The sequence below is a fragment of the Heterodontus francisci genome, unplaced genomic scaffold (assembly GCF_036365525.1).
Source record: "Heterodontus francisci isolate sHetFra1 unplaced genomic scaffold, sHetFra1.hap1 HAP1_SCAFFOLD_157, whole genome shotgun sequence".
NCBI lineage: Eukaryota > Metazoa > Chordata > Chondrichthyes > Heterodontiformes > Heterodontidae > Heterodontus > Heterodontus francisci.
In genome coordinates this window covers 666,581-738,669 of record NW_027140118.1, presented here as the reverse complement: position 1 = coordinate 738,669, position 72,089 = coordinate 666,581, and the positions used below count along the sequence as shown (strand labels likewise).

At 43.0% G+C, this 72,089-nt stretch overlaps 1 protein-coding gene across 1 annotated transcript; it reads left to right on the top strand.

Moving 5' to 3' along the window:
* Positions 1-24,927: 24,927 nt before the first annotated feature.
* On the top strand, positions 24,928-28,915 carry LOC137358848 (scavenger receptor cysteine-rich type 1 protein M130-like). The gene is made up of 4 exons (XM_068025065.1): positions 24,928-24,985; positions 26,945-27,259; positions 28,372-28,689; positions 28,773-28,915. Exons 1-4 carry the CDS (start codon positions 24,961-24,963, stop codon positions 28,913-28,915), a joined length of 801 nt encoding a protein of 266 aa, XP_067881166.1. The 5' UTR covers positions 24,928-24,960.
* The last annotated feature ends 43,174 nt before the right edge of the window (positions 28,916-72,089 follow it).

Sequence of the window (72,089 nt, the reverse complement as noted above, 5' to 3'; positions counted from 1 at the left end):
TAATATTAGGATCACTGTTTAAAATTATATCATTAGTATTATATTTAATAAACATTCTCCACCGGGAGCAGCCAATACCTGATACTCAGCACATTTACAATGCAGACAGTGCAGTTTCCATTGAGATTTTCCCTAGATCCGCAGTGAATGATCTGAACGGCTGGAAATGTCACAATCTCAATCCAAATCTCCATTCATCAGCCCAGCAGCCGCTGCCGGGCATGTACTGTCAGCCCAGCTGTCCACCTGCAATGATCGCTTGGCCTCAGATCTGATATATCACACAGATTGTGAAGTTGAGACTGGGGAGCAGGGAAGGGAGGGAGGGAGGGAGGGAGGTTCCTCAGCCTCGGGGAGCTGAAGTAATGGGTCCGCAGTTATTGTGGGAATCACAAAGATAACTGCCCTGTAAGATCCCACCGCTGCTTGCGCATTGCCATTTACATTTTGGCAAATATTGAGAAAGTGTAATGCACAGAATATTAAACAAAAGAGATAACATAGTTCAGGAAGCAGTTGCAACGATTAAACTCAACACCATTGAACTATTGGAAGAAAAGCGCCGAGTTTTCCTGAAATCCTGACCAGTTACTGTCAGGAGGATAGTGATCGACTTCAAGAAGACAAAGAAAGGCTGGTGAAATGGACGGACAGGTGGCAGATGAAATTGAATGCAGAGAAGTGGGAACTGATACATTCTGGTTGGAACAAGGAGGAGAGGCAATATCACAGAATCACTGAACTGTTGCAGTGCAGAAGGGGGCTATTCGGCCCATCATGTCTGCATGGGCCCTCTGAAAGAGAAATTCACTCAGTTCCATTCCCCTGCCTTCTCTCCATAACTCTGCATATTCTTCCTTTTCATATACTGTCTAATTCCCTTTTGAATGCTTCAGTTGAATCTGCCTCACCCCGTTCTCAGCCAAACATTCCAGATCTTAAATACTTGCTGCATGAAAAAAGATTTTCCTCATGTCACTTTCGCTTTTTATACCAAATGCATTCAATCTGTACCCTCTCCTTCTCGGTCCTTTCACCAGTGGAAACAATTTCTCTCTATCTACTCTGTCCAGGACCCTCAGTGTTTTGAATATCTCTATCAAATCACCTCTCAGCCTTCTCTTCTCCAAGGAAAACAGTCCTAACTTCTCCAATCTATCTTCATAACTGAAATTCCTCATCCCTGGAACCATTCTCATGAAACGCCTCTGTATTCTCTCCAATGCCCTCACATCTTTCCTCAAGTGCGGCGCCCAGAACTGGATGCAATACTCCAGCTGACGCCGAACTAGTGTCTCATACAAGTTCAACTGAATTCCTTGCTCTTGCACTCTATGCACCTATTAATAAAGCCAAGTGCCGTTTATGCTTTATTTAACGCTCTCTCAACCTAGCCTGCCACCGTCAATGACTTATGCACTATTAAACCAAGGTCCCTCTGCTCCTGTAACCCCTTTAGAATTGAACCCTTCATTTGATATTTTATCTTCATGTCAGTCCGACCAAAATGAATCACTTCACATTTCTCTGCATTGAACTTCATCCGCCAACTGCCTGCCCATTCCACCAAATTGTCAATGTTTTTTTGAAGATCTGTACTATCATCCTCACAGTTCACGATGCTTCCAAGTTTTGTATCATCTGCAAACGTTGAAATTGTGCCCTGTACACCAAGGTTTAGTTCATTTATATATATAGACAGGGACCTGAAGATTGAAGGATACATTGGATACATTGGAACAATACCTTGTGGAGCCAACCAGAGAGTACGATATACTAGACCTGGTATTGTGCAATGAGGTAGGAATAATTAATGACCTCACAGTTAAGGTGCCCCGAGGTAGCAGCGATCATGATATGATTGAATTTTACATTCAGTTTGAGGGAGAGTAGAGTGGGTCCAAGACTAATATTTTAAACTTAAATAAGGGCAATTATGAGGACATGAATGCAGAGCTAGCTAAAGTGAATTGGCAAATCAGGTTGCGGGATAGGTCAATAGAGTTTCAGTGGCAGACATTTAAGGGAATATTTCAGATTACACAATTTCTCATATTTCAACGAGAAAGAAACATTCCAAGAGTGGGTCGCACCATCCGTGGTTAAGTAAAACAGCCAAAGGTCGTATCAAACTTAAAGAAAAAGCTTGTAATTGCGCAAAGCTGGGAGGCAGGTCAAAAGATTGGACAGAATATTTTTTAAAAACAAAGGATGACAAAAATATTGATAAGGCAGGTAGCATTAGAGGACGAGAGAAGGCTAGATAGATATATAAGGACAGATAGTAAGAGTTTATATATATATACATATACATTAAAAAAAAAGAAAAGAGGTAATAAAGTGAGCGTTAAACTTATAAAATGTGAGTCTGGGGAGTTAATAATGGAAAATAAGGAGATGACAGATGAATTGAACAGATATTTGGCATCGGTCTTCACTATTGAGTATAAAAGTAACATCCCAGTTTTAGCTGTAAGTCGGGAAATGGAAGGGACGGAGGAACTCAAGAAAATTGCAAACAGCGGGGAAAAGGTACTGAGCAAACTGTTGGAGCTGCAGGCTGACAAGTCCCCGGGATATGATGGACTTCATCCTAGGGTGTTAAAAGAAGTGGCAAGTGAGGTAGTTGATTCGTTAATTTGAATTTTCCAACATTCCCTAGATTCGGGGAAGGTTAATTTAGATTGGAAAATAGCGAATGCAACTCCTTTCGACAGAAAGGGAGGGAAACAGCAAGCAAGAAACTATAGGCCAATGAGTTTAACACCTGCCTTAGGGAAAATGTTACAAGCTATTATTAAAGATGTTATGGCAGGGAATTTAGAAACATTCAAGGTAATCAGGCACAGTCAACATGGATTTGTGAAAGGCAGATCATGTGTAACCAATTGATTGGAGTTCTTTTAGGGAGTTACATGTGCTGTTGGTAAAGGGGAACTGGTCGATGTATTGTACTTAGATTTCCAGAAGGCATTTGAGAAGGTGCCACATCAAAGGCTATTGCAGAAAATAAAAGTTCATGGTGTAGGGGGTAACGTATTAACATGGATGGAAGATTGGTTCGTTCACAGGAAACAGAGAGTAGGCATAAATGGGTCATTTTTTGGTTGACAAGAAGTAACGAGTGGTGTGCCATAGGGATCTGTGCTGGGGCCTCAACGTTTCACAATTTATAGAAATGACTTAGATGCAGGGACCGACGGTATGCTTGCTAAATTTGCTAATGACACAAAGATAGGTAAGAATGTAACATGAGAAGAGGACATAAGGAGGCTGCAAAGGGATATAGATAGGTTAAGTGAGTGGGCAAAGACCTGGCAAATGGAGTATAATGTCAGAAACTGGGAAATTGCCCACTTTGGGAGTTTGAATAGAAGGGAAGCATATTATCTAAATGGTGAGAGATTGCAGAACTCTGAGATACAGAGAGATATGGGTGTCTCAGTGTATGAAACGCAAAACGTTAGTATGCAGGTACAACAAGTAATTAAAAAAGCTAGGAAAATGTCATCATTTATCGCGAGTGGAATTGAATACAGAAGTAGGGAGGCTATGCTTCAGCGACACAGGGTATTGGTGAGACCACATCTGGAATATTGTGTACCATACTTGTCTCCTTATTTAAGGACTGATGTAAATGCGTTGGAGGCATTACAGAGAAGGTTTACTCGACTAATATCTGGAATGGGTGAACTGCTATGCGAGGAAAGATTTGACAGGCTAGGCTTGCTTCCGCTGGAATTTACAAGAGGAAGAGGCGACATGATTGTAGCATATAATATCCTGAAAGGCCTTGACAGGGTGGTTGTGGAAAAGATGTTTCCCCTTGTGGGAGAAGCTAGAACTGGGGGTCACTGTTTAAAAATAAGGGTCGCCCATTTAAGACAGAGATGAGGAGAATTTTTTTCTCAGTGTTTTGTGAATCTTTCGAATTCTCTTCCTCAAAAGGCAGTGGAAGCAGAGTGTTTCAATTTTTTAAGGCAGAGGTAGGTAGATTCTTGACAACCAAGGGGGTGGACGGTTACCGGGGGTCAGTGGAAATGTGGAGTAATCAGTTCAGCCATGAAAGTATTGAGTGGTGGAGCAGGCTCGACGAGTCGAGTGTCCACCTCCTGCTCCTAATTTGTATGTTCATACGTATGTTCTTATTAACAGGGTATATCTGATACATCCTCTTTATTAATTTAAACCCCTCCAGTATCTGAATTACCTCCTCTGTAACCATTGCCTGGGGTGCATCTTCTTCCTTGGCAAAGACAGGCGCAGAGAATTTAGATAATACCTGAACTATACCCGCTACCTCCATATGTAAATCCTCTTTCTGATCCCTCATGGACCCCAATCCTCCTTTTACCACCCCTTTACTATTTCTCTGTCTATAGAATACTTTGGGATTTCTTTTAATGCTTGCTGCCAGTCTCTTTTCAAGGGTACAATTAGAAAGTGGCTGCAGCCAAGAGTCACCTGGGAGTATTTCTGATCAAATCGTTGAAGGTAGCAGGGCAGGTTGAGAAATTGGTTAATAGTCAATGGGATGTTGGCCTTTTTAAGTAGCGGTATAATGTAAAAAAGTAAGGAAGTTATTATGAACTTTTGTGGAACACTGGCTTCACTTCAACTAGCGTATTGTGCACAATTCTGGGCACGGCACATTAGAAGAATGTGAATGCGACAGAATGGGTGCAGAAAGGATTTACAAGGAAGGTTCAAGGGATGAAAGACTTCAGTTACAATGATAGTTTGGAGAAACTGTGGTCGCTCTCCTGAGAACAGAGAAGGCTGCGATGAACTTTGATAGAGGTGTTCAAAATCATGAGGGGAATAGATAGAGTAGATAGAGGGAAAGTGTTCCTCCTGGCAGAAAGGTCAATAACCAGAGAACACTGTTATAAGGTGGATGGGAAAAGAACCAACCGTGACATGAGGAATAAGTTATTTACACAGCGAGTGGTTAGGATCTGGAATGTTCTACCTGCGAGTCTGATGGAGACAGATTCAATTGTGGCTTTCAATGTGGAATTGGACAAGCACCTGAAGAGAAAATCTTTGCATGGCTATGGGGAAAGGGCAGAAGCATAGGACCAGCTGAGGAGCCCTTGCCGATAACCAGCATGGACACAACGGGCTGAATGTCCTCCTTCTGTGTTGTAAACATTCTCTGATTATATGCTGACTGTTGCATCTTGCTGATCACAAGCTGTCTGTCCAGTTTTTAAACCTAAAACTGTGAATGTGGTTTCAAGGTAATTAATTGCATACTGTGAAGGGTGATCATGACAGACTGTGGAAAACTGGCTACAAAACAGTCAACAAAGTGTGGGTTAAAGGTAGTTATTCGGACTGGCAAAAGGTGTGAAGTAGTGCGTGACAATCCATGCCAATGAGCTACTGCTGTGCAAATGCTTTCTATTTTTCGGTCCATTCTAAAATTTACAGTGCACAACATTAAGAAGCGGCTGAGCACACTGCACATAACAAAGACGAGGGGCCCGATAACACTCCAGCTGCAGTGCTGAAGATCAGTGCTCCAAAACTAGCAACAACTGGAGCCTAGCTGATCCAGTACAGTTACAGCACTAGGATCCAACTGATATGGTGGAAAATTGCCCAGTTGCATACTGCCTAGAAAAGCAGGGAAACACTGACCAGTTCGCACCCAATCAACCGACTCCCATCAACAGCAAATCTTTCCTTGTGCTGGGTATGACTCCCCTTTCAACCTATCTCTCTGAAAATAATCCTCAATGTTTTTGTATTTTCTGTAGCTTTGTTAACCCGTATTGCTGTTGTATTCATTTTTCTATCTGTACCCCTGAATCCCATTGCTCCTCGACACAATTTAGATTATCATTGTCCAAGGAAAATGTGTTCTCATTCTTCCTAGCCTAATGTGTAAGTGTACATTTATCTGCATTAGAATTCATTTACAATTTCGTTAACGTCATGTTTTTTTTATCACAATTTGCCTTTGTATTAACTATCCCAAGTACATGTCATTAATGAATATTCTAATTCTACGTCCCTCCCTGAGTCGAAATCATTTATGCAAAATATGATCAATAGTACTCCTAGCATCAGTTCTTGTCGCACAATACTTTTTGCACAGTTCTAACTGCCCAAAGTACTTTTTTGTTTGCACACAGCTGAACACTACTGTCGATGTGACCTGACCAGGATTTTATTTTAAGCTGCAGCATCATTTCTAGCCCCTTGTATTCCGTTCCTCTAGATATAAAGCCCAGCATTCCATTTGCTGTTTTTTTTCCCTGTCCTTGCCCATGACCCTGAAGTCTATTTTCCGTTTTTTCACCATTTCGAAAATACTGGAACATTTTAAATTCCAAATTGGACACCTCACACTTGCCAATATTGTAATAGTTTTACACAGTCACTTAATCTATTTTTTTTGTTGTTGCAAATGTATGCTTAAAATATGCATGATTACAATATCTTTGATTTTTTTCAATGGCAATATTGAGTATATCAATTATGTGTGGCTTTCTATACAGCCAACTAAATCATTCATAAATAGTAGAGGTTCCTGTGGGACGGCGCCATCACATCCTGCCCGTTAGATGATCTGCCCATTATCCCTGCTGTCTGTCTCCTGCCACTTAGCTCACGTCCTAAGTCGTCAATAATTTGCCCTAAATCCTATGAGCTGCAACTTTAGCCAACAATCAGTTATGAGGGATTTTGTTGTTTGCTTTCCGGACGTCCATCTGAATAACATCCATTGAGCTTCCCCTGCCCTCTACTTTAGTTACCTCCACAAAACAATTGATCAGGTTCATCAGGCATGATCTACCTTCAACAAATGCATGTTGCCTGTCTCTGATTGGTTGTAACTTTTCAAGGTGATCAGACACTCCATCTTTAAATGTACACTCTAGTAATTACCTGACAACAGCTGTTAAGCGAACCAATCTATCATTCCCTCGATTCCCTCGATAACATTCTTTAAATAGCCGTGTAACAATTGCAATTTTCTAATTACTGTCCCAGCAGTTTGCTCTCAATCATTAACAAAGTGATGGAAGGTGTTGTTTACGGCGCTATCAAGCAGTACTTACCAATAAACCATTAAGATCCAGTGAGATATAGTTGGGAAACAGTAGCGCATTCAAAATTACTCGGGAAGCATAGCTGAGGACAGGAATCGGTGTCCCGTTGTCTCTAATATATCACCAGAGTATACAAAGAGACAATAATACATGGGAGATATAATTTCACCAGGGAGTTGGGGAACAGGTCAACACACCGCCTGTCGTATATAATGTTTAGTTTAGTTTTGAGATACAGCACTGAAACAGGCCCTTCGGCCCACCGAGTCTGTGCCGACCATCAACCACCCATTTATACTAATCCGACACTCATCCCATATTCCTACCACATCCTCACCTATCCCTACATTCCCCGACCACCTACTTATACTAGGGGCAATTTGTAATGCTCAATTTACCTACCAACCTGCAAGTCTTTTGGCAGGAAACCGGAGCACCCGGAGAAAACTCACACAGACACAGGGAGAACTTGCAAACGCCACACAGGCAGTACCCAGAATTGAACCCGGGTTGCTGGAGCTGTGAGGCTGCGGTGCATACCACTGCACCACTGTGCCACCCCAAGTTGCGAACAGAAAAACACCTGGAGACCTGTGAGACACATTGTGATCAGGGGGATTGGGTTCAGGTCAACCGAGTGACTGAATTTTTGAAAAGCAGAAACGCTTAACCAGTAAACGGCAGGACCATTGATCGAACATCATTAATGGGTAAAAGAACAGGGCACGTCGGCGATGGCAGGTTACAAGAATATCAGAACTGCAAGAGCTTAGTAAGAAACAGTCAGCCCGGAGTTAGGAGGCTGACAGACCGTTAATCTTGTTTTGTTTCGTTTGAGGAAGCTATATAATTTATTGAACGACAGAATAGCCCAATTACACGTTTCCAGAATATATGAAAGTTACAGGTGGAAGAATTTGCAGTAAATTGAAAGGCATTGAAATCTACAGCAGGATCGGAAAATCTTTAATTTGTGTTGCCATCCCTTCTCAAACTTTAGATCGGAAAGCTGAATTCACTGACAGTGCCATCATTGTGGGTTTAAAAGGGTATCCATCAACACCCTCTTCTCAGGGTATCTGCATACGGGTCATCAATGATCAGAGCACCATCAGCACAAATTTACAGGGCGATTGGGAATGGGAGTGGGACTAATTAGACAGCTCTTACGAAGAGACAGCATAGGCACCATGGGCCGAATGGCGTCCCTCCGTGCTGTTTCGTTGGAAGATTCTGTAAGGGAGAGGACCATCACCATCGCCTTCTCAGAGTACCTTCAGACTGGTAATACATGCAGCCCACCCACCATCAGCACAAGGAGAGAGTGTATCTGGGTGTCAGTGTGTGTATATGTGAAAACAATTCTGGATATATTTTATCCCATTACCAATATTAATGTTGTGCAGAAACTGTATTTTCTATTTTCAGGAATGAAATCACAGATCCCGATGTAATTTCTTCTGCAAGGCACGGGAATAATGACCCTGCAGTTAGTTGTACTTGTGTTTTATCTTTCTGACAGTTTCATTCATTTCTTGCCCTAGTGAACTCTAATTGTTAACTTCTCATTTCAGGCAGACCTGGGAACAGTAAGGCTGACCCGTCAGGTAATCGCCCTTTATTTTCACACTATCTGCTATCTCTCTGCTCTAATCCATCCCATTAAATATGAAACTTGGGCGAAAATCTCAGCATTTTCTTTGATCACGGATTAACGCACTGCCCAGTTGAGAGTCAGAAAGGGAGGGTGTCCCTCATACTGTGACTAAAGATCTTTAATTTTAGCTGAGAGATGACTGCTGCCTTCATGCAGAGGGACAATAACTGAGGGTGTCTGAAGAGCAAAGTGTGAAGGATCAGCACCACTGACACTGCTGCCGGTCCAAAGTTGCAGCTAACCAATCTGCGCTGACATCAAGATCACATCACCATCCAGCCCTGTCTTCATTGGCTGTACTGGGTGTGGGTGCAATTTCCTCTGCTCTTTCCTGGTGTTGGGGTCTCACTGCGTTCGTCCAATGAGTCCTGAGCACGTAAACATGTGATCATTACAGCCGCGCCCATCTCCCCACTTCTGCAGGTTAGAACTATTCTGAGCCTGTCCCCACCCAGTTCTCATTGGAGCCGCTGTGTTGGTGGGAATATCCGGCTGTCTCCTGGTTCCCTGCACGTTTGCACCGTGTATTAGTATTTCCCTTGCCTTTTTTCGTGTGTAATATATACTCCGATTTTTATTAGTGTTCTGAGTGCAGACTGATATTCCTGTCAATTCATACCTGGTGATTGGGGAGGGTCCGGGCGCTGGGAGCCTGTGGGTTTATCACACTCCAACCGCTTGATGATATTTCTGATATTTTACAGAGACGGTGAAGCTGAGACTGGTGAATGGAGGCAGTCGGTGCGCTGGGAGAGTTGAGATTCACTACAGGGGGCAGTGGGGGACTGTGAAAGACTATCTCTGGGACCGGCCGGATGCTGCTGTTGTGTGTCGGGAGCTGGGCTGCGGGACCGCGGTCTCTGCACCGGTCCGGGCTCACTTTGGGGAAGGGTCGGGACCCATTGTGACGTGGAATGTGAAGTGCAGCTGGACTGAGGCCGCTCTGCGGGACTGTGAGTCAGCTCAATGGGATCACTATTCCGTTTCACACTCCAATGATGCCGGCGTCATCTGCTCAGGTAAAAATCTTTCTCAGTCTCTCATCTCCCGCCGCGGCTGATAGCTTCTGTGAAGAAGTGAAAGTCAAACAATCCAGGACGGTCCGTTCCCGAAAAATCAGATGATAATAATTCCAGTTATCTCCGGTTAGAATTATTTTTAATATTAGGATCACTGTTTAAAAGTATATAATTAGTATTATATTTCAGAAACATTCTCCAGCGGGAGCAGCCAATACCTGATAGTCAGCACATTCACAATGCTGACAGAGCAGTTTCCATTGAGATTTTCCCTGGATCCGCAGTGAATTATCTGAACGGCTGGAAATGTCACAACCTCAATCCAACTCTCCATTCATCAACCCAGCAGCCGCTGCCGGGCATGTACTGTCAGCCCAGCTGTCCACCTGCAATGATCGCTTGGCCTCAGATCTGATATAGCACACAGATTGTGAAGCTGAGACTGGGGAGCAGGGAAGGGAGGGAGGGAGGGAGGTTCCTCAGCCTCGGGGAGCTGAAGTAATGGGTCCGCAGTTATTGTGGGTATCACAAAGATAACTGCTCTGTAAGATCCCACAGCTGCTTGCGCATTGCCATTTACATTTTGGCTAATATTGAGCAAGTGAAATGCACAGAATATTAAACAAAAGAGATAACATAGTTCAGGAAACAGTTGAAACGATTAAACTCAACACCATTGAACTATTGGAAGAAAAGCGCCGAGTTTTCCTGAAATCCTGACCAGTTACTGTCAGGAGGATAGTGATCGACTTCAAGAAGACAAAGAAAGGCTGGTAAAATGGACGGACAGGTGGCAGATGAAATTTAATTCAGAGAAGTGGGAACTGATACATTCTGGTTGGAACAAGGAGGAGAGGCAATATCACAGAATCACAGAACTGTTACAGTGCAGAAGGGGGCTATTCGGCCCATCATGTCTGCATGGGCCCTCTGAAAGAGAAATTCACTCAGTTCCATTCCCCTGCCTTCTCTCCATAACTCTGCACCTTCTTCCTTTTCACATACTGTCTAATTCTCTTTTGAATGCTTCAATTGAACCTGCCTCACTACGTTCTCAGCCAAACATTCCAGATCTTAAATACTTGCTGCATGAAAAAATATTTCCCTCATGTCACTTTCGCTTTTTATACCAAATGCATTCAATCTGTACCCTCTCCTTCTCGGTCCTTTCACCAGTGGAAACAATTTCTCTCTTTCTACTCTGTCCAGGACCCTCAGTGTTTTGAATATCTCTATCAAATCACCTCTCAGCCTTCTCTTCTCCAAGGAAAACAGTCCTAACTTCTCCAATCTATCTTCATAACTGAAATTCCTCATCCCTGGAACCATTCTCATGAAACGCCTCTGTATTCTCTCCAATGCCCTCACATCTTTCCTCAAGTGCGGCGCCCAGAACTGGATGCAATACTCCAGCTGAGGCCAAACTACTGTCTCATACAAGTTCAACTTAATTCCTTGCTCTTGCACTCGATGCACCTATTAATAAAGCCCAGGGCCGTGTATGCTTTATTTAACGCTCTCTCAACCTAGCCTGCCACCGTCAATGACTTATGCACTATTAAACCAAGGTCCCTCTGCTCCTGTAACCCCTTTAGAATTGAACCCTTCATTTGATATTTTATCTTCATGTCAGTCCGACCAAAATGAATCACTTCACATTTCTCTGCATTGAACTTCATCCGCCAACTGCCTGCCCATTCCACCAAATTGTCAATGTCCTTTTGAAGATCTGTGCTATCCTCCTCACAGTTCACGATGCTTCCAAGTTTTGCATCATCTGCAAACGTTGAAATTGTGCCCTGTGCACCAAGGTTTAGTTCATTTATATATATAGACAGGGACCTGAAGATTGAAGGATACATGGCATTTAGGAAGGGCAGGAAGCTAGGAATAGGTGGAGGGGTAGCTCTGTTAATTAATGATGGCATTAGCGCAATGGTGAGGGATGATCTAAGTTCAGGAGACCAGGATGTAGAAGCTGTTCGGGTAGAGATGAAAAATCATTAAGGCAAGAATTTGCTTGTCAGAAGTGGTGTACAGACCACCTGACATTAACCACACTGTGGGGCCGGTTATAAATGAATAAATGAATGGCAGCCTGTCAGAACGGTACAGTGATAATTAGGGGCAGATCTTCGCCTAAATTTAGACTGGAAAAGTCAGATGGGCAGAGATAGCCTAGATGAGGACTGCATAGAATATTTTCGGGATAATTCCTTGGACCAATACCTTGTGGAGCCAACCAGAGAGTAGGATATCCGAGATCTGGTATTGTGCAATGAGGTAGGAATAATTAATGACCTTACAGTTAAGGTGCCCCGAGGTAGCAGCGATCATGATATGATTGAATTTTACATTCAGTTTGAGGGAGAGTAGAGTGGGTCCAAGACTAATATTTTAAACTTAAATAAGGGCAATTATGAGACCATGAATGCAGAGCTAGCTAAAGTGAATTGGCAAATCAGGTTGCGGGATAGGTCAATAGAGCTTCAGTGGCAGACATTTAAGGGAATATTTCAGATTACACAATTTCTCATATTTCAACGAGAAAGAAACATTCCAAGAGTGGGTCCCACCATCCGTGGTTAAGTAAAACAGCCAAAGGTCTTAAAGAAAAAGCCTGTAATTGCGCAAAGCTGGGAGGCAGGTCAAAGGATTGGACAGAATATTTTTAAAAAACAAAGGATGACAAAAATATTGATAAGTCAGGTAGCATTAGAAGACGAGAGAAGGCTAGATATATATATAAGGACAGATAGTAAGTGTTTATATACATATACATTTAAAAAAAAAGAAAAGAGGTAATAAAGTGAGCGTTGAACTTATAAAATGTGAGTCTGTGGAGTTAATAATGGAAAATAAGGAGATGACAGATGAATTGAACAGATATTTGGCATGGGTCTTCACTATTGAGTATAAAAGGAACATCCCAGTTTTAGCTGTAAGTCGAGAAATAGAAGGGACGGAGGAACTCAAGAAAATTTCAAACACCAGGGAAAAGGTACTGAGCAAATTGTTGGAGCTGCACGCTGACAAGTTCCCGGGACCCGATGGACTTCATCCTAGGGTGTTAAAAGAAGTGGCAAGTGAGGTAGTTGATTCGTTAATTTGAATTTTCCAACATTCCCTCGATTCGGGGAAGGTTAATTTAGATTGGAAAATAGCGAATGCAACTCCGTTGGTCAGAAAGGGAGGGAAACAGCAAGCAAGAAACTATAGGCCAATTAGTTTAACACCTGCCTTAGGGAAAATGTTACAAGCTATTATTAAAGATGTTATGGCGGGGCATTTAGAAACATTCAAGGTAATCAGGCATAGTCAACATGGATTTGTGAAAGGCAGATCATGTGTAACCAATTGATTGGAGTTCTTTGAGGGAGTTCCATGTGCTGTTGGTAAAGGGGAACTGGTCGATGTATTGTACTTAGATTTCCAGAAGGCATTTGAGAAGGTGCCACATCAAAGGCTATTGCAGAAAATAAAAGTTCATGGTATAGGGGGAAACATATTAACATGGATGGAAGATTGGTTAGTTCACAGGAAACAGACAGTATGCATAAATGGGTCATTTTTTTGGTTGACAAGAAGTAACGAGTGGTGTGCCATAGGGATCTGTGCTGGGGCCTCAACGTTTCACAATTTATAGAAATGACTTAGATGCCGGGACCGACGGTATGCTTGCTAAATTTGCTAATGACACAAAGATAGGTAAGAATGTAACTTGAGAAGAGGACATAAGGAGTCTGCAAAGGGATATAGATAGGTTAAGTGAGTGGGCAAAGACCTGGCAAATGGAGTATAATGTCAGAAACTGGGAAATTGTCCACTTTGGGAGTATGAATAGAAGGGAAGCATATTATCTAAATGGTGAGAGATTGCAGAGCTCTGAGATACAGAGAGATATGGGTGTCTTAGTGTATAAAACGCAAAACGTTAGTATGCAGGTACAACAAGTAATTAAAAAAGCTAGGAAAATGTCATCATTTATCGCGAGTGGAATTGAATACAGAAGTAGGGAGGCTATGCTTCAGCGACACAGGGTATTGGTGAGACCACATCTGGAATATTGTGTACCAAACTGGTCTCCTTATTTAAGGACTGATGTAAATGCGTTGGAGGTAGTACAGCGAAGGTTTACTCGACTAATATCTGGAATGGGTGACCTGCTATACAAGGAAAGATTTGACAGGCTGGGCTTGCTTCCGCTGGAATTTACAAGAGGAAGAGGTGACATGATTGTAACATATAATATCCTGAGAGGTCTTGACAGGGTGGTTGTGGAAAAGATGTTTCCCCTTGTGGGAGAAGCTAGAACTAGGGGTCACTGTTTAAAAGTAAGGGTCTCCCATTTAAGACAGAGATGAGGAGAATTTTTTTCTCAGTGGTTTGTGACTCTTTGGAATTCTCTTCCTCAAAAGGCAGTGGAAGAAGAGTGTTTGAATTTTTTTAAGGCAGCGGTAGGTTGATTCTTGATAACCAAGGGGGTGGAAGGTTATCGGGGGTCAGTGGAAATGTGGAGTAATCAGTTCAGCCATGAACGTATTGAATGGTGGAGCAGGCTCGACGAGTCGAGTGTCCACCTCCTGCTCCTAATTTGTATGTTCATACGTATGTTCTTATTAACAGGGTATATCTGATACATCCTCTTTATTAATTTAAACCCCTCCAGTATCTGAATTACCTCCTCTGTAACCATTGCCCGGGGTGCATCTTTTTCCTTGGCAAAGACAGGCGTAGAGAATTTAGATAATACCTGAACTATACCCGCTACCTCCATATGTAAATCCTCTTTCTGATCCCTCATCGACCCCACTCCTCCTTTTATCACCCCTTTACTATTTCTCTGTCGATAGAATACTTTGGGATTTCTTTTAATGCTTGCTGCCAGTCTCCTTTCAAGGGTACAATTAGAAAGTGGCTGCAGCCAAGAGTCACCTGGGAGTATTTCTGATCAAATCGTTGAAGGTAGCAGGGCAGGTTGAGAAATTGGTTAATAGTCAATGGGATGTTGGCCTTTTTAAGTAGCGGTATAATGTAAAAAAGTAAGGAAGTTATTATGAACTTTTGTGGAACACTGGCTTCACCTCAACTGGCGTATTGTGTACAATTCTGGGCATGGCGCATTAGAAGAATGTGAATGCCATAGAATGGGTGCAGAAAGGATTTACAAGGAAGGTTCAAGGGATGAAAGACTTCTGTTACAATGATAGTTTGCAGAAACTGTGGTCGCTCTCCTGAGAACAGAGAAGGCTGCGAGGAAATTTGATAGAGGTGTTCAAAATCATGAGGGGAATAGACAGCGTAGATAGAGGGAAACTGTTCCTCTTGTCAGAAAGGTCAATAACCAGAGAACACTGTTATAAGGTGGATGGGAAAAGAACCAACCGTGACATGAGGAATAAGTTATTTACACAGCGAGTGGTTAGGAGCTGGAATGTTCTACCTGCGAGTCTGATGGAGACAGATTCAATTGTGGCTTTCAATGTGCAATTGGACAAGCACCTGAAGAGAAAATCTTTGCATGGCTATGGGGAAAGGGCAGAAGCATAGGACCAGCTGAGGAGCTCTTGCCGATAACCAGCATGGACACAACGGGCTGAATGTCCTCCTTCTGTGTTGTAAACATTCTATGATTATATGCTGACTGTTGCATCTTGCTGGTCACAAGCTGTCTGTCCAGTTTTTAAACCTAAAACTGTGAATGTGGTTTCAAGGTAATTAATTGCATAATGTGAAGGGTGATCATGACAGACTGTAGAAAACTGGCTACAAAACAGTCAACAAAGTGTGGGTTAAATGTAGTTATTCAGACTGGCAAAAGGTGAGAAGTAGTGCGTGACAATCCATGCCAATGAGCTACTGCTGTGCAAATGCTTTCTATTTTTCGGTCCATTCCTAAATTTACAGTGCACAACATTAAGAAGCGGCAGAGCACACTGCACATAAGAAAGACTAGGGGCCCGATAACACTCCAGTTGCAGTGCTGACGATCAGTGCTCTAAAACTAGCAACAACTGGAGGCCAGCTGATCCAGTACAGTTACAGCACTAGGATCCAACTGATACGGTGGAAAATTGCCCAGTTGCATACTGCCTAGAAAAGCGGGGAAACACTGACCAGTTCGCACCCAATCAACCGACTCCCATCAACAGCAAATCTTTCCTTGTGCTGGGTATGACTCCCCTTTCAACGTATCTCTCTGAAAATAATCCTCAATGTTTTTGCATTTTCTGTAGCTTTGTTAACCCGTATTGCTATTGTATTCATTTTTCTATCTGTACCCCTGAATCCCATTGCTCCTCGACACAATTTAGATTATCATTGTCCAAGGAAAATGTGTTCTCAGTCTTCCTCCCCTAATCTGTAAGTGAACATTTATCTGCATTAGAATTCATTTACAATTTCGTTAACGTCATGTTTTTTTATCACAATCTGCCTTATTATTAACCATTGTCCCAAGTACATGTCATTAATGAATATTGGAATTGTACGTCCCTCCCTGAGTCGAAATCATTTATGCAAAATATGATCAATAGTACTCCCAGCATCAGTTCTTGTCGCACAATACTTTTTGCACAGTTCTAACTGCCCAAAGTACTTTTTTGTTTGCATACAGCTGAACACTACTGTAGATGTGACCTGATCAGGATTTTTTTTAGCTGTCGCATCATTTCTAGCCCCTTGTATTCCGTTCCTCTAGATATAAAGCCCAGCATTCCATTTGCTGTTTTTTTTCCTGTCCTTGCCCATGACCCTGAAGTCTATTTTCCGTTTTTTCACCATTTCGAAAATACTGGAACATTTTAAATTCCAAATTGGACACCTCACACTTGCCAATATTGTAATAGCTTCACACAGTCACTTAATCTATTTTTTTCTTGTTGCAAATTTATGCTTAAAATGTGCATGATTACAATATCGTTGATTTTTTTTTTCAATGGCAATATTGAGTATGTCAATTATATACGGCTTACTATCCAGTCATCTAAATCATTAATAAATAGTGGAAGTTCCTGTGGGACGGCGCTATCACATCCTGCTAGTTAGATGATCTGCCCATTATCCCTGCTGTCTGTCTCCTGCCACTTAGCTCACGTCCTATGTAGTCAATAATTTGCCCTACATCCTATGAGCTGCAATTTCAGCCAACAATCGGTTATGAGGGATTTTGTTGTTTGCTTTCTGGAAGTCCATCTGAATAACATCCATTGAGGTTCCCCTGTCCTCCACAAAACAATTGATCAGGTTCATCAGGCATGATCTACCTTTTACAAATGCATGTTGCCTCTCTCTGATTGGCTGTAACTTTTCAAGGTGATCAGGCACTCCATCTTTAAATGTACACTCTAGTAATTTCCTGACAACAGCTGTTAGGTGAACCAATCTATAATTCCCTCGATTCCCTCGCTAACCTTCTTTAAATAGCAGTGTGACAATTGCAACTTTCTAATTACTGTCTCAGCAGTTTGCTATCAATCATTAACAAAGTGATGGAAGGTGTTGTTTACAGCGCTATAAAGCAGTACTTACCAATAAACTACTCACTGATGCTTAGTTTGGGTTTGTCGGACCACTCAGCTTTAGGCCTCATTGCACCCTTTGTCCAAAAATGGAAAAAAGAGCTGAATTCCAGAGGTTAGATGAAAGTGACTGTCCTCGACGTCAAGGCAGCTTTTGGTCAACTGTGGCAACAAGGAACCTTAAGAAAAGTGACGTCCACGTCCATACTGATGCAAAGTAATTATGTATAATTCCCGCCATTTCCTTATTTTCATTTATAATATCACCATTGTCATTTTAATGAGGCTACATTGCTCTTACTTACAACCTATTTTAGAAGTTATTGTAAAAGTATTGTAGCTCTTGCGATCTATTTTGTCACCCTTTGCTATTCTTTGTACATCTGCCATTCACGAGAATCTGGGCTCTTTTCCCTATTTTTCCATGTTTTTGTTTTCTTTTATACTTATGATGTTACTGTGTCTTGCACACCAGTCCATAATAGATGAGGTGAGTTTGGAATTGGACCATTCAATGCGGTGGTCATTGAGTTGAGCTTACTTGACGATGGCAGGCTTGTCTCATTCATTGCATCAGGGAAGCTATGGAGATCTATAAACACCACAACGTCCCCCTAACAGTGGCCTGCTCCTCAGTGGATATCTGATTGTCTCTCCTCAAGCGACACACCATCCCCTGCTCTGCAGCCAACATACCACGACCAGAACAACAGTATGGATTGACCTGCCACGATACACTGTAGCTGACCAAACAGCAGCAAGCACAATGACATGTACCGACCTTTCACGGAATATAATTAACAGACCAATAGCAGCCAGAACAAGAACATGTAATAACCTAAGATCCTGTCCATATTCCCATTCTCCACGACATATAAACCGATCGCTTCCACCAGTTCCACTTGTTTCTCCAGACAATGGACAGAGTACACTGCCCAAAACGTCGAGGTCTGCCAGTATTTCTAGCAACTGTTTTGTCAAGAAAGCAACAGCTGTTTTCACCGCAGATTCAAGTGTTGTAAAGCTGTAAAATTGTCTTACTCAAATATTGCATGTTTTAGTTTTTCCTCTCCCGGTATTGCCTATTTACGTTAGATTTCCAACTTTGCTCTACCCCCTCAGCCAGCCCCCACCAGCTTCCCTTCACCCACTTACTAGTTTAAGATTCCTGTAACAACCTTATTTATCCTTTATTCTAGGACCCTTATTCCAACCCATTTCAGGTGAAGCGCATTCCAACAGAACAGTTGTTTAATATCCCAGTATAAGTGGTGGGTACCATGAAAAGTAACACCTCTTTCCAAAATCAACACCTTCAACCACGTGTTGACCTCCCTAATCCCCCCCCCCCACACCCCATTCAAATGTGCAAGCGGCTTGTATAATAATCCAGAGATTATAATCCTTGAGATCTTCTTTTATAGTTCAGCACCAGGTACTCTCTGAAAAGAAACTCTTGCCTTTTCTTTCCTCTGCTGTTGGTCCTTGCATGGTCCACAACGACTGGATATTTCCCCTGCATTCTCGCAATCTGATTTGAGATAACCCTCACTTCGCACAAGTTGGGCAAATACTGTTTGGGACTCCTAAAACCCTAATGATTGAACTACTTAAAAGTATCACATTATGCTCCACTCCTCCACCTTTTGCACAGCCTCCTGTTCCAACGTATCCCGGTCAACATTCTGGCTGCCCTTCTGACAGTCTTCATCCTTATCCTCACAAATAGCCAGTACATTGTTCCTGTTGGATAGATTCATTTTCTGCATATCCTCGTTCACCAACAAATCTGGATTTCCATTGCTGTGCACTATAAACTGCAACAGCCTCATTCTGACCCTGCACCTCTCTACAAGATGTGACTAAAATCTGCAGCAAACTGTCCAATACTCCTTTTGCTGCTGTATGTTTTGGAGTATCTCCAATTCCCACTCCAGCTCTATGACCCTGTGCCAGAGAGTTTCCAGGTGGAGACATCTACTATGGACATGCTCCCTCGGGATAATTCCGTTATCCACAAAGTCCTATATCCAGAAAAAAATAACTGCTCTGCGAGAACATAGGCTGTCTTTATTTAAAAGGTAAAAATATGTGCAGATGCATTTTAGCTTTAAAGCTATTTTACTGGTTAGCTAACGCCGAAACACTAAGCACTCACCAATTAACTTAGTACTTATTTGCAAATTATCCACGTCCCCTCATACTCTGACCTGACAACTGCTTCCCCCCTATTTGTCTGGTCTCTGCCTCTCTGCTGCTGCTGGCCTTGGCGCCCTGTTAAATCGGTGACTCCACTCACTTACTGAAGCTTAACAGACAAAAGAAAGCACCTCCTTATAAACCCACGCCCTCTGCCACTTAGAAGGACAAGGACAGCAGATGGATGGTAGAAGCACCATTTGCAGGTTCCCCTCCAAGCCGCACACCATCCTGATTTGGAACTATATCAACGTTTCATCACCGTAGCTGGGTCAAATCCTGGAACTCCCTTCCGAACAGCACTGTGGGTGTACTGAGAGCGCATGCACTGCAGCAGTACAAGAAGGCGGCTCAGCACCATCGTTGCAAGGGCAATTCGGGTTGGGTAATAAATGCTGGCCGAGCCAAAAACCTCCACTCCCTGTGAACGAATGAAAAAAAAAACTCCTTTTCCCCCTGTACACCGAATTCTTACTCTGAGCAAACTCTAACTTCCCACTATTTTCATAATGTATTCAGTTAACATTGCAATCTGTGGTAACACTCTGCCTTACTAGAAGACTAAAAATAGAAACACAGAAAATAGGACTAGGAGTTGGCATAGGCCAGTCGGCCCTTCGGGCCTGCCAAGCCATTAAAAAAACATGTTTGATCATCAAAATCATTACCCTGTTTCGTTTCGTCCCCATACCCCTTGATCCCTTTGGCATTAAGAAGGATATCCATCTCCTTCTTGAAAATATGTAATTGTTTGGCCTCCCCTGCCTTCTGCGGTAGAGAATTCCGCAGGTTCACCACCCACTGAGTGAAGACATTTCTCCTCATCTCGGTTCTAAATAGCACACCCCATATCCTGAGACTGTGACACCTGGTTCTGGACTCTCCAGCCATCGGAAACATCTTCCCTGCATCGAGCCTGCCTCGTCCTGTTCGAATATTATAGGTTTCTATGTGGCTCTATCTCGTTCTTCTAAACTCTAGTGAATATAGGCCCAGTGGACCCAATCTCTCCTCATACGTAAATCCTGCCATCCTAGAAACCAGCCTAGTAAATCTTCTTTGCACTCTGTCCATGGCAAGGGCATCCTTTCTCAGATAAGGAGACCAAAACTGCACACAGTACTCCAGATGTGGTCTCACCAAGGCCCTGAAGTAAGACATCCCTGTTCCTGCACTCAAACCCACTTGCAATGAAGTCTAATGTTATATGCCTTTGCAGGCTCATTCAAGTTGCAACAGTTTAGACCGTTTCCAGCTGACAGTAATTACCCCAGATCGGACAATCACAGCTGATTGACTGCTTACTGCGAACTTGACTTGCACGATTAACTGCTAACATAAACTGCCTTGCAGCTTTTTTATATTACAAGTTAAATTCTAAATGTTAAGGCTAGATTTCAGTCTTACACACTAATTACCAAATTCTACACTTCCCACTCTGTTTATAACACATGCAGCTAAAGGTACACACAATGCCTAAAACCTTTGACTTAACTCGACCGACCTCAGAACTTGCAGAAGAACATTGCCCAGGCAATCAATTTCAGTTCAAGAAGAAGGTTCTGACAACGGTTTCAATGGCAAATAAGTTTGAACAATAACTGCCAGAGATGTCCACATCCCTCATGAAGAAAAGCAGCTCCTAAATGGCCTTGTTTTGTATTTGTTCTCCTGATCGTCTCTAGCGCATCTATCAAACCCCTTAAACATTTTATACACGTCAACTCGATAAGGTCTAATCATTCTAAACGCAATCTACTGTAAACAAAGTTTATGGAACTTGTCTTCATAATGTAATGCTTTAAGCATTGTTGTCATTCCAGTGACTCTGCCCAGCACCACCTCCAAAGCCAATGGTTTTGTGAAGTGCGGTCCACAAAAGCGACAACAGATACAACAGAAACATCACATCCTTCTGAGTTTTATATTCCAAGCACCAAGAGATAAAGACCAAGAATTGATCAGCGTTTGAAAGAAGAATTGTTAACTTTTGAGTATTCAGCAAACTTCTTAAAGAGGTCCTGTAGTAATATTTGTGAGGAAAGGACACAGACCTGAAACATAACTCTCTTGTTCTTGCCACAGTTGCTGCTAGCCCTGCTCAGTATTTCCAGCATTTTCTATTTCATTTCAGATCTCCAACAGCCGCAGTATTTTACTTTTGTGTTGCTGTAGTAATTCTAATTGCAATTTGATAGATAATTTGTGTAAAGTATGGCTGGATAATCGTGTAGATAAAATTCTGCTTTTTTTTTTTACCCATTTTCTATTTTGCTGTTTCTGTGCAGAGGATGATTTAGAAATTATTTGGATTTGTATTTGTTTCCAATGCAGGGAAACCTGAACCTCGATTGGTTGGTGGGATGAACAGATGCTCCGGCCGGGTGGAGGTGCTACATGGAGACCAGTGGGGGACGCTGTGTGACCTTTACTTTGATATGGAAGACGCCAACGTGGTCTGTGAGCACCTGCAGTGTGGGACAGTAAACTCAATCCCGGGAGGAACTCACTTTGGGAAGGGAACTGGTCCAGTGTGGAAGGAAAATTTCAGGTGTCGGGGGAACGAGACGCGATTGTGGGATTGTCCTGTTTCATCCTGGGAACAGTTTAGCTTCTCACATGAAAACGATGCAAGTGTCATCTGTACGGGTGAGTCATCTCAGTCAATTGAACTAAAATACACCAACTGTTCTGCTGTCAAGCATCATTGACTATTTCCACAGGTCGCTGATTCACTAGTTTTGTTAATACCATAATTCCTTTGTCAGCAAGATTCTGAGAAATGTTTCCGGGTGTATTGGTCTGAATTAAATTACAAATGAATCAAATCTTCACTCCAGTAAACATTTAATACATACAATGACTAGTTGTTAGTACTTGTCGTCATATAATATCTATTTCCGGGTAAATCTGGGGTATTATTGAAGGGCTTTCGAATCAGCAAGATGCTCCCAGGACCACTGCCATGGAATGGAAATGTTGCTCGAGCACTGAAACTGTTATCAATGTAGGCAGTTGAAATATGAATGATCATGGAATTCTCTGCAAAGATCATCTGTTTAATAGAAAACACTGTGAACTTGATGCCAGATAAATAGTGTGAGCTTTATTTTAATTTCCGTTGCACCAAGTGCAATTAAATGATAGTGAATGACGAAATTCGTTATTTCACCAATGTGCTATGTCTTTGATTATTTCACAAACTTGATGTAAATTGCAATTCTCCCAGTTTCCAGGATTACATTTATCTCTCAGCCAGCACTCTCATATAACAGGTTATCTGCTCAGTTATCTGATCACTGTATGTGGGACATTGCTCAATGCAAAAGTGTTCCCACGTTTCACAATTTAAAATATAGGTAATAAAAACAGTAAGAGCTGGAAATACTCAGAAGTTCTGGCAGCATGTATGGTGAGAGAAACCGTATCAACCTTTCAGTTTGCGGATCTTTCATCAGAACTTACAGACTTAACATGTTTTAAAGAAAGGGGGAAACAAAGAAAGAACGAAATGAACAGTCTGTGATATGGTGAAAGACTGGAGAGATTAAATGGTAAAAGGGACAATGCAAAGCAAAAGTATGTTGGAATACGTCAAGTGAAAAGCACATTTTATGTGGAGGTACAAATTGGAAGGCAAGATCTCGTCCAAAACAGAAAAAAGGGGAGGGAATCTGATCTGAAATTTCTGAACTCTGTGTTCATTCCAAAATGGTGCAGAGAGTCTCGTGGAAAGAAGAAGTGCTGTTTCTCAAACTTCTGTTATCCTGCATTGGAACTGTGCAGGAGAAAGAGGAGGGAGAGGTCAGAGTGGGAGTGGAGTATACAATGAAAATGGCAGGCAACTGGAAGCTAAAGGTAAAGCTTCCAGACTGAGCAATGGTATTCTGCAAAGTAATCACTCATCTCTGTTTGGTCTGCCAATGTAAATGAGACGGCATCATGATCAGTCAATACAGTAAATGCAGAGTACAAAATAGAAAGCAGGACAGTTAAATCGTTGTTTCACTTGGAAGCGGTATTTGGGGGCTTCGATGCAGCGAAAGGTGGAGGTAACAGTGCGGTGTTTGCATCTTCTGCACTTTCATGGGGAGGTCCTGTGGGAAGGGGTGTTGAGAATGATTGAAGAGAGCATTAGGGTGCCACAAAGCGAATGGACCATTCAGAATGTTAAAAGTGGAGCGAAGGGGAAGATGTGTTTGGTAGTGGCATCAAATTAAAGGTGGCGGAAATGGTCGAAGATGATCGATTGAATATGAAAGCTGATGGAGTGGAAGATGAGGAGAAGCAGAATCCTATCATGGTTCTGGGAGGAGGAAAGGGTGAAAGCAGAAGTTTGGGAAATGGAATATGCGTGCTTGAGGGCCCTGTCAACCATGGTGGGTGGATGAGGAGGTGAGGAGAGTCCTCGGTTGAGGGAAAGGGAAGACATATCTGGAAGCACTGGTATGGAAGGTTGCATCCGCAGACAGATACAATGCAGATGGAGAAAGTGGAAGAATGTGATAGAGTCATTAGAGGAATCGTGGTGTGAGGAATCATAGACAAGGTAACTGTGAGAGTCACTGGGCTTACTCTTTATATTGGTTAATAGTCTATCCCCAGAATCAGAGACAGATGTTGTGGAAGGGAACGGAAGAGTTGAAGATGGACTATGTGAAGATGAGGAAGAAAAATTGGAAGAAACGTTGATGATATTTTCAAGTACAGGGCAAGATCAGGAAATATCAGTTCATGTAGACAGGAGAACGACCTTCAGTCCCTCGGGTCAGCATATATTGCATTAGTGACTACAATTCAAAAGTACTTCATTGCCTGTGAAGCGATTTGAGACGTCATCGGAAGCATTGTCTCAAATTAAACTTGTCTGTTTCCCTCCATATGGGAGAAAGGGAACTGTCATCTGTCAGGAGCCATTTAAAGCCCCTGGTCCATCCTTCGGTCTCATCACTTATCAATAGCCGGTATGTGCCGCGCTCACCCCCAGTTCATTTTACCCCTTTTCCCCAGTTTAGCCAGCGGAAGCTACTCGGTATGTCTCTAAAAATGTTTTTACTGAGAAAAGGTAATGGTGAAGAACATCTTCCGACAAGCCTTCTGAATAATGATGACAGAAATCGTAACCATTAAAATTAATAATTTTTCTGGTGGCAGTAAATTATGAGATATTTTGCTTCAGTTTCACCATTCTCAATGTGTTTCATATTGTAGATGAAAATTGGTCACTAAAGCTGACTAACGGGGGAAGCTGGTGTGATGGGCGAGTGGAGATTTACTACACCGGCAGCTGGGGGAGATTGCAGGACAGACACTGGACCCTAAATGATGCCAACGTGGTCTGTACACATCTGGGCTGCGGTGAAGCGACAGCCACTTATAACTATTCAAAGGACGGAAAGAGTGAAGGACCCGTCTGGGTGAATGCTGTCCAGTGTGAAGGAAACGAATTGCAGCTCCAGAACTGCAGCTTATTCACATTGAATTCGTCTCTCACTGACAGTATGGATGTTGGGGTCCTGTGTTCAGGTAAACAAATTCTTCACTGCTTTTACAATAACAAAGAAGTGAAATGTCTAATCTGCTGAGAAAAGTGATAATATAGGTTACTTGTTGCTGGTTGTCTCAAACCAGTAATTTCACTCGAGGGGAAGGGGTGAGGATGGGTGACGGGTGGGGAGCTGGGGCTGGATGGTGGTAGTGTGCAGAGAGAGAGGACACGGACACAATGAAGCAACAAGATGTTTTTTATAACAGAACTTTCATTTAACACATACATCACAAGGAGTTTAACAGGAATGTAATCGGCAGAAAACTGACACAGAGCAAAACAAAGAGATGTTAGAGTGGGTGACTAAATTCTTAGTCGAAAGACTGGATTTGAAGAGCTGGAGACACAGAAATGTTTCGCGGGAAAATTCTGATCTGTGGGGGTCAGATGGCAAAGACAAGACTGAAAGTTGTGGGCAATGGAAGTGGGTGATGTGCAAGAAGCTGGATTCAGAGAAATGCAGAGCTCTTGAAATGATTCAGGCTGCAGGCGGTTATACTGATGGCAGGGGGAGAGCATGAAGGTGTCTGAACATGAAGATCATAATGGAAAACACGAGGCATTGGCGTATGGGAAACCAGCGAGTGCAGTGGCGCTCCTGAGAAAGGCTTCATGTAGGAGAAGCAACAATGCTTTGGATGAGCTGATGTTTCTGGAGGGTGCAGGATGGGTAATCGCCCAGGAGAACATTGAAATATTCGGTTCTACAGGCAACAAAGCATGGGTGAGCATTTCGGCAGCAGATGGGCTGAGGCAGGAAGGGAGGTGAATGGTGATGGAGGTGAAAGATAACGGCCTTGTGATAAATAGAATATGGAATTGGACTCTCAGCTCTGCTATCCAATCCAGCGTCGAGCTTGCAATCAGTTCCATTGTACAGTATGTAAGTGGAGGTAGCTGTGTGGGAGTTGTTCTGGTGTAAGTTTCATTAGACTGTGTATAAAAGTAGACAGATGTTTTGGACTTGCGCTTGAAAGTTCCATTGTGCAGCATGAAAATGCAGGCATATGTTCTGGGGATGTTGTATTATGCAGAATGTAAGTGTGGACAGATGTTTTGGGGTTGTTCCAATGAACATTTATTTACATATGCCAGAGTGGAACTTACAACATATGAGATATTTAATGATTCAGTTTTGATACCGATTGGTTGGACTAAGTACTTTCTTCAGAAACAGTGGAAATCTTGACCTCACAGCTCCTGTCTTTGCAATCGGCTCCAGTCTGACAGCTCCCAGTTCTGGCTTCTTGAGCATTCCTGATTTTAATTGCGCACCATTGGCGGCTGTGCTTGAAACTGCAAAGGTCACACGCTCTCGAATTACTTGCTTAAATCTCTTTGCCTGTCAACCTATCTTTCCTGCTTTAAGATGCTCCATAAAACTAACTCTTTGACTTAGCGTTTGGTCATCTGAACTAATTTAGTCTTAGGTGCTTTGTGTTAAAATTGCTTTGATATCACTCCTGAATCGCGCCTTGGAATCTTTGATTACGTTAATGGCGCTAGATCAATGCAACTCACTTGTTAGTCAAGATAAAGGAAAGAGGAGATGGCAGTGAACGTCTGACCAAGATAACAAATAAGGGTAACATACATGGACAAGGAACAGATACAGTTAGATAACATGAGTATAAATTGACAGTTAATCACGTGACTGCTTGCCTGACAACAACGGACACAAGCATTCAAAACATACACGGTAAACTGAAGACCATAACTTGTCAAAGCCAGATCTAGTAGGACATCTGAAATATTTCTGTTCTTTATATTCTATGTAATAAGTAAGTGCAAACACATATTCTGCTGGATAGTTTCATTTACCTGTCAAAGGTGCATTTAACATTTTTGATTTATCTGGTGATGGGACAATGAGTTGGACTGAGTGATGAGGTGAATGTGTATTGAACTTATAATCCTCATGTACTGTTGTCCAACAGACCACGTGCAGTTAAGGCTGTCCGGCGGTGGAAGCCCATGTACTGGCCGAGTGGAGATTTATTACAATCGTACATGGGGCTCAGTTTGTGCTGATTCCTGGGATCTGGCGGACGCTGACGTGGTTTGCAAACAGCTGGGTTGTGGAAAGGCATTGGACATGTCACTTACTGCATCTTGTGGACCAGACTCAGGGCCAGTTTGGTTGGATGAACTGAACTGTTCCGGTAACGAATCATTTCTCTGGGAATGTCCCTCAGCATCGTGGGATAACCACGACTGTTCTCATGAAGAAGATGTGAGGATCATGTGTTCAGGTAAGGGTGCTTCCATATGCCCATTTTGCGTAGTGTTGCGCACGTGGCTTCACAGGGAAGATATTACATCGAATTACATACAATGTACAGCACAGAATCTGGCCATTCGGTCTAACTGTTCAATTTGGTGTTCATGTTGCCCACGAGTGTAGCCCACTTTACTGCATCTAACCCTCTTTGCATGTCCTCCTACTTTTTTCTCCCTCATGTACCTACTCACCTTTCCTTAAAGACATCAGTGCTATTCAACTCAACAATTGTATGTGTAAAATACAAAATCTGCTAAACTTCTTATGAGATTTATTCATGATTTTCCTATATTCATGATCACTACCTTCGGTCTCTGTCACTTTATGAGTGATTAGCGCCTCTGTATCACGATATCTCTTTGCTTCTCTACATCATTTTCACTCTTATTTTACAAGAAATACGTGGCCTCTTTATTCTTCCTACCAACACTCAGCACCACAGACTTATCTGTATTAAAACTAATTTGATAATTGTATGCCCATTCGGCCCATTTAGTCATGTCTTCCCGTATTTTGTCTCAGTCTTCCTTAGTGTTAACTGTATCCCCAAATTGCTGTCATCTTAAATTTTGAAATTATGTCTCCCATGCCAAAGCTCAAACCGTTTATGTAAATGTTGAGCAGCAGTGAATCCAGCCCTGTGGAACACCACTTCCCACATTCTGCCATTCTGGGTTACCACTTTTAACCCTGATGACGTGCTTTGTAGCTAGTTTTCTACCATTCTTCCACTGATCTCTTGACTCCACATGCTCTGACCCCAGTCATAATCCCACTATATGGTACCTTGTCAGAGGTACTTACGAAAAAAAGGAACTTGCATATTGCATCGACTGCAGTATCCCCGTTATCTTTCTGTAACTTCTTCAAAGAATTCAATAAAATTGTTTCGCCTTCTGTTGTGAATTCCGTGTTCATTATTTTTTATTACATTATGGGCTGTCGGTGTTTTTCCATCAATTTTCTGAAATAGTTACCCGCAATCAGTGAACAAAACCGATGGAGCAAGTGTTGAGCTGTGCAGTATGAACACACAACGAGTTATCAATCTCACCATCTGGATATTTCTTGTGTCACTGACAGAGCACAAAGAGCTGCGGCTGGTGAATGGGAAGCATCGCTGTGAGGGGAGAGTGGAAGTGTTCTACAATGGCACCTGGGGAACAGTGTGCTCAGATACATTTGATGGACCTGATGCAGATGTGATCTGCAAACAATTACAGTGTGGTCCCCTCAGTTCCATCGATTATTACACTCAGTCATTCGGAGAAGGATCCGGACCCATTTGGCTCGATGGGATGGAGTGTATTTCACACGAATCGCTCCTTTGGCAGTGTCAAACAGAACCGTGGGGCAAACACAACTGTGAACACAGAGAGGATGCTGGTGTTGTTTGTTCAGGTAACACAACAAACCTCTCAATGTGCGATTGTCATTTCAAACTTTTGTGTCTGATACAGTCAGCATGTTTCTCTTCTCAACAGAAGCAAAAGTAATTAAGGAGCAGCCCCACAGATCAAAGGACTGCATTCGAGAACATGACTGTAAACGTGTGCTTTCACCAGGTGCTAATTCCTCTTTATTGTATCAACTATGTGACTGGTACTCCTGTCTTATACCACATTAATAATAATCATTGATTCTTTTTGACAGACTCGGGACAATGGTTACGCCTGTTTGGAGGTAACACCAACTGCTCCGGGAGAGTGGAGATATTGTGCAGTAACATCTGGGGCACGGTGTGTGATGACTCCTGGAATATGGCCGATGCCAATGTTGTCTGCAGAGAGCTGGGTTGTGGCCACGCTCTATTGGCCCCAGGAGGGGCCACGTTTTTCCAGGGTGACGGTGTTATCTGGCTGGATGAGGTGAAGTGCACTGGAAGCGAATCTTCTCTGGCCGACTGTCCTTCCTCATCACTGGCTCAATCTGACTGTGATCACAAGGAAGATGCCAGTGTGATTTGTTCTGGTGAGGGTGGCAGGGTTTGGAGAGTGGGGTTAGGGTTCCTTGTTTCGTTAAATTGACTCATTACTTCTGGAAATTAAGAACAGTATTTATGTTTAAATGCAAAGTGCTGAAATTTCATCCTCCTGAACTTTATGTACATTATATTCCACAGGACTCGATGTGCCTCCAGTTGCTGTCTCGTCCACATCTGCAGGTACTTCACATTATTAGTGTTCCAGCTAACGTTAGGGTTTGTATTAGTTGAATTGGTATTGTTGCCATTTTCTGAAGATACTATGAGCACGTTCTCGCTGAACTGAACGTTTTTTTCCTCACCGCATATTACAAATTGTCAGGTTATAATTCTTCTAATCCCAGTTTCTGGCTGTACCTGAACTGTCCTGTACTCATCAGAAACATGGGGACCCCTGTCTCTGCAATTTAGAATGGTTCACACTTTCCTCTGGTGCAATGTGCACCACACATACTGGGGAATGTTCAGCCGGACTCATTGCCCAGAAGCAGTGGATATAATTATTAAATACCTATTGTAAATATTTTATCACACAAGACGGACTGTGTCTGTGCTAAACCTTTCTTTATTTTTGTCATTAAGAACAGGGATATACAACGACTTTCATCCTAGTTGCGGTCTGCTTCGGAGTCCCGCTAATCTGTGTGTTGATCTCACTGATGATGGTTATACAGAAAAAGTCAATTCGAAGAGGTGAGGCTCATATCTTCCCGCGGATCCAACACAAGATCCCAGATCTTGTGTCATATACTTGCAAGACTGTCGTTCATTGCAGCTTTCTATGGAATGTCAAGTGGGCTTGTTAGAAATACATAGTAATCTTTTTTTTGCTGTTTTGCTGCATTCAGTGTGCTCGAGAATTAGTAAAATGTGAGATTTAAAATGGAGAATGATTTGAAGTGTCCACATTTACTGTGAGAGTTCATCACGTAATACATCAAACTCTGCAAGAATTTACTTATTGTAACTATGGATCAGGACGTTTAATTGAAAGTTTTGAGCTGTACATTCAGCAGTTTATTTGACTGTTAATCTTCCTTCATCAATTGGGAATCAATTCCAACCCTTCAAATTCTGGCTCTGGGCTTCCAATCTCGAGCTGTCTAACCGGGTCTGTCCGTTATCTTGACAAGTGATACTTGAATAGGACCTTCTGCATTCACCAGCCATGATTCTACATTCCAAAGCTAGGCTTCCAATCATATTTCACACGTTCAACTCTCTCCTAATTTATAATAACAAATGGAACTCTTAATAAAAAAAAAACACGTTACCTAATAATTTTGACTTCTTACAGAAATAGCACTCTCTCACTCTCCCTCTCTCTCACTTATTAAGAAAGATTCTACAGCGAGGGCAGCAGAGGCATATTATCTCTGCCAAGGACACGACCAGATAAGGCTCTGAAACATGACAATCCTGAAGCTGAAAAGATCGAGCCTTGTGACCTCACTAGACTGGCAGTATTTTACAAAGGATCACAAGTAGGAGATCAGGTCAGAGAGTGATAGAGTAATAGAATTATACAGCACCGAAACAGACCCCGCAGCTCATCGTGTCGATGCTGCCAACAAGAACCTATCTATTCTAATCCCATTTGCCAGCACTTGGCTCTTAGCCTTGTATGTTATGGCATTTCAAATGCTCATCCAAATACCTTAAATGTTGTGAGGGTTCCTGCCTCTACCACCCCTTCAGGCAGTGTGTTCCAGACTCCAACCATCCTCTGGGTGAATATCTATTTTCTCAAATCCCCTCTAAACCTCCTGCCCCTTACTTTAACTCTGTGCCCCCTGGTTAGTGATGTCTCCGCTAAGGGAAATAGTTTCTTCCTATCTATCCCATCAATGGCGTTCATAATCAAGTCCCCCCTCAGCCTTCTCTGCCCTAAAGAAAACGACCCTCGCCTATGCAGTCTCTCTTCATAGTTGAAATGCTCCAGCCCAGGCAACATCCTGGTGGATCTCCTCTGCACACTCTCCAGTGCAATCACATCCTTCCGATAATGTGGTGTCTAGAACTGTGCACAGTACTCCAGCTGTGGCCTAACTAGCGTTCTATACAGCTCCATCATCACCTCCCAGCTCTTATATTCTATGCCTCGGCTAATAAAGGCAAGTATCCCATATGCATTCCTAACCACCTTATCGTCCTGTGCTACTGCCTTCTATGATCTATGGACAAGTACACCAAGGTCCCTCTGACCCTTTGAACTTCCTAGGGTCCTACCATCCATCGCATATTCCCTTGCCTTGTAAATCCTCCCGAAATGCTTCTCCTCACACTTCTCAAGAATAGAATCCACTTGTTGCTCTCCCACTCATCTTACCAGCCCATCTATATCACCCTGTAATTTGCGGCTTTCCTCCTCACTGTTTACAACACCACTAATTTTGTGCCATCTGCGAACTTACTGACCACACCTCCTATATTCACGTCTAAGTCATTAATGTACACTACAAACAATAAGGGTACCAGCACCAATCGCTTTAGTACACCACTGGTCACAGGCCTCCACACTCAAAAGCAGCCTTAGACCAACACCCTCTGCCTCCTGCCACTAAGCCAATTTTGGATCCAATTTGTCAAATTGCACTGGATCCCATGATCTCTTACCTTCAAACTGAAACAGTGAGAGCTCAGGGCCAACATGTTCCCGTAACGTTGAAGGGTAGGACCAACAAGTCCAGGGAATCCTAGATGTCAAAGGATATAGAGGATTGGATAAGGAACAAAAAAGGAGGTTTATGGCAGATTCAAAGGGCTGAAAACAGCGGAGTCCATGGAAGAGTATAGAAAGTGTCCGGTGTACTTAAAAAATGAATTAGGAGAGCGAAGTGGGGACATGCAAAAACACTGGAGAGCAAGATAAAGGACAATCCCAGGGCGTTTTATAAGAATATTAAGTGCGAGATGATAACCAGGGAAAGAGTAGGGCCGATTAGGGACCAGTGACGAGCTGTGTGTGGAGCCCGAGGACATAGATTAGATTTTAATTGATCACTTTACATCTGTGCTCACCATGGAGACTGACGACGTAGATGTAGAGATCCGCGAGGGGGATTGAGATATATTTGAACAAATTAGCATTGAACGGTATGAAGTATTCGCTGTTTTAGCGGGCTTAAAATGGATAAATTCCCAGGCCCAGATGAGATATATCCCAGGCTGTTATGTGAGTCAAGGGAGGAGATAGCGGCTTTGACACACATTTTCAAATCCTCTCTGGCCACTGTAGATGTACCATAGGACTGGAGGACAGTGAATGTGGTACCATTATTCAAGAAGTGTAGCAGATATAAACCAGGTAATTACAGGCCTGTGAATCTAACATCAGTGGTCGGGAAACTTTTGGAAAAAATTCTGAGGAACAGGATTAATCTCCACTTGGAGAGGCAGCGATCAGTCAGGGTTAGTCAGCATGGCTTTCTCAGGGGAGATCGTTTCTAACAAACTTGATTGACTTTTTCCTCAGTCAACACAGCTGTCCCCAGTCTGCTGCAGGTGAACGTATGAGTGTGCAGAAAAATAGGCACATAGACATATACGAACATACACACAACAAATCTACTCCACATTCACAATTTCTGGCTTTTTACTCTTTACTATTACCATCTCTGTGATTTGGATATGTTCGCAGATAATTTACTGTTAAACGCTTATGGGTTGTAACAGAACGTTAATCTCCCCACCCTCCATCTGACAGGTTTTGTCACTAGCAGCAACGGTTCACTGGCTGGTTTGTACCAAGCAATTTATGAAGAGATTGGGAATATTCCACCAGGCAAAGATTCCTATCAGATCCGGCGTGCAGGTCTGGGTTTTATATTTCATACCGAATTGCATTTTCACCGAAAAAATGTCACTTCCGCTTAAATACTCCATTTTAATTGTCAGTTTACTGACTGAACCCTATCAGAAATCCGCTCACTATCACCATGTGAAGGAGTCCTATTACAGTGTGAGTGTGTCTATATCTGTGTGTATAGTAAGATGAGCAATGGGTTTGGGAAGATTCACACCCGTGATTTCTGTTTATTTTTAACGAGCAATCAAAACCGATGATCGATTTTCCCTTCCGTCTGCACACGGACTGCCTCAGATATCTGAACACCTGAATAACAAACGCATCGGCTGTTCGTGTTATTTTTTGTTATTTTATAGTCTCTCCTACTGCAATTGAATATCATAAATCGACTGAAAATCTCTTCAATAATTCATGTATCATCACATCTTTGTAGCATTTTCTGTGTCTGCTGACTTTGAAGTCTTTATCACTATCATGTCATTTTATTCCCTTTAAACTAGACCATAAATAGTCACTGCTCTCAGGAGGAGAGAGTTACATTGACACAGATTTTATTTCTCTCGGTGACTGGATTTCTGGATCGGAAACATGTTCCCACCAGGAACTCCTTACCTGAAAACGGTGGTTTCTTCCAAAAACCTATTGCACCACTTTGTATTCTGATGTTTATCATTAATCGACAAATTCTGCTTCACGATACTGGGGTAAAAACCCTACCAAACCAATAAAAGTTTTGTCTTGCGCTACATTTGGGGAGCGAGTTAACCACTGATAGAAATTTCTCAGGTTAAAACAAAACACACCAAGAAGAACAACACCGTTATTAGCCTCCTTGCACTCTTTTCTGCCCCATTATCCGGGGTGGGGTTCGGTTTTGGAGCCACCACCAGCCGTCTGAGACTCTGAAAGGGAAGGACTCGGGGACAGGGGGGAGGAATTCTGGATAAAGAAACTGTGCTAACTGACTATGTTTTACACTATTGTCTCCGCTCTGATTTCTGAAATCTGACCCACGAGCTGTACTGTGTATTGTTTTAACTGCTCGCTATATGAGCCAACATTTATGGTCCATCTCTAGTTGCACTTGAACCACTGCAATCCCTGTGGTGAATGTTTCACAATCGTGTCAGATACAAAGTTCCAGGACATTGTCACCAGATGATGACGTTTTATTGTTATTTTCTCGAACGTCCCACTCAATCTCTCCAATAACCATCCATGTTTGTGTTTCACAGTTGCTGATTCCATTGAGTCCCTCAATCAGATTGAATATTACACCAGTCACAGTTTGGGTGACACGGATCCTGGATCAGAAAATCCTGAAGGGAACTCCTCCAGTATTCAGGGTGGGTACATTTTTACTGGTTACCATCACGTTTTTTTAATCCATCACGCTGTCTGCTATCCGAAATCAAGAACTAAATATATCAGAACTTACTCACTGTAAAGTGATGCTGCTGAAGACATGAGATTTACTGAGTGATTTTAGTTTAAAAAATGGAGAAATAATTTGGAATTTAACAAAATCATCCCGATTGCACCCAGTACTTTAATGGAATGAGACATCCAATTAGTGTGATTTTTGACACTGTTGTCTGGGCGGTTAAATGTGACATGTGTGCGTATGTTGAATGGGTAATTCAATGAGATAGATGTGTCTTTAACATGGCGGGCAGCATTTTGTCACACAGTGGCGACACACTGGGAGGGAAAATGCCGCTAGATAGCGGTGCAAATGAAACCCGACGTCTTGACACTGTTAAGTGATATTCCTGGAAGCGGCCGAGCTGGTGGGTGGAGGCTGCACTTTAAGGCGCTGGGCAGGTAATTGAATCTATAAAACAGGAAATTCCTGGCAATGTACCAAGCTATTCACAATTTAGTGAAAAGCGCGCAAGAACAACAGTTTTCAGAGACTCTCCATCTGTAAGGAAGGGGAAGCTCAGAGGAAGCTCTATTTTGGCTGTGAAAAGCATTGTGGCACTGGGGGAGGGTGAGAGATACTGTATCGCGGTATTGGTAATCTGGAGGCTGACCGATCTTGGAGATCACAACAGAAGTATTCAGGATGAACATCCTCTCCGACTTGCAACTTACATATGCCAAGTAAAAAGAATGGAGGCCTTGAGAAGTGAGTGCAGCAATTTACAATAGGTGTCAGCCACTCCGGTTTTGAGGCCTCCCATAGTGGACGACAATCAGAGATGGAGGCAGCTTCAGTCCCCGGGGGTTAGGCTGCAGCACTCAGACAGTGACAAGAATCGTGAGGCTGGAAGAGAGTGTGGATGAGCAGGGCGCACAGCCGCACGCATCCAGCTTCTTACCATCAGAGGCTCTGCTCCTTGCAAATGTCAGAGCAGCAGTGTCACTGAAGATTGTGCCTTTCCAAGGAGGTGGTCACTGAGCTGTGCTCTGTAGTGGAGGAACATCTGAACCAATGAGTTTAATTTTTATCTTTTGAGACATTTAAGGCTGTCAGATTAATGTTAGGCACTGCACTCACCTTGCCATACTACATCAGGGCATTTAGCCCGTTTCTGCACTGAAACCTCTTCCGTGGGAACACATCACGGCTGCTCACCTCCTGCTCAATCTCCTGTCATGCCCTCCCCACCTGCCTAGCTGGCCTCCTCCTCCCGTCCCGATGGAAAAGCGCTTCCCTCCTTGCCCTTGCTGTCTGGAGGAGCACTTACATGGAGGCATGCGAAGACCTGGGCGCCACCCTTGCTCTGGCTGCTGCCATCTGCCAGACATGCAGGTTGTCAGTCTCCCAACCAATGTCCTACACTGCCCGTTCCTTTCAGTCGATTGCAGGCTGCATTTTAAACATAGCATGAGCTATGACTTACCTATTGTGACACGACATGGTCCCACCATTCGCCAGCCTCTAATCTCACTCCGACTGAAGATCACAGTTTACCCTGGCCGGCCCGTGTAGACTGACGTCGAATAATATAATTCTAAGTATTCATTGTTACCATTTAATGTCAGTGACAATCATTATTTCCTCTCAGGTCTGGGTTTGGGTGATTATGATGATGTAAAGACTGGAGCCATTGACAGTCAGGATGGTCACTTGTTTCTGGACAGTGGTCCTGATGATCTCTTCACACTGACAAGTGTCGGCGGTGATCTCTCCACTCTCAGTGAGTTAAACTCCCACAGTCTCCAGCTCTCTATCACTACTTTGAATTTCATTACAATCGGCGATGTCACAGACTGCTGGTTGATTTAAATTCATGTTGTGATTAAAGGAAATTAGACAAAATAATGCTTGACTTATTTTAGAAAGGACACCCTTATGTCATTCGGTGTGTGATATCTCTCTTGTTCACACTGTCACTGGAAATCCTTCAGGTGCTCAATATGAACACCCTGATTCAGGCTTAGCTGATCCATTTCATCTGCTATCATGAAGCGGTAAAAAAAACAACACAGTGAATGGAGCTGGAAAACATTCAGCTGTCAAAAAATTCCATTCCCCTTTACATTATTGACACATATATAGATGAACCGCACTGAACCCGCTTTCAAACCAATCATTAATTCATAAACTTTCTCTCCACAGTATACAGCTCTCAGACCCACACTGAACCTGCTTTCAGTCCAAACATTAATACATAATATTTCTCTCCACAGGGGACGGCTCTCAGAACCTCACAGAACTCGCGTAAAGTCCAATCGTTACTCCATAATCTTTCTCGACAAAGTATACAACTCTCAGACCCGCACTGATCCCGCTTTCAGTCCAATCGTTAATCCAAAGCGTTTCTCTCCACAGTGTACAGCTCTCAGACCCGCATTGAATCCACTTTCAGTCCAATCATTAATTCATAACCTTTCTCTCCACAGTATATCACTCTCAAACGCGCACTGATCCCGCTTTCAGCCCAATCATTAATTCATAATCTTTCTCTCCACAGTGTACAGCTCTCAGACCCGCACTGAACCCGCATTCAATCCAATCATTAATCCATAATCTTCCCCTCCACAGTATACAGCTCTCAGACCCGCACTGAACCCGCTTTCTGTCCAATCATTAATACATAATCTTGCTCTCCACAGTACACAGCTCTCAGACCCGCACTGATCCCGGTTTACCAGTTCCCTCCATTGCTGACAACTATGAGGATGTTCACTGTGACACGTTCACAGCAGCAGACGTTCCACCAACGATGGGCAGTGACTGTGTGGTTCAACATCTTACATCTCCATTAGTCCGGTAAGAGCAATGTTTTATTATTTGTTCCATGTATTTCGGCTGTTTCCGATATTGATATGATAATTAATGGTGTTTTCAATGTCAGTGATTCCAAAGTATCAGAGAGAACATTTTCTGTACTTACTAAAGAAATAGGAGGCTTATTGAAGCAGAAATATGCTGAGGGGATCATATACTGTATTTGATGTATTTGTTTGATGGTTCACATTGCTGTAACCCTCGCAAGTCGTTTTTGTTGTTCTTTCAGGTAAAAGTCAGCCTCAAATCCTGCCTGTGATGTCTGGAGTATGATCACAGATTGGTGGAAAATATTTTGTGTTAAATATGAGGGAATTATATGAACTTCTCCAACAGTGTCAACATGATAGATGTGTTTTGCTTTACTATATAAATTTCACTTTATTTTAATCAACTATCATGTTAATTTGTGTTGAAATAACTAGATTTGGCTTTTCTCTATATTTTTTCTGGAAGTGTGTGTTTTCTGTTTAATTAAAATACCAAACAGAATTGATTTCGGATCATTTCTCTGTCGATACAAATACTGAGATATATTACTCCGCATGTAATTACCAACACTGTCACAGAGATTAAAACCATTGTTTATTAATGAAGAGTTTATGCAAAGTTTGTTTAATAACCGAGTCACTTTTCCATATCCTGCTAACAAAAAGGTTTAGAACACGTCATGTGACAAATAAATGGTCTGTCTCTTTAATCTGCATTTATTGTAACTGTTTGCTCCACCGCCACAGACTCAATATGGACAAAGTACTGCAGTTAATAATGTAAGTGTTGATGTACAATGGGAATAATCTTCAAAAAATGATTAAAAACATTTATTTAATGTTGCAGTTGGAATTTGTGCCTTTGTCAATATTAATGACTCTGTTATGGTTACATATATGTACACCAATTCCTAAATACAATACAATGTTGTTTTACTGCTCTACATTACTCCGGAAGATGGCGGGAGAGCAGGAGAATGTGATCAGAAATTCATGCGTTTTTGCCGTCAATTTTAAACATTTCAGTTAGTCATCAACAGAGCGCAATTGTTACTCTGTCGGGAGAACGAATACACCGTGCATTACTCTCCAGTACATTGTGATTTTTGTGACTCGTTGGCTTACTGAAATACCCGTATCCACCAGCAGACGGCGACCATCATTTGAATTGAAAATGAATCATGCTGGAAACACTGAACAGCTGAGATATCATCTGCGGCGAGAGACACAGAACTAGCTTTGAATGTAAATGCTTTTACTTCAGAAATATATATTAGTAGAGATTAATTACTTTTAGCAAATATAGAACCAGAGAAAAAGGGGGACTGGCGAGAGTAAAAGAGTGAAGGTTTGTGTTAAGATGGAAGCAAGTAAGTCTGATTGAATGAATTCCGCCCCCTTGACTCTCTCTTATCTATCTCCCTGTGATCTGCAGCACTTCATTCTCTCAACCCTGACATTGTCATTAAACCTGCTGACATGGAATCGCTGTTGTTGTTTCTTGAAAAGACCTCGACCTTGGGGAGCCTAAACACGAACTCTCGGACATATCGTTCCACCTCCCCCAGATCATGACCCCACCACCGAACATCATGTCATCCTTTCCCATACTATCATGGAACTCATTTCCTCTAGAGATCTTCACCCCGTGCCTGTAACCGCGCACAGCCCCTTCTAAATCCTCCAAACATCCACAAACAAGGCTACCTCGGTAGACTCAACATTTCAATCTGTTCCTTTCCGATGGATCTTAACTCTTTCCATTGCACTTTCTCCCCTTATCTTCTTCTGTCGCCATCCACGTTCTCAGTTACTCTGGTTTCCTGGCCAGAAATGTTTCATTTTCGCCATGGACATCCAGTCCAACACTGTGAACAGGACCTGTAGACTCCCTCAACTCCATCCCTCCCCAGGCCGTCCAAACACTGTACATTTACATCTCTCACCAAGATGTTCTTTCCCTTTATACTTCTCTTTCTCTCTCTAGAGCATGTAATTCTGCTAAAACTCTATCTCTCACCAGGACGATCAATCCCTTTAAAACTCAATCCATTCAAGAAATTCGGAACGCTACAACTCCATCCCTCATCAGGACGGCCATACCATCAATACTTCCATCTCTTACCAGGATGTTCAAACCATCTGCAACTTAGCCCATTCAAAATATTCAGGTCTCTACTTTACCATCCCACACCGGGATGTCCAGTCGCTTTACAGTCCATCTTTTACCAGGATGTATCTTCCACCTACACCTGTATCTCTGACTAGGAAGTGCAGCCTCTCTGCATCGTTATCACTCGCCTCGCCACCCACTCCTTTGATACCTTTAACTCCCACCAGCACACGGCATCTTGTTTGGGTACATTGATGACGATTTCAGTGTAGTTTCCTGACCTCGTTCTCAACTGAAAGGAATTAACTTTGCTTCCAGCTGCCATGCCTACCTTACCTTTACACGACCCATCCCCAATTCGATTCCTCGAGTTACTATCTCCATAACTGAGGATAGGCAGGTAGCTCACAATGTCTATCTGTAGCCACCAACTCAGAGACCTACCTTGATTATGCACCCCTACTTCCTCCATCCTGCTTCGTGTCAGGTCTCTGTTGCCTTCTTCAGGTATCTACGTCTCTGTCACAGTAGTTCCAACGATGCCACCTTCCGCATCATCATTTCCGAATTGGCTTCTGTCTTCGCTCAGCTGAACAGTTCCCTTCTTCAGGCACATAATCTGCAATTCCGCCCACACCCCTTCTTGTCACCACCAGAGCCATGATCCAGTTCGCCTTGTCCTCACTTTCCACAGCAACACCTACATATTCAACAGTTTCCTTCAATTTCTGCCACCTCCAGTGCCTTGTGACCACTAAAGGCATCATTCCCTCCCCTCCCCTATCAACAATCGAAAGGCACTATTCCCTCTGTAAAGCTCTAGTTTAGTCCTTTGTCAATCCCAGAATCACTCCTCTTCCCGCAAAAAACATCTCATGCAAGTGTCGGATGATGCAACACCTGTTCTTTCTCCTCCTCCCTTTTCACAGAGAGTGTCCCACACATTCTTTCTGGATGAAACAGGCATATAAATGTACTTTTTTAAAACTGAGTACATGGTATTCGTTATTCAAAATGGAGTCTATTCTGCAGAGACCAAACGGCGATTGGATGAGGCCTCAATGAACACGTCTGCTTTCTATTGGCACTTTTCAGCCTTAATAACGCTCCTGTATTTTTGAATAGCGGGTATTGGCAATGGATGAGTAAGTTGAATTGGAGGAAGTCTGAGTTCATGCTCGGTGTGGGGATCCCCTATTGACTCACGACAGTTGCAGTCACCCTGGGATCAACCTTCCTCTTTCTTACCACATTGGCAGATATGTGGTCCTCCATGACAGATATTTCATATTTCCCTCCCACTGCCCTGTGTCAGCAGCCAGACCTGGAGCCCACACTGAGAGATGGCTCTGTCATGCCAGTCACTACACTGTCATTGGGTAGCAGAATTGGAGACCACACCGAAAGCTGACCATGTGGTGCCTGGCCTTGCACGGTGAAGCAGCGTGTAACATAAGAAGTCTAAGAACAAGTGATTCAACATCGGCTGTATTGAAATGCTGCTCACACCCCTCCCACCGACCCCTGCACCAAGTGATCCACGATAATGATTCTTCTCCTACATTCAGCTCAAATCTCCACTGCACCAGAACAGAGAAAATCTCTGCTTGAGGCATTCACATGCCCACATACCGTGAAGGCCCTAAATTATTAACAAAACAAGTTGGACAAATTGAAACGGATAAACGTTTGACTAATATTACGTAAACAAATTGCACTCAAATTAATATTTATTCATGTGCCACCCTATAGTCTTTCCTTGAAGGCTGCGTGTTTTCTAATTATAGAGCTGCCCCTTTTATTTCAGCGTGGTGGACGCTTGCTACAGTCGTAAAAATGGCACTGCAGATATTTGCAACTGGCATTTTTGGGGGCGCGACAGAGAATGGGACTGGCTTCAGGTTAGTGCATCTGGACTAACTTGCTGGTGCCTGCATGGGTATGGAACGAGGGTCCATCAAGGGCACAGATGCACTTCCATCTTAAAAGAGGACACTGTCTGCAGCTCCCGTCGTGCCAGTCTGCTCCCATGAGGCTGTGCATTATCTCTCACTGATCTGCATGAGAGAAAACTTAAGGGCATCAGTAAGCCGACCAAAACTCATCTCCATTCGAACCACTAAATCTGTCAACGGTGCTTCTCTACTTTTCGAGGCTGGAAGGGACTGTCGAAACCAAAGCCCCAATAGCAGCAGGTTGGTCATCAATCAAACCTGGCCTTGGTGGTTACCAGGGTTCTTGCATTGCTAGCCTCACTGCAGCTCCCGTAGAGGACAGCACACGCTCTATAACAGAAAACAGGCAACTCGTTCCATCAACAGGAACGTCCAGATGCCAGTCATAAACTGTTGGCTCCTCCATAGTCTCATCCATGATGTGGAAAGTCTTTGACAGGTTACCCACGCAACCGTTCTCTGCTGGTACTATTCAAATTTCCTTTGCGTGAAGACTCAGGCATTGAATTGGCAATCCCCAAACTCTTCAGCAATGTTTGGGTCAGGGCTCACTCACCTGCCTCCTCTGTCCTCTGCTGCACCTTTCATCACTGCCAGTGCTACTCGCTTGTGATGTGAACGTCACCATGTACAGACTGTGCTATCTCACCATCATTCCCATGCATTGTGCTAAATGCTGAACTGGTGCGTGCTGAAGTATGAGGGGTGACTGTTCAGATTGGTATTGCTGGCGTAGTTCTCCTGCTTCTGAAAGGCCCAGCCGTGTAGAGGAATCTGTCAGCAGAGACAGTAAAAGCGAAATATTAGTACTGGGCAGGATAAGCAAACTCATAGCTGTGACAGTGGAGAGGCACCTACAATTTTCCGCAGCTCCCATAAAGAGATGTTCATTTAGGACAAGAAGAAAAGAAGAGAACCCTTCACAAAACAAATCGATGTCAATGGTTATGTATTTTGTTGCGATGTGTCAGCTTTGGAGAACTGTTCAGTGAATGAGTCACGCAACATTTTTGAATAGTTTAGATGTATGGCTGGGGTCAGTTTATATGAACTTGTTCAGTTTGTCCGTAGGAGGTCAGTTCATGAAAATACTGTCCGTTTATGGTTAGTGGCCAGTTGATGTTCCATGTGCCATTCTATAGATGCGGTGTAGATTTATTTTCTTGACCTTGAAACAGTTTAGAAATACTGGATAAATTTACGGTGTCTCATGTGAAAGCACATATTGCATCAGTTGGAGCCATTGGTGCAGTTTATGGAAGTGGATCTACCAGTGGCGGTAAGCATTATGATATTAAACATAATGTCAAGAATACCTGCTATCAAAAGTTTGTTTTTTAATTCATGGATTGTAAACCTACTTTAAACGTTTAATGAAACAGAATAAGCTGCAATTCAACAGATAACGTTTTTTAAAAAGCTGGCAGACATGATGGCCACCACAATTTGTATTTGAACACCTTGCACTTTCCAAGGCCTCAAAGAGGAGACACATGTCTGATGGGCCTGTACAGAAAATAATGACTTGTTCTGCAGAGTTAATCACAGGAGATTCTTTTCATTAGAAGGCCGGACAGAGCCAGCCTAGAACATTAGCCTTGAAAGAGCCAATCCAATCCTCCAGGTGTAAACGTTAACATCCTGAGGCCTGAGGGACTGACATTACTTAACTTGAATCCCATTAGAAGGTTCCAGACAATACACTGAGGCAGTCATGTGACCATCAGTCCATCTCTGTGAACGCTGGAAGATATGCCTTGCACAAAGCACACAAGCCAGTGACTCATTCCGTGCAGATGCCATGAGGGGTGTTTCTTTCTCTCTCTCCAGAAGACCTCGTGTGGGGCAAGCAAAACCTGCTGCTGTTTGCTGGATACAGGACAAATATATAAGGGGAAGAAATCCTCCAACAATTGTGCCTACAAGAAAAAAGCCTGAACCAGTGGGTCAGCTACAAAATGCACATTTTCTAGCTGAAGACTTCAAGAACACAACTTCTGCTGGAAGACAACGGAATCCTCCAACTCCACAGACTGCGTTCTGGACTCTAATCCAAACACCAATCAACTTCTTATCACGCTGTAATATAGGTGTGTGTGTGTGTGTCTGTGTGCGTGTGTGAATGTGTGGTGTAAGTTTATTTTTTTAGATCTGATTATTAAGGATAATAAACTCACCTCTTCCTTGTTTAAACTCAAGCAAACCTGCCCAATTGGTTCTTTTACGATCGCAACAAAGGAAAAAGGTAAAACACTCACTGGAGTACTTCGTACATCCACTGTTTAAAATGGAATAAACCCTGCAGCGGTCAAATGAGGGGAAGGACAAATGGGGTGTACTGTGACCCTCATCACCTGATCGCAACAATAACCAATGCACTATTCTTATTCCAATGAGACGAGGATATCACTGTGCAAATGTAGCCAGTGCACTGTTTCGTCTTCTCCAACAGAGGTACAAACTGGTCTTCACCAAATGAGGTCGACATTACAATATCAATGTAGTCCTTGCACTTATCATTGCTTTATAAATATAATGCTACACTGTCATACCTACAAAAGGATGGAGGTATTACTGTAAAAATACAACAATTGTACAGTGCAGTATTCACTAGCAGAGGGAGGCAGTACTATTTAAATGCAAGCATGGCACTGTTCAGAATCCACCGGCATGAATGGACAGTATTATACCAACGTAACTATAGCGCTGTCCTGTTTTCACCAGTAGAATAGTCAATCAAATTATATTCTGGGCTTTGGAAAGTTTCAATTCACGTCTGCACAGTATATGGGCAAGTACACTGTTTGACATATAACGTGTTCAGAAGAAAGCATGTCACTGACCTTGTTGTTTAGCGACTGTAATTCATGGCACTTTCCAAGGGACCTAATTGTGTCACTGCGAGGTTTCTCTTTGATGCAAATAAGATTCTACTTGCAATGTTACTCTACCATGGCATCAGTGACTGCCAGGTTCATGCAGCTTTACAAAGAGGGGGAGAATGGAACAACATCTGAGAACAATAGCCTGGAAGAGTATGATCTGCGAGTTTCAATGTCTATATTCAAATTGCCATACAGTATATTTAGAAATTATGATACATATGGCAGTTCAGAGTGTCAACAAGTTGTGCTACCTCTGCTCGCTAGTTCCTTGTGAGCCACCATCTCCAACTATTAATTCAGTGAACTCCATTTAACTGTCTTTTTCTTTAATTAACCACCTCATTACTGTTGTCTGTCTATGTAAGAATCAATGACTCTGATGGTCTCTGGACTGGCCTGTAGTTTAGCAGAGTTTAGTAAGACATATGAGGAAAAGACTGAGGAACGAGTCAGCAAACTATTGAACATAATGGATTCTTCTTTACTCTGTTTTCTTTCCCTTTCTCTTTAGGCTCCCTCTGCAGGCTCGTCTGCGTATGGTAGCCTCAAATGAACAATAGATACACGACAATTGCCAAAGCACTGCAATATTCAGTTATTAACTGTGTGAAGTATGCTTCACTATATATTTTTTTTACCATTTAACAACGTATATTCGCGGCTCTTGTGTTCCTGGTAAGTAAATCTCGCCATTTGAACAATTACATGACACCCCTGGATTGGGAGTTCTGTGTACAGGGAATCCCTCAGGTGCGAGAATTTATTTGCAAGGGAATACTGGGAGTGAGACTATGTTCCTGTTTTGATGGAATCGTATGGCATTCTCAGAATTTACAAATAGTCCTCTGGATTTATGGTATCGAAAGACGGTTCTGGGATTGCTTATCAACGAAAACAATTTGTCCATTGAAGTGGCAACATTTGAAAAGTATCTCTGCGAGTCTGGTAATATCTTCTGGATCCATAAGATTTTCGTTACAGGAGACCTTGCATCTGTCAGTATTTATTGTGTCCCGTTAATGTTATCTATTGACAGAGATACTCAGAAATTACCGTGTTGACAAGGATATCCTCGAATTTCAACGTTGAGATAGGATCCTACCTGTGTGGCATAAGTTACATCCGAATATCAGTGCTTACCGGATGTTCCTTCGTTACTTGCACCATTTTCAGGATATTCATGGCTAAGCAGGGCGGTGCAGTGCTGCAGTGGTTAGCACCGCAGCCTCACAGCTCCAGTGACCCGGGTTCAGGTCTGGGTACTGCCTGAATGTAATTTCTCCCTGTGACCGTGTGGGTTTCTGCCAGGTGCTCCGGTTTGCTCCCACAGCCAAAGACTTGCAGGTTGATAGGTAAATCGACCATTATAAATTGCCCCGAGTTTAGGAAGGGGATATGGGATTAATTTAGGATTAGCATAAATGGATGGTTGTTAATCGGCACAGACTGAGAGGGCCGAAGGGCCTGTTCTAGTGCTGTAACTCAAAATGAATAAAGTGCCAGTATTTATGACTGACAGGATTGGCCGGCTTCTCACAGATACAGGAGATCCACACCAAACATCTTAAACCACCATTGCTAAGTACGAGTAATTGCTGTGGCAACCAGTTGCTGTCAACACCCATATCTCATACTTACTGTATTGTAAGTCTGTTTGATACCTGAAAAGCATAACTCTGGTGGACACACCTATCATATTGTGATAGGACCCGATACCCCTGCAGAAACCAGTGAGTGGATGGCAAAGTTATGAGGGTGATTAGCCTGATTCCAATACAATTTGTGAATTCTGTGGTTAAATGCCCATTTGAGGAGAGTTGTTGCTTTACATCCGGGGAATGAATTCATTTCAAGGTTTTCTACTAGTGGTAACTTTATAGTGACACTCAACTGTCCTAATTTATTGGTCAGCATTAGATCTTCAAACACTTTTCATTCTCCAGTTCTACTTTCACTCCAGGATATATCAGACTGACGTTAATTTTTAATTATTGAGTTACAGTGGACAGTTTATTGAAACAACCATCTACCTTCAGCTCCCATCTTTGCATTGAATCATAGGGAGTTAACAAATGACATTGATAGAGGCTACATTCCTGGTGATTGGATCACAACGAGTTAACCGTTTGCAGTAACACAGCCTCACTCGCCTGACTTGATTATTAACAGTATTACTGTTTCATTAACCTATATATGCAGGTAGAGAAAACAGCCTGAACATTTCACGAGTTCATCGATTCTACTTTAAAACCACAGGGAGAATTGATGCTCCTACTGTACCTAACTTTGCTGATTGATTTGAACTTAGCCATTTATCGTGACCTGTTGATATTTTGGGTTTTACATTTTGGAAAGTGTACACAGATTACCATATCTTTGTACTGTGATTCAGTCTTTGTAATAAAAGATCAGTTTATTTTCAGTCACTAAGCTGTCACATTTTCCCACTGATCAATGATATTGCACAAAAATTCTTCCCCCGATACTTTGGCCTTGTGGATTTTATGTAGCTATGTTCAAAGTCCGTGGTGAAATGTCCTGCAGCAGTATGTTTATATCACAGAAATCATCACAATGTCAGGCGCTTCCTCTCAGTTCAACAGAACAACAAAACACACAGTGACTGTTCTGAGGTCCTGCAGACTGTGAGCTGCTTTTCATATATTTCGGTAATGTAAATTCTTTGTTGATTCCAAGTGATCACCTTTGATAAAGCACATTCCGCAATGCTTACAAGGAACACATCACATCCCTCCCTGCACAGTTCAACGATGGTGAATGTTTGGAATTTCTGATTACCAGTCAGTGTGTCTTTGTGTTCTGATTCTCTCGACAGTCTCACTGAGTGATCACATTTCCTCAAAGATTTGGCAAGTTACCCTCTGAAGCTTCACAGTCCTTATATGGAGTATAATTGTGCGGCATTTCTGAGAGGAACGATTCAGAAATACATTGCCGCTCTACATGGGCTTATACAAGAAAAGTGGGCAAGAAAAACAGTGATGGCTCTATTGCTGGTAATGGTGGTAATGGTAATCGAGGTGGCTGCCCTCGACATCAAGGCAGCAAGTTACAAAATGTATTTCTAATGAGATCACTTTCCTCATCCCCTTTTTTGCCAGCCTCTCCAAAGTCATGTTTCTATTGCATTTATTTCTTTCTCTTTACATTCAATTACAACCTCACTTCTTCAGTTCTCCATGATATTTTATTCTGTAAAAAGGCAAAATCCTGCGGAGGCTGGGAAGCTGAGAAATTAACAGCAAGTTCTGGTACTACCTTGTAGGCAAGGTAGAACTTTTAGAAAGAGGAACAGAATTAAAATTCCCGGCTGGAGAATTTTCTTCAGAACTATGAAGTGTTCTGTTGCAGCAGTATTTATGTAAGAACAGAGGCTGGGAAAAGGGGAACAGAGGAAAGGAATGAAGGAACTAAAGAGAATAACTGACAGGGTGGAAGGCAGTAATGATTAAATGGAGAGCGGAATCATTCCCAACGCCGCTGTCAAAAACAAATGGAGGAGTAGTTATCATGTGAGTCTTTGAAGTTGACGCTGATTCCGGAAGATTGAAGCAGTGTGGCAGGCCGTGACAGAAACATCAGCATAGGAATGGGGCAGGGAATTATAATGGCAAGTGACTGGAAGCTCAGCATCACGTTTGCAGACTTATTGGAAGTGCTCAACAAAGCAGTAACAGAACATGTACTTGGTTTCCTCTGTGTAAAGGACAATTATTTTCAGGACGATATTTATTTGTTTCGAGGTACAACATCGAAAGAAGCACTTCGACCCACCGAGTCTGTGCCGACCAACAATCACCCATTTATACTAATCCTACATTAACTCCATATTCCCTACCATTCTCCTACCACCTACCTACACTAGGGCAATTTACAATGGCCAATTCACCTATCAACGTGCAAGTCTTTGGTTGTGTGAGGAAACCAGAGCACCCAGCAGAAACCCACAAAGTCACAGGGAGAACTTGCAAACTTCACAAGGGTAATACCCAGAACTAAACGGAGATCTCTGGAGTTATGAGGCTGCAGTGCTAACCACTACACCCCTCTGCAAGTACAGATACACTACTGCTTCACCTGGAAAGAGTGCTTGGAGCCCTGATGGTTGAACGAGAGGACGTGAAAGGGCAGGTGATGTATCTCCAGTATTTGCATGGGAAGGTGCCATTAGAAGGGGAGTGGGTGTTTTTACTGATGGAAGAGTGAGTCAAAACGTGCATTCAGAATGCTGATAATTCCGCCCAGGAAAATCCCTTGTCACAATTTTCCCCTTGCAAATTTATTCCCCCCCGAAAATTTATTCCTCCCCCCGCAAATCATTTCTCCCCCCCGCAAATTTCCTCCTCTCCCTACTCAAAGTTTAACCACGGCAACATGTCCCCCCGGAAAATTCCCGCACAGCAAATCCTCCCCCCACCCGTGAATAGACACTCCCATCGAGTTACCGCTCGTCTGCCGACCCCGATCTGATATCTCACCTGTGAACAGACTCCCATCTAAATATCGCCAGGAACAGACTCCCATCTAAATACCCTCAGGAACAGACTCACATCTAAATACCCGTCCTGTGAACAGATCCTCCATCTAAATACCCTCAGCAACAGACTTCTATCTACATACCCCCAGGAACAGACTTACATCTAAACTAAATGCCCCTCCTGTGAAAAGATCTCCCATCTAGATACCCCCAGAACAGACTCCAACCTAAGTAGCCCCAGGAACAGACTCCCATCTAAATACCCCTCCTGTGAACAGACTCCCATCTAAACACTCTCAGAGACAGACTCCCATCTAAATACCCACAGGAACAAAATCCCATCTAAAACACCCTGTGAAAATACCCCTATCTAATGCCCCTCCTGTGAAAATTCCCCCATGTAATTAATCCCTACCCTCCCCGTCAACAGTCCCACATCTAAACAATCCATGAACAGGCAGGAGAATCTGCCCTCCCCCTCCCAGTTTAAACCTGGAGATTCCTTCCCCTCCAATTATAAACCTGGAGAACCCTCCCCCTCCAATTTTAGCTTAACTAATTCCCTGTGTGAATATTGCCCTCTATTTCTCCACTCTGCTCCAACTGTAAACACCCCCACTTTCTAAATACCCTCCCTGACCTGTAAAAGCCCCACTCTACAAATTCCCATCCTGTATCATCTCCCCGTGAGCATCCCCACACCCCGCCCCCGTGTAACTTCCATCCCAGTCAACAGCGGCCCCCGCCGCCACAGTGTAATTCCAACATCTATCCCTTTCCTGGGTGTGGCTCCGTCTCCTGACAATCTTTAATTCACTTTAATTCTAGCTCTGGGTAAGCCACTGGAATTCCATCAACTGGCTCCCAGACCCTCGGCACCTTTAACTCATGTACGGCCAACGGCAGGGCCGGGAACAGAGCAATGACCAACACCCCAGAGGCTAACGGCATTCTGAGCCTTTAACGCACAGAAAGATCCCAGCCCAGACACATCCCTCTCTGCAGAAAGGCTTTTCACCTGCTCTCCCCGTCACCTTCAGGGAATGAAACAGAGGAAGACACACACAGACACACACACTGACTGGCACAAGGACGGAAGGGGGCCTTTCAGCCCTTTGAGCCTGTCCCACCCATTTTAGATCATGGCTGATCTGTCCCTTCCCTCACTGAGCCACAAGAAGACAGGCAGAGACAGTCGGGGAGCAGGTACACAGAGAGACAATGAAACGCGGGGCTTGACTCAGACTTGGTGCCAATGTTGCAAACCAGGGTGGCGGGGAGGAGGGTGGTTGTGAAGCGGCTGCCCGTTCAGCGACTCTCTCCTATTTTTGCATCAATGAGAGCAAAACTGGGGAGAGATGAAAAGCAAGATCCCGGTTCACAAACATCCTGTACAACACCAAGGCAACGAGTTCAATTCCACACCTAGACAGAGAGACAGAGACAAAGAAAACAGAATCCAGTGTTAGGACATACCATGGAGAGAGAAAAATAAATGGAAAGGGAGATGGAGAATGACATGCAGGGAGTCAGAAACCAGTGAGAGAGAAACTGAGAACAGAGGGTCAGAAATACCGAGAAGGACAGAGAGAGAGAGAGAGAAATTGAGATATATATATAGAGAGAGACAGAGACAGAGACAGAGAGAGAGTTGGAGGTATAGAGAGCGAATACAGCAGCGATGCAGATATTGAGAGACGCAGAGACGTAAAGATGTGGAGGTGCAGAGATACAAAGTAAGACGTGTTTACAGAATAGCGAATGGTGTCCCGGGGCGGCGGGGGAAAATGCAGAGCTAATCTTGCAAGAAAGGAGGAGCAGAGATGGAAAGATTCAGGGATTTGGAAGTGAGTGAATGAAGAAATGGACTGAGAGAGAGAGAGAGGTAAAGATGCAGAGAGTCACAGAAAGAGAATGAAAATGAAAACTTGTGAGACTCTAGAGAGGGGCAGAGATAGAAAGAATGTTGAGAGATACAGAGATAGGGATTTAAAGATGTGAAGAAACAGAGCTAGGAACAAGGAGGAAGGTGCAGGGAACAAGTTGCAGCAAGAGATGGAGAGAGGGAAATCTATGGGACTGTTCTGGAGCAGCGCTTCCCAAACAATTTGCTTCAGAGCTCCCTCCAGCCCCTTCCTTGCGGTAAAAAATCCACAGACCCCCGAAATACAAAACAAAAACCCTGCGGATGCTGGAATTCTGAAATAAAAACAGTGCTGGAAATAGTGAGCATTTCCAGCACTTGTTGTTTTTTCCATCAGCCCCGCAAACACATAGTCTTTTTTTCTGTACCTAGAAATGAATTTGACAATGACACATATATATTTATTATTACTTACCTCTCTGGTTTTGCCTTGATGCGGCCATTAAAACGGTTGACTCCTTTTGAAGGCTGGAGGATGCTGCAGATTAGATTATGATTAGAGATACAGCACTGAAACAGGCCCTTCGGCCCACCGAGTCTGTGCCGAACATCAACCACCCATTTTATACTAATCCTACACTAATCCCATATTCCTACCAAACATCCCCACCTGTCCCTACATTTTCCTACCACCTACCTATACTAGTGACAATTTATAATGGCCAATTTACCTATCAACCTGCAAGTCTTTTGGCTTGTAGGAGGAAACCGGAGCACCCGGAGAAAACCCACGCAGACACAGGGAGAACTTGCAAACTCCACACAGGCAGTACCCGGAATCGAACCCGGGTCCCTGGAGCTGTGAGGCTGCAGTGCTAACCACTGCGCCACTGTGCCGCCCCATAGATATTTTTTTGGTGGCTGCAGGAGGTTACAGAGACAGGGAGGTTTTCTGGGGCTGGACAATTTTTCAGAGCTGGGGAGACGTTGGAAGAGGTTACAGAGATTCAGAGCTGCAGGGTCTGGTGGAGGTTACAGAGTTATGGCGGTTATAGGGCTTGGAATAGGTAGAGATTTATGAGGGTTTAGGGGCTGGTGGAGCCTACAGAGATAGGGAGGCTTGTAGGGGCTGGAGAAGATTTCAGAAGTAGTGAGGGTTGTCGGGGCTACTGGAGATTACAGGGATAGTAAGGTTTGTGGAATATTGAGGAGATTACAGAGACGGAGAAGCCTTGTAGGGATTAGAGGATGTTCAAGCAATAGGGAGGGTTGTGTTATCTGGAGGATGTTACCAAGATAGGGATCAGCTGTAGCAACTGGAGGAGGTCAGAGACATAGGCAGGGTTAGCGGTTTCAGACGTTATTGAAGCGATAGGGAGGGTTGTAGACGCTGGCGCAGATGACACAGGTAGGATTATTTTTTTCAGGGCTGGTGAGATTACAGAAATCTAGATGGATGTAGCGTCTGGAGGAGGTTACAGAGAGGGGAGGGCTTGAGGGGGCTGCAGGATCTTACAGAAATTGGTAGGATTGTTGGGGCTTCAGGAAGTTGGACAGATATGGAGAGTGCAGGGGCTGGAGGAGTTTTCAGAGACATGGAGATGTAGGATCTGGAGGGAATTCCAGAGCTCAGGGTCTCAGCAACTTGCAAAGATAGGGAGCGTTTCAGGGTTGGAGGAGATTACAGACATAGGGAGCGCTGTGGAAGTGGAAGAGATTACAGAGATAGGGAGAGTTATAGTAGTGGAGGAAATTACAGACATAGGGAGGGTTGTAGGAGTGATGGAGTTTACAGAGATAGGAGGGGCAGTAGCGTAGGTTTTGATTGAAGTTTTATCAGATGTGAAAGGAATTAATAAGAATTGTGTGGACATTAGCCTTTTCCTGCTGGTGCTTACTTCAAGGGCAGACCTTTAAAGTCGAAGGCAGGCCATTGATGATGGAAGATAGGAAACAGTGCATCATATTGAGAATATTGATTGTGTGGAACTCTCTCCCATGAAAACAATTCAGGAAATGCTGGAGCTTAACGAATAATTTTAAACCTGAGATGGACAGATTTATTTCTCGCCAAGTGTATTGAGGAATATGAACTCTGAGGTGGGTTATGGAGTTCAGATTCAGATCTGCTATGATGTCACTAAATGGCAGTTCAACCTTGAGGGCTGAATGGCCTCCAGCTAATTATATGTATACCAGTAGTAAGAACACAAAACTAAGCAGATTAGATCCCGTTATTATGTGCAAGGAATGATCAACAATCATTTATTTTTGGATGTACTTGCAGCCTTACAGTAGATTTTTCTGCTACTTACGATTATCACATTAATGCCAACATCCGCTCCTCCTCAATTACCCTCATTCTCTTCCCAGCAACAGTTTTTTTAAACTAGAAGTCAGTTCCCACTGCCACAAGACTCACACTGGACTGTGTGTGTGTGTGTGTGTGTGTGAGGGGGGGGGGGGAGGTTGCGTACATGTGTATTTGTGTGTGTGCGCGTGTGTATATGTGAGTGTTTGTGTGTGTGAATGTGAGCGTGATTTGATTTGATTCTTTAATGGGCTGTGGACGTGGCTAGCTCGGCCAGCATTTATTGCCCGTGTCTAATTGCTCGTGAGAATGACGTGGCGAGTTTTATTTAGTGTGTGTGTGTGTGTGTGTGTGTGTGTGTGCCTGTGTGTGTTTGAGATGGTGTTTATGAATGAGACTGCGCGTTTGGACTTGTGTGCATGTCACATTGAGGGGGGTTTGGGGTAAATGTGTAACCCATGTGGCTCCTAAAAATATTATTAGTTTAATCTCTCCCGAGGGAGAGAGAGAGAGAGAGCAGTGACCAGGTTGGGGGGAATGTAAGGGAGTCGGAATAAATAAAGTGTTCACAAAATATGAACAAATAATATTCATAATAATGACTGACACAAAAAGCTTTCCACCATCTGTAGCATGTTGCTGCTCTCCAACCAAGTTTTGTTTTCTGAGTAGCACTGATGAACTGAGAATGGAACTAGTGGCAGTTGAGGGGAGACTGTGATTGCGATTTCTCTTCATATTCTGCAGAGGGAACTCTGACTCTTTACCTTCCCCCTTTTCTGTCCGGTGCAACCATCGACCTCGCCAAACCCAGTCAGTGTATTTCCCGTCTCCAACTGCTCGCTTCTGACACACTGCCCAGCTGCTCGTTGGTGTGTGTGACAACGCCAACACCAGTGGTTTTTCAGTCATCGAGTTGTCTGTCATCTCTTCTCTGCTGCTGCACTGCTCTTTGGCGAGTGTCTCTTCATAACACCAACCCACCAATGTATTGTGGGTCAACTCGCTGTCATTCACATCTTTCCCATTGAGGATAAATATTATATTCATGTACTGGAACTACGTGGACCCGCCTCTGGGCTGCTCCCTGTTGTAATGTTTATTCATTAGCTGAATCATTGATGTAACTGGATATTTCACCGTGCTCTTGAACTGCTCTCTGAACTTGGACTGAGTCACCACATAAATAAATGTGTTTGTGCAGCAACTTAAAATTCGCAACATCCATGCGACTTGTCGAAATATAGATTGTGAACTGTTGTAAACCCTGGGATCAGATACTGTGATTTTATAATATAAGAAATGTATAACATGCACCAACCATAGAAGTATGAAGCTGCTTGATATGGTGAAGAGTAAAATCACAGACTTCCTTCTGCTTTCCATCTCTGGGTCATTGCGATTCTCCTCCTTGCTTTGACGCCTCAGTCCCTTTCGGACTCGACTGGCCACTAAAATGTGTCTGACTGTCAGACCGTTGAGCAACAGAATTAAAGCGAATGGGAGCAATGGGGTTAAAAGCTTATTAAACCAGTCAAATCCCACCCATCCATTATCAGTATAATAGCTTGCTTTGAAAACACAAAACCACGTTACGTTGTCCATTACCCCTAGAGGTTCAAGGATAAAGTAGTAGGGGATGTTTTTTGAACAGAGCAGAATGCAGGTTGCTGCTAGAGCCACAGCCGCAGTTTTCTCGGTGCAATATTTTGTTTTCAGCTTCTGGCAACAAATGGCCACAAATCGATCAAAGGTGAAAGTGACTGTGAACCGGACAGAACAGTCTGTGGCTGCACAGGCCAGGACAATGTTAACACTACACACAGGGGCGATTTGCAGGAAAGAAATTGAGAAATAATAAGTACTGATCCAAAACAGTATGACGTCAGTGATAATGACCAGTAGATCCGCCATTGCCATAGCCAACAGGTAGCGAGTGGTGCAGGTAGAGAGGCCGCATTTTCCCCGAGCCAGGATCACAATCGCCACTAAATTAACTGGAAGAGAGAAAAGTGAATAATGACTGGGAATTAATGATCAACATTTTACAGACAGTAAGGGCAGGATTTTATCACATCAGATAGGTGAGTTGCTGGCGTGTCAGAGGTTAAAATTTCAAAAATTTCAACTCCGATCACAACCCACCTCTGACCCATCCATTTCTGGTTTTAATGAAGCTGTGACAGGGGATGGGCAGACCCACGCTCCAAGGAGGCAGGTTAGCAATTGGAATATTTTACTGATGCTGGAAATTTCTCATTTTATACGTTTGACAGGTTTAACTCTGGCCGGCCTGCTTTCCCTGTTATCATCGGGAACATTTGCATGTGAAACGCCATGTACAAAGAAAGCCGGGTTTGGCCATTCTAACCATCTCCCACCAGAACTGGACCCCTAACGGCGAGATTAGACCCCACTACCGGAATTAGACCCGCTCTTCCGTGATCAGAATCCCCTCCAGGATTGGACCCCTCTCCCTTGATCAGACCATATGTTGTCTCTTGGATAACATACTCTCCAGGACACATCCTTCCCTGGCCTGAGATCACACTTCAGAATTGAAGCCCCCTCCCCTGCTTTCAGGATTGGCAACCCAGTGATCGGACATTACAAGACTCTCTCCCGTTCCAGAGTTAGCCTTTCGAGACCCCAATGTCAGGCAACTGTTCCCATACCCCGGGGTCAGTATTTTGACAGCTCTGGTCCTAAGATCTGGTCGATCCTGCCCAATTGGAAGCAAAGCCTGTTAGTGTGACATCTAGGTGGGGTACCCGTCAAGGATTAAAAGGTTAGTGTATGAAGTTAAAACTCTGGAACACCTATCCCCACCCATGTCACTCACCCGTTCATATCCAGACCAAACTAAAAACAAAATATTGACACTGCTGGAAATCTGATTGCAAATAGGACAATGTTGAAGAGGAAAAGATGTTGTAGTGTCACTAAGCTAGTAATCAAGAGGAGCAGGCTAATGCCCCGGGGACACCGATTCAAATCCCACCATGGCAGTTGGTGGAATTTAAATTCAACGTAATTAATAAAGTCGGCGAATCAACGAAAAGCAAGAATTGAAAGTTAATGGTGGAATGATACCAGCATTTGTTATTGTCCAAAAAATATTTGCTTCACGAATGTCCTTCAGGGAAGGAAATCTGGCTACGTGTGACTCCAGAACAAGCGCAATGTGTTTGAATCTTAGATGCCCTCTGAACTGGTCTGGCCAGTAACTCAGTTTTCAAGGGAAATAAGGGATGGCTAATCAATGCTGGCCTTACCAGCAGCGCACACATCCCGTGGAAGAATGAAAGAAAACACTCAGCAGTGCAAACAACATCCATGGATATGGCAAGGGAGTTAACGATTCAATCTGATAGCCTTTCTCCAGTACTGGGCGATATTAGAGATGAACAGTTTTAAAGCAATGATCGAGTCTGTGAAAAGTCGGGTATGGGAGAGAAAAGAACAATGGGGAAGGTCTTTGATCAGTTGGAGGGCAGGAATGATACAAAGATAAACAAAATTATGGCGAATGGGGCAAAGAAAAAGGAGGATTAGAAAGTGGGTGGTTTAAATGGTTACAGCAGATTACAGAAGGAGGGAGGAACCTGGAAAATCTGGCAAAGACGAGCCTGGAAAAGTGACACAGTATGGTAGGAAAACCCACCAGCTGTGTATTAATATAGAATCCCTACACCACCTCCACTCTGACTGACTCGGGTGTAACCATCCCCCAGTAACAGCACGGGCTGTCCGAGAAAGTGGAAGCAATGTTTATTATCTGAATATTTTAATCTCCGTGTTGAACCCGAGATGCAATAAAACACCTATTCGAAATTGAGCTGCAATGGAAGAGGGCAGGGGTTAGCGATAGAGAGGTCAGAGTGGAGGAGGGTGCAGAATTAAAGTGATAAGTGAGTGTAAGGTCAGGATTACGCTTGCAGACTGAACGGAGGAGTCATGCAATGCAATCACCCAATCTGCATTTGGTCCTGTCCCAATGTCCAGCAGACTTCACCACGCGTACTAAATACTATTTCTAAATGGTAAATAGTACAGCAAATTGTTTTCACTGGGAAGGATTGTTTGGGGCCTTGGATACAGGGAAGGGAGGAGGTGAAAAGGGAGTTGTTGCCTCTCCTGCCCTTGCATGTGAAGGTGACAGGGAAAATTATCTGATATTGTGGCTAATTGTGGAGTGGACCAGGGTGCAGGGAACAGGGTGGTAGAAGAGGAGCCAAATATATGTTTAGTGCTGGACTTAACCGGATATGGTGGAAATGTTGGAGGATGGTGTGTTCATTGTGGAGGCGAGTGGGGTGGAAAGTGAGTACAAGGGGAACATTATGATGGTTTTGGCTGGGAGGGGAATGGGTGAAGGCAGGAACACGGAAAGTAGGATCGACACGATGAAAGGTCCTGTTAACCACAGTGGAGGGTAATCCTTGGATGATGAATAATGACGAGATTTCTGAAGCACTGGTATGAAAGGTAACATCGTTGGAACAGATGGAATAGAGATGGAGAAACTGGGAGAATGGCACAGAGTCTTTCGAGGGTGGGAGGAAAGATAATCAAGGCAGCTGTGGGAGTTGGTGTGTTTAGAGTAGATATTCGTGGATAGCCAATCCATGAAATAGAGGCAGTATGGTCGAGGAAGAAAAGGGAAGTATCAGAGACGGCCATGAGAAACCCAGGGAATAATGGGATTGAGGGAAAAAGTTGATGAAATTTTCCTTTTCAAGGCAAAAGAAGTAAAAAGCAGTAGCACAGTCAGCAAACTCGGGAAAAAATGTGATGGAAGGGAACAAAGAATGGTCCCCGTATTCTAAGCAAATGAAGCGCAGCTTAACTCAATCAGTGTTCCAGAGACATTATTTGTGTGTTTAGTATCCAACTGTTTGCACCAGAGGTCCATGCACCTATAATTTACAACAGGGTTTCTGCACAGTTCTCAGGATCACAGAAAGTGGTTAGTTTTGATTCCCAGGCAAGAGTCACTGACAAAGAGTGGAATTCCAGTGGAAATGATGAGCAAATGACACAAAAACAATCAATTTCAAATAGAACCCTCGGAATCAACCAGAAAAAGATGATGGAAGGAAACTAGGTGGCAAACAGACTCACTTTGCTGGAGCCTGTTCTCCTCCTGAAGTCGGGTTTTGTTGTGGGGGCTTTGAGAATCAAGGCAGAATCATTTCCCACAGAGCCTGACATCAGGATTGCATGTTTTGATTCTCCCGGGAGCTGGATAGACCTAATGATGTTTTCATGCCCTGAGGCCAACTGAGGCTCCTGAGTGGCCTATTAACGGGGCGACAGCTTCACAGGACTGGAACTAATATCCTCACAGGGAGATTGGGCAGCGCTGCTGGGGAGGGTTTAAACAATCTTGTCAGTGGGATGGGAACCGGAGGCATAGCTCAAATTGGAAGAAACTAGAGTTAAAACAGGAGGTAGAAAAGTAGGCAGCAGCATCAGAAGGTAGGCGAAATAAAGGCAAGCCTCAAAGAACAAAGAACAGTAGAGTACAGGAACAGGCCATTCAGCCCTCCAAGCCTGCGCCGATCTTGATGCCTGCCAAAACTAGAACCTTCTGCACATCCGGGGTCCGGATCCCGCTATTCCCATTCTATTCATGTATTTGTCAAGATGCCTCTTAAACATCGCTATGGTAGCTGCTTCCACCACCACCCCCGGCAACAAATTCCGGCACTCACCACCCTCTGTGTAAACCTCAACTAGGTTTAGAATGCAGAATAATATTAAGAAGACAAGGTTAAGGGCACTCTACCTGAATGCACGCAACATTCAAAACAAGGTAGGTTACTTAAAGGCACAGATCGAGGTAAATGGGTATGATCTAATTGTCATTACAGAAACATGGCTCTCGGGTGACCAAGACCGGGATCTGAAGATTCAAAGAGATTCGAGATTTGGAAAGGAAAGGAAAGCAGGAAAATTAGGTGGTTTTGTGCTGATAATCAGGGATTGGATTAGTATATTAGTCAGGGATGATCTCAGATCCTAAAAACAAAATGTGGTGTTTGGGTGGAGCTACGAAACAGCAAGGGGCAGCAAACATTGGTTGCAGTTGCTGATCGGCCAACAAGCAGTAGTGACAGTGTGGAGCACGGTGTTAATAAGGAGATTGGCAACATGTAGCATGGGTAATACAATGATTATAGGTTACTTCAATCTGCAGATAGACAGGGTAAATCTAATGAACACTAATGCTGTGGAGGACGAGAAGTTGGACTGTTCGGAATGGTTTTCTAGAGCACTATGTTGAGGAACAGACGAGAGAACAGGCTATTTTAGATCTAGTATTAGGTAACGAGAAAGGGATAATTAATAATCTTGTTGGTAAAAATGCTTTCAGGATGAGTGACTTTATATGATAGAATTTTACGTTATGTTTGAAAGTGAAGTAGTTCAACCTGAAGCCAGGGTGTTAATTTCAAATAAAGGAAATTATGAAGGTATGAGGGGCAAATTGGCTGCGGTGGATTGTGCAAATACATTAAAAGGTCTGACAGTACAGACGCAATGGATAGTCTTCAAATAATTATTTCATTGTTTACAGCAACTGTACATTCCTTCAAGGTACAAAAAACCCAAAGGTAAAGGCAGTCAACAGTGGCTAACAAAGGAAGTTAAGGGTTTTATAAGATTAAACTAAAATGCGTATAAAGTTGCCAGAAATAGTAGTAAACCAATGGAATGGGAAGATTTGAGAATACATTAAAGCAGGACCAAAAACTGATAAAGAGAGAGAGAACAGAATATGAATGTAATAATCAAAAAACAGACAAAATAACGCACTGGAAAAGCTTCGACATGTCCATAAAAAGGAAATGTTTGGCTCAGTCAAATTTGGGTCCATTACAGGCAGTGTCAGCAAAATTTAAATTGGAACATATAAATTGCGGTGAAGCTAGATGATTTCTTTGTGCATTTCTTCACTGAGGAAGATACAAGAACTCTCCCAAAATTAGAGATCCAAGGGACTCGGGAGAAAGAGGAGATGACGGAAATTAGTGTGAGGATCAAGCCTGTATTGGAGAAATGAATGGGGCTGATGGTTCCTGCAGATTTGAAGGTAGCAAATGTTATACCACCATTTTCGAAGGGAGGGAGAGAGAAAACAGGGAACGACAGACCTGTTAGCCGTACATCAGTAGTAGAGAAAATATAAAAGTCTATTCTGCAGGATGTGATAAATGGACACTTGAATAATAATGATCTGATTGGGCATAGTCAACATGGTTTCATGAATATGAAATCATGTTTGACGAACCTGTTGGAGCTTTTTGAGCATTTTACCAGCAGAATTGAGAAAGGGGAGTCGGTGGACCCGTTATATTTGGATTTTCCGAAGGCTTTTGAAAACGTCACCCACAGCAGAGTAATATCAACATTAAAGCACGTGGGATAGGAGGCAATATACTGACATGGATTAAGGATAGGTTAACAGGCTGAAAACAGAGAGTAGGAATAAACGTGTCATTGGCATTGGCAGGCTGCAAATAGTAAGGTACCACAGGAATCAGTACTCGTGCCCTGGCCGTTCACAATAAATATTAATGATTGGATGTGGGGGCTAAATGTAATATTTTCAAGTTGGTGGATGACACAAAACTCGGGATGAATGTGCTTTGTGAGGAATATGCAAATTGTAATTCACGGGGATTTGATCAGACCCACTGAGTGGTCAAGAACAGTGGCAGATAGAATATAACGTGGAAAATCGTGAACTTATCCATTTTGGCAGGAGCAGCTGATGTGCAGATTATATCTTAAATGGCAAGAGATTAGAAAGTGTAGACGTACAAAGGGACCTGCATATCTTTGTCAATAAGTCACTGAAAGCAAACATGCAGGTGCAGCACGCAATTAAGAAGGCTAATGGTATGTTAGTCTTTATCACAAGAGGATTTGAGTGCAGGAATAGTGAAGTCTTGCTTCAATTGTATAGAATCTTGGTTAGACCGCACCAAAATTATTGTGTAAGGTTTTGGTCACCTTACCCTAGGAAGGATCTTTTTGCCATAGAGGGAGTGCAACGAAGGTTCATCAGACTTGCTGCCGGGATGGCGGGATTGTCCTATGAAGAGTAATTGTGGAAACTGGGCGAGTATTCTCTGGAGTTTCGAAGAATTAGAGGTAATCTAATGCAAACATTAAAAAATACATAAAGGGACAGACAGGGTCGTTGCAAGTAAGATTTTCCCCCTGGGTGGGGAGTCGAGAACCAGGGAACATAATTGCAAAATAAGAAGTAAATCATTCAGGAGAGAGATGAGGAGAAATTCCTTTACTTAGAGGTTTCTGAATCTTTGGAATTACCTGCCTCAGAGGGCTGTGGAAGCTTAGTCATTGAGTATGTTTAAAGCGGAGATTGTGAGATTTCGAAATGCCAACGACATAAGGAAATATCGGGATAGTGTGGGAAAAAGGCATTAAAGTGGATGATCAGCCATGATCGTATTGAATGGTGGAGAAGGCTTGAAGGGCTGAAAGGCCTACTCCTGTTCCTATGTTCCTAGTACAGGCAGTGGCCACCGCTCCCGGTGGTGCTGCCATTACTGCGAGGCTGCCGGCCCTGTGATTGTGCAACCGACAGCCCTGTAAAGTCTTTAATGGGAAAGGAAGTTCGGTCCTGGGGGCGGCGGGAGGAGGGTTGGAGGGGGAGGATGATAATATGCGGGCCTCCACCTGACATTTCAGGCCGACTCCGGGAATTCTGCCTCCTGCACAGGACCCAGCCCATCGCGTCTGTCAGGAATGATCCCATCCACTGAGCATAAGGACAGCTCGCATTTACTGGACTTTGGAGCAGAAACTGACATGGACAAACATGGAAATGGATTTGTGGAACACATCTGCGAGCTCAAAAGATGGGAAGTCTCATGTGTTTTGGGACAGTCAGGGGAACATGAGCCAGGGAATGAGGAGTCAGAGCCTGAAGAAGGGGAAGAGAGGTCTCTGAGGGGAAGAAATAACTGTCCAATAATAGTGAATAAATTCCAATAAAATAAATCTCACAACATTTCAGGTAGAAAGTGGTAAATGTTTGATAAAGTAACAAAGAGTGGGAAAATTCTATGGTTTGGATTCATTGTGTCTGCACATACTAAAAAGATAGGGAAGAAGCACAAGAGGCATTATTATCGGTTCATTAATAACCATCAAGTAAGGAAATAGTCTCAGAGGACTGACGGACAGTTTATGTGGTTGTTGTACTTAACACGTAAGGCAGAACATGTCCAAATAACTATATATCAGTTCGCGTCAGCGGCAGAGAAGTTACTGAAATCCCTTTTCTAAGATTTAATGGATAAATACTTGGAAACACAGAATATTATGAAGAATATTCAGCACATATTCCAAAATGAAGGTCATACTTGACCAACCTTATTGGATTTTTGAATAATGTCAGAAAACTTAGATACATGTAATACAGTTGAGGTAATGGCCATTAATTTTTCAAAGGTCTTCAATTAGTGAATTTAGGGGACAAGTAGCAGAATGGACAACAATCTGACTACAAAAACAGAAAACAGGGAATAAGGGTGAAAGGTATTTTGTCAGATTGGCAGAAGTTGGGAAGTGTTTTCTGCAAAGGTTAGCGCTGCGAATACTGTCCTTCACCACTTAAATAAAGCATATGGATGTGGGAAGTAGAAGCACAATTTCACAATTTGCAGCCAAGTCCAAATTCAGAGTACAGTTGATACCGAGTAAGAATGCAACCAAATACCTGAAAACATTATTAATAAGACTTGATAAAGTTGCACAAAGGGGATTTAAATGCCAAATTATTTTGAGGAGTGCCAAGTGTGAGCTGCTGAATTTTGTTATGAAAAATAAGCATCTCAAATAATGCTTGGACGACAAGAGTCTGAATGGGGTCAAAGGGGAAAAGGGGTTCAGGGGACAGATTCTCAAATCATTTAAAATAGCAACACATGTTAACGGGCCCGTAAAATGCAAAACAATCACAGGAGTTCAATTCCAGATGATTGGAATTGAAGAAAAACAAAGAGCTGAGCTTATACTAAAATAGAACCATAGTTTTACAAAAATTGGCGTACTGTGTGTAGTTCTAGTCTCCATGTTACAAAAAGGATACTGATGCACTCGCGATGGTGCAATTATTTTTAACAGGATGATACCAGAGCTGAGAGAAGTGTACTGTTTCTTTCATCATTTATATTTTACAAAGTTATTATTTACCTCCCTTGCATTGATCTCTGTATTATGAAAACCGGATATGTATGTTCATTAGCTGTAGGTATCTCGTCACAACTCACTGAGCCAAGGACAGAGATTGGTACAGGTTACATCTGTTGAGATTCTGAACCTAAGACACGAACTGATCCGTCAAAGATGAATCTGTTACAGCAGTGGACGATTCAACAAACACAGGCCAATATTTATCCTGTGCCATTAATAGGTAATTGGTTTCAGCACACGTGACTCACAGCTTCGCAGGACGATGTTGGGTGAAGGGATTAATCAGAAATAAAATAAATAGTGTTCATAGTAACTATACTCATCTTAAGAATAAGTAATTATTACAGTATTAGAATACTGTATCAGTGCTGTCCTGCTGTTTAATTGTCGGTAAATAGTTAGCATCTGTTTCAGTTGGAACATTTCAAAAAGAAACAGAGAAATATAAATACATTTCAATTTATACATGGATTAGAAGACCTCAGTAAACATCTTCCACTTGGCAATCAATTCATAAGACCCAAAGGCATCTCAATAGAGAGATCTATCATCTGAAACAAAGATTTCAAAATAGAAATGGATTGGACAATTGCAGTCATTACAGTAAAACATGGTCACTGGGATCAGGTGTCCCACTCCAGTTCATGACCAACACTCCGCACAAGAACACAATGACAGATACTCCCAATAGTACTTGACCACTGGAGTCAGATGTTTCGCTCCAGTTAGTGACCCACACTCAGTACAATTCTATAGTGACTGATAGTTCCAATAATACCTTCTTTTAAAGATTTGGCTTCGGTGATATCTAAGTTAACATTACACGATTTTCCTCTGAATGCAATAACTTGACAATTCAAAGAGCCTATCAGTTACAATCAGAGCTTCATTATCCGTAAAGGGAATACAATAAAACCGCAGCGATAATGCTGGATATTTGACATAAGTAAATGATATCAGTGATTGGTTGTCCGTATATCGCTGCCCACTAGATCACCAAGTAACATTCTTTATCAGAGAAGATAGATAGACCAGCTCACACACAGTTTTACACAACTTCAGTGGTTATAATCACTTACCAGGAACACCAATGCTGGCAAGGATCACGTTATATATTTTCCTGATACTGATCAATGTTTCAAGCATTTTCTGTCTGAAGTGATCTTTCCCTTTGTACTGCAGACAATCTCTCTATATTAAACTCTGAGGTGATACATTCCCAGAGCCTATAATTTATACCCTGTGGGATCTCCACGGGGAAATTGAAATTGCAACTTTTATTTTTAATTTGAACAAACAGATTACGACATCGAGTTCAGTCCCTATTGTAATAAAATACATTTGTTTCTGAAGTTGAACTGGAAAAATGCTAAGACTGGGCTATTCTAATCACATCAATTAACTCATAGATATTAGAAGCCTTATTCTCCTAGTAATGAAGTTGTTCTTTCAAACATCATCTATCATATCTCTCGTATCATGTTGTTTCAGTGATGCCCTTCACTCCACTGTGACCATTCAGCAATTTAACTCCTCATGTGTGGATGTTTCCCTGAGGGCTGTTTTACCTCACTGTGGATTCTGGCTGTCCCCTTTAACTTTGGTCATTCAGTAATTAAATACCAAGTGTGGAATATTTCTTCAAGGCTGCTCTTCTTCATTGTGGGATATGGTTGCTTCTTTAACTGTGGACTTTCAATTAAGTGATTAAAAAGAGTTATTTGTGACTATGCATTGCAGAATTGAACTAATGCAGCATCCCATCCTTCATTACCAATACAGTCCCACATCATTTTCCTTTTTCCTATCCGTCCGAAATGGTGAATACCACTGAAATTACAGTTCCCAGCTTTGGTCAACTGCAGCCACGTGTCCAAAGAACAGAGAACAAAGAACATGACTGCACAGGAACAGGCCATTCGGCCCTCCAAGCCTGCGCCGATCTTGATGCATGCCTAAACTAACACCTTCTGCACTTCTGCGGACCATATCCCTCTATTCCCATCCTATTCATGTATTTGTCAATATGCCTCTTAAACGTCTTTATCGTACCTGCTTCCACCACCTCCCCCTGGCAGCAAGTTCCAGGCACTCACCACCCTCTGTGTAAAGAACTTGCCTAGCACATCCCCTCGAAACGTTTCCCCTCTCACCTGAAACCTATGTCCCCTAGTAACTGACTCTTCCACCCTGGGAAAAAGCTTCTGATTATCCACTCTGTCTATTCCGCTCATAACTTTGTAAACCTCTATTATGTCACCCCTGCACCTCCGTCGTTCCAGTGAAAACAATCTAAGCTTATCCAACCTCTCCTCACAGCTAATACCCTCCAGACCAGGCAACATCCTGGTAAACCTCTTCTGTACCCTCTCCAAAGCCCCAAATCCTTCTGGTAGTGTTGCGACCAGAATTGCACACAATATTCCAAGTGAGGCCTAACTAAAGTTCTATACAGCTGCAACATGACTTGCCAATTTTTATACAGTATGCCCCGACCGATGAAGGCAAGTATGCCGTATGCCTTCTTGACTACCTTCTCCACCTGCATTGCCAGTTTCAGTGACCTGTGAACCTGTACGCCCAGATCACTCTGCCTGTCAATACTCCTAAGGGTTCTGCCATTTACTGTGTACTTCCGAACTGCATTACATCTTCCAAAATGCATGAGCTCACATTTGTCCGGATTAAACACACGAACACTGGCGACCCCAATCCTTTGGAAGGATCGAGAGAGGAATCCACATTCTCATCCCTGAAAATCTGAAATCAAATGTCCCCCAGGCGATTCATTTCACTGTCAAATTCAGCCAACAGTCGAAAACACAAACATTATTTGGGAATGATAACAAGCCTTTACAAACCTCCACATTTCTGCCATTTAATTGCTGATTCACGGAAGCATTGGACAGGATCACAATTGACACTAAATTAACTGAAAAGGAGAGAAGGGAGAAGTGGTTGCAAATTACTGAAAAAACTGAAAAACATTCTCCACTTCTCAACCCAGGCAGGAAGGATTTTAGCACCAAAAACCGTGTGGGTTGTGGTCGAGTCAGATCGGGTCCATGACACCAACCTGCCTCAAACACCAGCACTTCCAGATTTAACAAATCCCGGACGGGGTGAACAACTGCTCACCGGGCACTGGTCAACCAGTTCATTATAGCGACGAGGAGCCAAAAGACGAGTAGATTGAAGAACTCTACCCAGTTATCAACCACTCCCACTGCAGGAACCCATCCCGGACTCGAATCACTCCCTGGCGTCGAAGACATTTATCTTTGATACGAATTAGTCCCTCGGATAGGAGGCACTCATACATCTTGGGCCATTCCATCTGATGTATAAATGATTGAAATTGAGAAGGGAGTTTCGTGAGACAGTGCAAATATGATCAAAGCGCAGGCGTTCATTTCTGCAGGAATTCCATTAACATATTAGGGCGGCACAGTGGGCAAGTGGTTAGCACCGCAGCCTCGCAGCTCCAGGGACCCGGGTTCGATTCCGGGTACTGCCTGTGTGGAGTTCTCCCTGTGTCTGCGTGGGTTTTCTCCGGGTGCTCCGGTTTCCTCCCACAAGCCAAAAGACTTGCAGGTTGATAGGTAAATTGGCCATTATAACTTGTCACTAGTATAGGTAGGTGGGAGGGAAATATAGGAACAGGTGGGGATGTTTGGTACGAATATGGGATTAGTGTAGGATTAGTACAAATGGGTGGTTGATGTTCGGCACAGACTCGGTGGGCTGAAAGGCCTGTTTCAGTGCTGTATCTCTAATCTAAAAAATATGAGAAAGGCAGTGATTGAACACATAAATAATAATGTACTCTCTGGGCTACACATGATCAAAGTATCCAGGGTAACCAGCAGGTGCACATATTCTTTACAAAAAATACCATAACTGACAGATTATAATTATCGGGGTATGTTGTGGCTCTAATCTGTCGATAAGCGAAGAATGTGTGTCCAACTAATAGAGGCCTTTGAAATTCTATAGGGATTAGAGAAATAAAACGTGGACCTGATGTTTCCACCTTTGCTGGCGACCAGTTCAGTATTTCCTCAAAATAAGACGGTCATCAATAAATGCACGATGGAATTCAAGAAGGACGTATTTACTTGGAGTGCTGAGAACGTGGAATTGAGACGTCTTGTAATGGAAAAAAAATAAGAAGAAGCGACAGGATTGGAAGGATATACAGATAGGATTAGATGATCTGGGATGAAGAGAGGCTCGTGCAGAGCAGGAAGACAGTCGTGATCTAGTTGTGCCGAATGCCCAGTTTCTGTGCTGTAACATCGTAACTTGTCTATTAACAAGTCATAGTCATCAGTGTTTTTCGTAATATTGAAGAGGATTATTTATTATTGCAGTGCACTCATGACCAAACGCTTCTCAGGACCGCGCTTGGGAAGGAAATTAATCAGCACCTGATAGTGCTGTCAACAACTCTACTTAGAGTAAGAGTAAGATGGGGGCCTGCATTGAATACAATGACAGATAGTCCTGAAAATACATGATCCCTAGTGTTACTTTGTCCACACCAGTTAGTCAGCCACAATCAGTGCAACTCTAGAGTGACAGAGACTCCCACTTATACATGATCACTGAGGTCAGGTGCTCCACTCCAGTTAGTGCACACACACTGTATAATTCTACATTAACAGATAATTGCAGAAATCCTCACCCTCTGAGATTTTCCTCCTTTGAGCTCTGATTCTACCGAATACAACATTCCACATAATACAATAACTTTACAATGCAGTGTGCCTTGAGCTCGAAACAGTTGAGACAACAGATTCAAACTGCCCAGATAATTCAGGAAATTAATGCAATGATATTATTGAATGTGTGTCTGTGTAATTGTAACCATTCGATCTCATGCAATATTATTATTCCCATGGTAATGGAAGAAACCAACTCATACACAGATTTGTAAACTTCATTGGTTAGAGATACTTACCAGGAACGCCAATGATAGCAAGGATCATACAGAATATTTTCCTCACCCATTGAATTGGTCGGTGAACTTTCTGCTTGGAGTGTTCGGTCTGTTCGTGCTGCAGGTAATATCTCTGAAATAAATTCTGAGGTGACACATTCCCAGTGCATTAACTTTATACCCTCCCGGATCTTCATTGGGATACTGAGGTTGCAAAATTGTTCAAACAGTTTTTCTGAATCTTTGAACAAACAGATTACGACAGTTGTGTTGATTCCCTGTTGATGGAATATATTTTGCACTAAGATTGATTTGGACCCATCCCCATCCCCAGCCCCCAAGACTGGGTAAATCAGATCACAATAAGCAACTAATCATAACTGGAAGCTGTGTTAAACAGAAATCAAGGAAGTCCTACAAATATAATGAGCCCCATCTGTAGATCCCATGTTGTTTCAGTGAAGACCTTCACTCTGCATGACTATTCAGAAATTAAATTCCTAACGTCAGAGAAGTATCGAAGGGATGTTCGTCTGCACTTTGGGTGCTCTGTTTTGCTGCACAATTCTGTTTAACAATTCATAAATTCAAAGAAAAATGAAACATAGAATGGTTGCAACACAGCATTTGGCCATTTGGTCTGTCTTCTCCGTGTCTGTTCCCTGCACGGGCAGACCAGCTAATCTCACTCCCACATCTCCTCCTCACTGACCTGCACTGTTTTTCTCTTGAGTTGTTTATTCAGTTCACTTCTGATTGAATCTGTATTCACCACACTATCAGGCAGTTCATTTCATATCCTCAACACGTGCTGTGGAAACATACGTTTTCCCTTATGTCGCCACTGATTCTATTGCCAATGCCTTAAGCATGTGTCCTTTGGTTTTCGCCACGTCTGCCAATGAGAGCAGTTTCTCTCTGTCTACTCTGTTTAAACCGCCCATGGGTTGGAACAACTATATCAACCTTTCTCTCAATTTGATCCTCTAATCTGTCGGCGTAAAACAACTGTCACACTTGGAAATTTTCTCATGATCATTTTCTACACCCACTATAAAGCCCACCCTTTGTTCCTCAGGTTCGGTGCCTAGAACTGGGCACAATGTCAGGATTTTCAATATCGTTCTATCCCTCACATACTCTTAGCTACTGTGGTTCCCTTTTCCACCTCTTTATCCGATACATTGATGACTGGATTTGTGTCAAAACCTTCTTTCACATTGAGCTCGGAAATGTAATCACAATTGTATTGAAATATCTGTCCCTCCCTCACCTGAAAACTGTCCATCTGTGACCCTTCACTTCTCTTTCACGAATTCCCTCTCTCCTTTTAAATGGACAGGCTATGCATCAACATTTACTGTGATCCACCAACTCCCACAGATATGTTGACCACACTTCCTCCAACTCCACTTTGCATAAAGAGTAGCTTCCATTTTCTCAGCATCCTCATCGCCTTCTGTTTGTCCCAACGATGCCATCTTAAATACCAGAGCTTCTGCAGTCTCTTCATTTCACATTAACCGTGCATTCCTCACATTCGTTTTGCAGCGGCCTCAGCTTGATCTGTTCCATCACCCGAGTGACTGTCCTCACCTCCTTCCCTACCTTCCAGAATCATGATATTAATTCACTTATTCTCACTTTCCACTCCAATGCCTCCACCTTCAACACATCCTCCACCTCTATTTTCACCATGTCCACCGAAAAGCGCGAGCAAAATATCTTTGTTCATTCTTCCGTCACACCCATGATCTAGTTTCCTTGCCCGCAGCTTCTTTCCATTCAAGAGCAAGAGATGCAACAGCTTTCCTCTCACATTTGATGATAAGGTTTTTAGAAATAAAGGCCATTCAGCCCATGGATCATGTTCTGCCATACAATACCATAATGGCTGATCTGAACAAGGCTATAATTCTAATTTCTTGCCAGACAACAATAAGTCTTCACTCCCTCGGAAATGAAAAGTCAGTCGAAACCGGCCTTGAATATATTCAATGACTCAGACTCCACTGCCTTCTGGGAAGGTTAATTCCAAATGCGATGGAACTTTCAAGAGAAGAAATTCCTCCTCATCTCCATTTTAATTGGGAGTCCACCTATTCATAAACGGTGGAGAATGTGCACAGCGATCTATGGCTGTGGTTGATCATTGAGCTGGGTGGGGAGTGGACCACGAAATTAATGTTAGGAATTGACAAAGTTCTTCAAATTGATTCACTGGAACCACTGCAAAAATGTAGAATTTTGCAAGAAGGCAGAGTTTAAGGGTATGCGTCCTTGACCAGATTAAGATCTGAGCTGTGGCATTCAGTATGCCTGTAGGTTGAGGTGGAAGGAATTGTGTCACTTGGTAAGGAGAGCAATATGGAGATTGAGAGTCGAGGTGAAGCAGGCTGGATTACGGTTATGGAAGCAAAGTGTGAGAGCATCCAATATTTCAGGGGGGATCAACAGCAGGTTTCTGATGGCTTGGATACAAGGAGAGGTTGCTGATCTCCGAACCGGCAAGGGCGCCAATGTGGGCTTAGCCTGAGGGAGCATGTTGAAGGCTCTTCCTTCTTGATACTTGGTTGAGGGCATTTCTGGCGAGGCTGGGATTTGTTATCCATCTTTTGTTTGCCTTGAGAACGTGATGGAGAGCCACCTTCTTGAAACCCCAGGCTCCATATGCTTTTGGCACAACCGCAGTGCAATTTGAAAGAAAGTTCCAGGATTTTGACCCAGCAACAGTGAAGAAATGGTGACGTCGTTCCAACTCAAGATGTGTTTGGCTTGGAGGGAACTTGCAGGTGTCCATGTTTCCATGCGTCCACTCCCTTATCCTTTTAGGTGTGAGAGGTCGCGTGCTAGAAAGGAGCTGTCGAAGTAAATTTAGTAACTTCCTGCATTGTGATATTGTGTCTGGTGCACACGGCAGCCACTGTGTGCTGGTGGTGGAAGGGGTTAAGTGTTAACGTGGTGCATCAGGTGCACATCAAGTGAGCTCACTTGCTTGGATCTTACAGAGGCGCTTGAGTTTTGTTGGAAGCGGCACAGATCCAAGAAAATGGAGAGCATTCCATTAGTTCTGACTTATGCCTTGTAGATTGCGAACGTAAGAGGCAGTGGATGAGTTATTTGTTGCATAAATTCCAGCGTCTGATCTTTTCTTGGAGCAATAATATTTATTTGGCTGGCAAAGTTAAATTTCTGATCAAAGGAAATGCCCAGGATGTTGATAATGTGGTAATTAGGGAGTGACCACGAGGATGAATATCAAGGGAGGTGGTTAGTTTCTCACTTGTTGCTCTTGGCAATTTCCTGGTAAATGTGTGCTGTGATTTTAATGTCCTTTTATGAGCACAATCCAGATGCAAACAATACAAAAACTGTGGTGTTTGTAGTTGGTAGCGAACGAAGACAGGTTCAGCTTGTCTGTCATTCATCCAGAGGAAGTTTCTTCTCATCCTGGCTTCAATGTTTGACCGAATAATTGAAAGTGGCAAATTACAGATAGATGGAGGAAGTATAAACTGTCGTTGATCTATTTGCTGAATCAAGCCACAACCTTCATGATTGGCTGTGATAATATCGAAAAGATACATTGTAATGATCAGGAAAACAAGGACAATACGCAGGGTTGTATCATATACGGACAAGAGGAGGGGTGATTGGATCTGATACAGGCTCGTTTATTCCCCGTCAATACTTAGTTACATGCTGCAAAGGGGAGGACACAATAGGGAGAGTTATGCTGCTATCCATTGAACCATGGGGCTTGCAAACCTTGCTCTGGGGAATGAGATGAACCATCTCTTCCCACTATTTGGCAGTCCATCATAGCAACATGGGAATTGCGGTGGTGAATGTCGGGGTAATGGGAGGGCTATCGTTACCTTCTTGTTGATGGATCTGTAGCTTGAGGGTCCAGTTGGCAGGTGATTGAGAAAGCTGTTAACAGCACAGCTCTGGCTAAGAGTTCTGAATATGATT

What these genes read in the sequence shown, in the direction of transcription:
- LOC137358848 (XM_068025065.1), top strand. Translation starts at nt 24,961, where the DNA reads ATGGATGTTGGGGTCCTGTGTTCAG. An exon ending in TGTTGGGGTCCTGTGTTCAG is followed by an intron (nt 24,986 to 26,944) that starts GTAAACAAATTC and finishes GTTGTCCAACAG; the next exon opens with ACCACGTGCAGTTAAGGCTG. An exon ending in TGTGAGGATCATGTGTTCAG is followed by an intron (nt 27,260 to 28,371) that starts GTAAGGGTGCTT and finishes TGTCACTGACAG; the next exon opens with AGCACAAAGAGCTGCGGCTG.